Source organism: Populus alba, chromosome 10 (genome assembly GCF_005239225.2).
Source record: "Populus alba chromosome 10, ASM523922v2, whole genome shotgun sequence".
Classification (NCBI taxonomy): domain Eukaryota; kingdom Viridiplantae; phylum Streptophyta; class Magnoliopsida; order Malpighiales; family Salicaceae; genus Populus; species Populus alba.
In genome coordinates, this window is record NC_133293.1 from 9,800,571 (window position 1) to 9,859,228 (window position 58,658).

Here is a 58,658-nt window from a genome sequence, read left to right on the forward strand (position 1 = left end):
TAGATGACCGCAACCATGTACAATAACGAGAAACATTTCACTCCCTTTCTGCGTTAGCAAACTTGCATCCTTTTTTCTGATGTATGGTTGCATAGAACTAGGCAACTGCGCAGTGCAGTCGAGCTGCCAGCAAGAACGGTTCCTCGTGCATTGCAGTGCACTGATACGAGGTGAAGCTGGTCGCACCTTGAATTTCCTTTCCGCATATATATAGCGCCCACTCGCAAGAAACAAAACTGAAAAGACGAAAGAGAGTATAAAATGGTATGGTAGCCACCAACCAGCTAGCAACGACGAGCTGGAATGATTGATGATTTTTTCATAAAATCTCACTTTTCCTTCCTTTATAATCTCTAGATCTAGACAGCATGCATCTCTCTAACCAAAACAGTTGCAGAAGTGGGAAACTTTCTTCAGTCCTCGGATTAATTTAGTCTTAGGTAAACATTTCCTGACCTGGCCTGTTCTCAACAGAGCCCCAACTCACCGCAGTCAACTGCAGAATGCTTTGGCCAGGATATCAACCATAAGATACAAGGTATTTCAATGCAATTTTAAATGTGATGATGCAGTAACCTACTTACTACGAGATGTTAGAACAAGTAAAAATATCCTCCCCAAAATAGGCAAGAAATCAAAACCATGACCAGTTCATATTCCTCTTCCAAACAAGTAAATCAAAGTTTGAAAGCTTTGTTTACCTTGTTGACAATCTTAATAACTTGTTAGAATGCCTAATTACACTGAAAAATACATCAAAGCCGGGACATCTCACAATCAGACACAGAACTGCATAGAAAATTTACGGACCTCCAGATTAAAAAAGAGAGGAGACATCAAGTGCCCACTTTGTACCCATCGCATGAACATTACTCACAAAGAAAGTTGAAAGACGCTGCTAATTCTAGCTCTTCAACTACAACGATGGTACACTAACTCTAGAGAAAACCCAAAGATTTGATTCCCAGAAGCCTTAATATTAAATATAATAACACAACATCCTAAGGCTACAAAAATTTGGGGTTGGGAATAAACTATTACCCAAAGATTAATCTAAAACTGTTCCCAACTTTCCTTCAACTAGTTAATGTTTGTGCGTGCAAGCAACAATTTGTAAATGTCTGAAGCTGTAGGACGATCAGCTGGATTTTCCTTGGTGCATTGACAGAATAAATCAGCAAGGAATCTCAGAGTTTCGGACTCAGCCTCAGCTCCCTCCAGATCTGAGCCAGACTGAGTCACCAAATGCTCGTCAATGGATCCCAATGCTTCTAGCTCATCAGTTAGTGGTGGTCGTTTACCTGACTGTTTATATCAAGAGAAACCAATAAAAGAACAGCTCAAGACCAGAGGTAACAAAATCAAGCATTGACCAAAAAGCTAATAGTACCACAAGCAAAAAAGATTTTAATGATTCGTAATGCATGCAGTGCAACGGCAACACTAAAATCTTTTTACATCTAAGTGTTAACCACCCTCAATTATCAATTAGAAAATTTCAGTTTATAGTGAGATGTACCTGTAGAAGCTCGTGTATGTGTAGCTCAGGTAAGCCAGAATATGGGACCTGTAAAGTCAACAATTCCAGAAGCAGGCATCCATATGACCAAATATCCACTTTCTACAACCAAAAGAGAAAATCCCATTACAACTCATACTATCAACATGCACAAACTAAAGCATATGGAAAGCAGTACGTTTTTGCAAGCAATATGGGGCCATAGCCCAACACAAATTCATCACAAAGATTGCACATATTTGGCATAGTTCGTCTTAGTAGTGTAGCCAATGTTAATACAGTTTCGATACAGGGATCAAAATTTGTACCAAACCTGGTGGCATTTTGAGAAATCAGAAATTTGATCCTGCATCTGATATTATGCAACACAACTAGTTCCTCAAATGCTGGTATTTGCTGATAACAACTCATTTAGAATGTAGAGCCAGTCCAATTCATGGAGATACGCCCTCAATTTTATGAATCCCGGACAATACACATTATGAGGATAAGTATTGAGCAGCAGAAGTAATAATTAGCTTCACACTTCGTTGCAGTTGATAAAAAACATTTAAAAGACCACACAGGTTTTGGTAAACAGCTGTCACATCCCTTCAACCTTAAAGGGCAATTCAAATTTGTCCACATCATTGCTAACGATCCAAAAAAATCCTCCCTTCCACTCCATATTCAATTCAAGGTAATGAGAGCAAGATATGCATGTGTTTTTAATTTTTCATGCACATGTTTAATTTTATGTTTGCATAACAACCGATAAAATCACTCTCATTCCAAACATATAACTTCTATGGAACCCACATAACTGTAACACAATTGCAATGGAAATGTTAACAATCACATGAGAGAAAAAATATCTAGCCAAGCACTAAGAATTAATGATTTTCCAAACTAACAGACAGGAGAAGCAACATACCAGACCATATGTGCTGCGTTTATCCATTGCCTGCAAAACCTCTGGAGCCATCCAGCGTGGTGTTCCAACACAAACATCAGGAGGTGCAATCCCTCTATGAGCAATACAACACGTATGCAAGAGAGACCTGAGTGGCACAGCTCTGTCAAAATCACAGAGCTTCACTAAAGGCATGCCATCAGCTCTCTTATTATCCAAATCAATCAAAATATTTTCACTTTTTATGTCCCGATGAATTATATCTTTGGAGTGAATCTCTGCCAATGCACATGCAACATCTCGTGCTATACACAATGCCATCTCCACTGGTACATGCTTCTCACCAGTTTTTGATAACTCCTCTAAATAATTCTAGTGCATCATGAGAGCAATAATCAATAAGAAATATGTGGAACACAATCAAATAATTGTGTAAAAAAAACAGATAACTATGTAAGAAAAACAGTTAAACTCAACCATGTCTCAGACAAACACTAGTTAGGGCAAGCTATGTGGATCCTATTTCTCCTTGGCAAACTACCAAGGCCAAGCTTTTCTGCAAATTAATTATATTACATATGAAATTACGAATGTGGGATTGTTAAAAGTGGCTACTTAATGTTAGGGTATTAGATGAAGCATTGAGTGACATGAGGCACAAGGATGAGGGATTTGTAGGTTTTGATTGTCAATAAATAGTTGGTTTTCAGGAGCAGTCTTGTGAAATTGCAGGAATTATTTTTTTCAGAATAGGTAAGTTAAAATATAGTTCACGTGGTCGTTTAAAACTAACCCCATTACCCATACTAAAATTAATCTTCGTAGTGGCCAGAAGCAAAGCCAGGGCATGTAACTAGTTCTGCTACTATCATGTTTGCATCTGCCAACTTAAAAAACAAAAGAATAAAATTACCTTTAAAGATCCCCCATTAACATACTCCATAAGAATAACAGACTGTAATATGCGGCGTTCTGGATTTCCATCTTCTGATGGAATCCACTTTGAAGATAGCTGGTGCCCGTACATTTCAACTATGCAAGAGTGTTGTAGCACACCTAAAACTCTTACTTCTCCGAGACAACTATATTCAAAATTCCTAATTTCATCTGCTGAAGCCTCACGCACCTCTAAAGTACGCACCTGCAGCATCAGAAAAGTTCATTAGATAGAGTCAGCAATCATTGTATGGTGTACAGGGGAAATTCCTTGGTTATGAATATACAACCCTGCCAAAGCTGAACATACCTTTGCTGCAGCTTCAACCGATTCAAGTTTGCACCGAATAAGAGTACTGGAACCCACCTTTCCTATCTCATCAGATGTTGACAGAGAAGGAAATGAACAATCAGGACTGGTAATGCTCTTGGTTGAAGGGGGAACTTTAGTCCGACTGAGTGGAACATACCTGAAGCAACAAGAAAGTTCATGAAAATATGAAATCAAATGTATAAGCAGACGAGTAAATGTGGACCAAGAAGACAATCTTATTCTTGGAGCTTGTTTGGGGAACAAATGCTTTAGTGCGCTCCTGTAAATCAATTTGCATTGAACAACTAAAGTTTCATATAGTGCACGCTTTGCTCTTCCATTTCCACAATTTACCCTCTAAATATTTGTTTATTTTTAGATGAAGAAAAACGAACATGTAACATTATGAAGTAGTTGTACAAAAGATAGCTGGAAAATAAGACATTCCAATAAAGAAAAACAGGCAACACAGATCACTAAAAGGCGCTCCAATCTACAGTTCCCTTAAAAGATCCTGCCAAATGGTAAGCAGGACACAGAAACGCTATATCAAAATATAAAAAATCTCTAAATAGCACTAGAACTGCATATTAATTCTGCAAAACCATTCTGCTCAAACACCAAAATAATCATATATTCTTCAATGTTTAGGTTGTGTTTGGTATGGGGTGAAAAGGAGTGGGCGTGAATTATTCAGGGAGTAAGTTTTGAGGTGTAAATTTTAGGGGGGGTTTTGGGGGGTAAAAAATAATTTGTTTGGTAGCATTCACAAATCACTTGCATATATTAATAATTTAATAACAAACACTAATTGTGCATCTTACAATTTCTTTTGTATTCTTCAAAACAATTGCTTCAAGTCATCTTTCTTTTCTTTTGTTGTGAGTGTCAGATTTATCATATAGGAAACTTGAGATCAGTGCAAGCTCATCACTGCTGAATGAGATTGCAGTTTTTTGCAGATGGAAGAGATAGAGCTAGGTAAGGCATTAAGCAATAGGCAAGTTTGTGTCAAAAAAATCCAAGAAATATGTGTTGGATGTGTTTGAGAGATCATGGATAATCACTATGGCTGGATAGGAGAACAAGGAGAGATGGTGGAGAAAGAGACATCAAGTTAGAGGAAATGGAGACAAGATATGAGCACCAATTTCAAGGAAAAAAAAAATTAAGGGTGGGTCTTGCCCCTGTGACTGGGGAGTAATGTCCCACCCCACTTTTGGGGTGAAACGTCACCCTACTGTAATTTTAACCTGCAACAGTTTGTCTTACCCAACAAAAAAGAGGCAAAGGTTTACAGGGGTAAGTTTTCACCCCTATCACCTCCTAACTAACTTAACTTTACATAAAAGAATTCACACCAGGGGAAAAATCAATGTTGCATGATATTATGGACTTGAGCATACAAATTCTAGCATCTGCATGCATATCATATTGAACAAAACAACATTGACATCACCACTTTAAATAGCAGGACTGACCTGGAAAAGTATTCCAGATCTGTTTCTTCTCTAATATCATGTGGACGGCATGCATCCACCACCATCCGGACCAATGAACCACCCCTCCTGCTGAGAATGACATTCCACGCATGTGGCGTGAAGTCCAAGTAACCCCGGACAAGTTCACAAGGTAATGGAGGATCCATTCGGTCACATAGATACTAGAGCAATTTCTATTATATTAGATAAAAATAACTGAAAATGTACTGCATATAACATAATTATTCAATAAGTAATATTGAAAGAAAATGCATAACAAGAATTACCTTCATTAGCAATGCTCTGTGTCTACAAACACCAAACTGCAAGCTCCCTAAAGGAATCACAATGGAACCTCGTCTTGCTTTAATAGATCGCAAAGATCTCTCACAGAGATCGGAGAAAAAAATATCATCTACAGTTTCCAAAGTCTGTTTACCAGCAGAACTGATACTTTCATTATTTCCAGTTGAGCATGTGCAAACAAAAGGCTTCCTGTAGTTTGAACCAGACACTGCTTTTCTTGTCCTTTCAACAGCACCACTTCTATCACTGCCCCCAAAATGATCAGAAACAAAAAGTGCAAGCAATGATGCAATCTGCAAGTTATCAACAGCAACCTTATTCCTCTCCTTGGTAGAACCATTTAATCTCTTCAAACGGTACACCAAAGTTTGAGCAGAGAGAGCTATTGCATCCAACTGTTCATCCTTCTCCCTAAAAAAAACAATAAGCAACCACAGTAATTAACACTAAATAAGCATTATCTAACCACAGAGAAATAGCGCAGTCGTGTTTTGTATGAGCATGAGGTCTTGAATAAGAGTTGACCTGTCCAAAAGAATGACCTCGCGTGAGTCAAGAGACAAGATTTGCTCAAAATTCCTCAGTGGCATGAGAGGTCGGTCACGTCCTGCATCATAAAAGCCATCTGGTAGTCGGTCCTCGATGCTGCAAAAAGAAAGGTTGCTATATTTGCGAGACAATCTTGAGCTATCTTCTGTTGGTCTCCGACATTTACATGGTTTTGGATTATCAAGATCCCTATCATAATGCCTTTTTGACTTGTAGGTGATTTTGGATTTTTCTGCATATGGATTTTCATCCTGACTACCAGCTTCACCCTGTAAAGAGCCTAGAGATTCATCTTGCACACAACATACTTCTTCCTCACTTTTATTTATAGACCCAAGGTCGCATGAGCAGCTTTCCGCACCCTTTTTAGAGCTGCTTTTATCAGCTTCAACACTGATAAGAAGATTTTCGACTTCAGCTTCTCCAGAAAGTTCAACTTTTTCGCCATCATCATCATCTAGACCTGCGATGTCTGATATAACCTCTTCACAAATCTCGAAGTTACAAACATCAAGATTGTTCAATTTGAAACTTTCACTTTCCTTCAGATCCAAAGCTTCAGCATGGCCCTCACCTTTCCACTTCCTGCTGTTGTTTAATCGTTCTTGACGAGCTTTTTGTTGCAAATAATGTCGCCGTTTCCACCGCTTACTGGACCTCCGAGTTGCAAAGCATCTGCTGTTTGATGAAGGCCCAGTCACTATGCTTGATGCAGCAAGATTGGAACCTGCATCACATTCTTGATCATCAAAAGTTCATTTGACACTAAAGTAGAGCCAATGAATAAAAAAACCCAAGACATCCATTATAAAAAGCTTTTCAAGTATATAAAGAGAAAGTGATTCAAAAGTCCTCACCATTACAAGAAAAATTATTGCCATCATCCTGAAAGGAGGCTTCGTACACGTCCATTTCAACTGAAGAGCTAATGAAATCATCATTTGACAAGTCCTTTCCATTTCCTTCCAATTTGCAGCATATCCATGAAGGTATTTGACAACAGCTGAGTAGCCTATTGTTCTTGAAAACAATAAGCATTAAGAAGATCAATAAAGATGATACGTTTTGGCCATCCAAACTTTGAACCATGAAAGTATAAAAATTTAAGTAATTTAACCACAGGACCACCCTTCCATTACAAAGTTTGCTGACATATCAAAATGATTTCCCGCAAAAATTTAAAATGCTCGTGCCATATCCTACAAAATGTTGCATGACCATCATGTTCTCGATGTCAAGAATGTACTTGCAACCACAATTAAGTGTGGCAAAGTCACCATATATAATCTCCAATTCCCCACTAGCTTTGAGTGCAACAAGCAAGCAGATGCAATGAATAAAAGATCTAAACACACCAAACAGCCAATGCCATTGAATGCTTTAAGGGTGTAACAACAGTATTGAAAAACACTAAACTAAAAAAAACATAAGTTAGCATCACAAAAAAAAAGTACAAACAACTTAAACCTTAAGAAAAATAGAAGAGTGAATTATAGATGTTCTAACAGAGAAACAGAATCAACATGATTCTCAGAGAAAGTGCAGTAATGTGGTAAGAAAGTGATTATTTAGCATTTAGAACGGAGATATGGGCCATCAACAAGAACGACCAAAATGGTTAAAGTTGCTTGATGCAAAAGGTTAGAATAACATGGTGAGTAAAGTAGTAGCAGCAGCATATGCTTTGAGGCAATCAAGTAATATTCTAGAGAGCTGATTATTACATCCTAGAGTAATCAATGAACCGAGTGGAAGTACCATTACACATCTGGAACCTGAATGTAAATCATAACCTTCCCTAAAAGTTCATTACAGAAAAGTACCTGAAGATTTAAATACTGGAGGCTATGCATTGAAGTAAGTTCAAGAGACCCCAGTGATGTCAGCCTGTTATTTGACAGGTCCAAACTCTCCAATCTTTGCAATGAGGACAAACTTGAGGGTAGTTCAACTAACTTATTATTAGATACTGTTAATGATATCAAGGCATTTAAATAAGTTATTTCATTTGGCAGACTCTTTATCTTGTTGAATGAAAGATCCAAGTACTCCAAGTTACTTAAGCAGCCAATTTCGGGAGGAAGATATCTGCAGGAAAAAGTACAACATCAGATCTCTCTGTTTTCTTCTTCTTCTTTTTTTCAAAATTCTGATAAGCGGTATGTAGCTAACTAAATTTGTGAGTTGTTATTCAAGAACTACATCTCTAAAGTTTGGTACTGACAACTTCTTGGAAATGCTTAAGACTGAAACTGAATTTCATTTTAGACTCACTTGGAGGTATTACACACAGCACTCAAATATTATCAAGGCCCAACAATTCAGATGGGTGCCAAAATTAAAGGGTAACACTAAAGACTATGTCCTGTCTACCTTTCCGAGAATATGATGCATATCAATGGTGTTGTTTAATTTATCACTTTGAGGTGACTCTGCTCCCAATGTTTTCTCTCCTTCCTTGATATTTTTTACCAGTTAACCTTTGACTATTTCTTTAACAGCAAGCATTAGCCACTCTATCTTGTTTCATTGGATTTGGCAAAGCCCTTTAAAGATGTCTCAAAATGTTTAACCATTGTTTTGAATAAGATAATTCTATAACTTAACAACATGGAAACAATGGAAGCAAGACATAGATAATAAACTTGAGGTGTTGAAAAGGGGGGAGTCAGGCACCTGGAAAGATAATTTGACTGACAATGTTTTCCTTTTTTATCCATTCAAGCTAAACTACAAAGGTCTGGATGAAGAACTCGGTAAGCTAGTCGAATGCATACTTGCAAACATAATAGGTCAAGCAGACAATGCCCATGCTTCATTCTTGCGGTGTTTATTTCAGACCATGTGGTAGCCTACATCACAAGCTATTAGACCTATCCTTAGTTGTAAGTTTTCCCAATAAAAGAAGTGATAATTCAGCAACATATTGATTTCTTACAGCCAACACCTTTATTGTCCAACTTCCATTCAGAAAAATTCTACCTCGTATAAATTGAAAAGGAATTCTTCTATTACTGAAGCTAACAATACAATAAAGGAGAGCAAAACAAAAGAATCAGATTATTGGATCCAAAAATAATGTTTCTCACCAACAACCGCCCTTTACTGCGGTTCTTACAAGAACACAATAATCAACAACATTTAAAATCACCATCTCGAAAGTATTATTATTTCTTTTAATATGCCGGCGAAACAATAAACATTCAAATATAATTTCATAATTTGACTGGAATTCATAACATCATTCCTAAGCAAGTTTTTTTTTGCTAGCCTACTAATTACCTCTTACTAGATCGAAAGCAAGCAAAATAAATTAAAAATTCTTAATTTGACTAGAATTTGTAACTACATAGCTACTCCATGTAGTGTCCTTTCCTTTTACTTGATAGAACAAGATTCAGTTTAATTTCTTTCATTGAGATTTTCATATTTCTTCATTCCTAAATCCTCTAAACTATAGAAAAACATAACATGATTCAAAACCGACACCCACACACTTACCTTATAGAGAAATGACACACAGAGAGCTTTGTCAAGCACTTAATCCCAGAAATCTCACTCAAAATCGACAAAACCGAAGGTCTTGGCGGCACTTTCGAGAGCTCAAGCTCTTTCAACCCTTTGAATTTACTAAAATTCAAGCCATTCAACCCCGGCGATGATACTTTGACTTGCAAGCACTCCAATCCCACCAAATTCCCAAACTCCGCCGGAAACAAATTCACTTCGTTCCCAAAAAACTTGACCGTCCTCAATTTCCTTAACCCGCCCACCGACTTGGGCACCAAACTAAAGGCATTCTTATACAAATACAAACCCTCAACTGAATCATCAGATTTTTCTAGTAAATCAAATTCCAAGCTTTTGCCTGTAACATCAAGAACCAACTCATCATCCACGTTAGCACTTCTTTTTTCGACATGATTGTGACTTTTTTCTGTTGCGGTGGCATTGAATTCAGTGGAGGGTGATTTCGGGGATTTAAGGTTTTCGGGGTTATCGGTGGAATTCGAATTGGATCCGGTGGAATTGGAAGGCTGCATTGGGTGAATTTGAGAGGGAATAAGAGGAATTGAAATTTTGTTCGCAAAAGGGGTGTTCAGAGCATGTTGTGATTGTGAAAATAAAGAGAAGATCTTTTGGGATATTTGGGAGAGAGAGAATGCCAATTAAGGACAGATAATGGAGCATGAGAAATTAGAGGAGCGGGGGGGAGGGGGGGGTGCGGACCGCTCCCTTTTGCTGTGTAGTTTTTGTTTGCGCGAAAAAAGAAACCCTAGAATCTAGAGGGAGTTGCTGTGATTTTAATCAATTTACTTTTTCAATAAAAGAAGGGTATGGAGGAACTTTCGTTTCTCTTTCGCAAAGAAAATACATGACGTGTCTGAATTTATCCTATGCCAAACCGAACGATGCAGTCTCAATTCGACAGTGGTTGTTACAAGAATGTTTATTAATTCTGGTCACCTAATAATTATTTCTCGCAATAATCATTTTCTGTTAATCTAAAACGTTATCAAAATAATATTGATGAAACATAGAAATTGACCCAACAATAGCAAAAAGAAAAACAAATATTAGTTGGGAGTGCTTTTTTTATAGTTAAATATGTTTTTTTTATTTTTTTTATAAAAGTACATCAAATTGATATATTTATTAAAAAAATTCAAGTATTTTGATATTTTAATATTAAGAAAAATATAAAAAAAAAATTATTATTTTAATATAATTTTGATTAAAAAACATCTTTAAAAACTACGTACTTAAAATAAAAATAAAGGAAAGGTAAATGATTATTGCTTTATTTTCTTTCTTGCGCAAGCCATAGCCATTAACAAATCTAGACATTAGGCAAGTAACGTAGTTGCGGCGATCAAACAGATGCTCTAAGTAAAAAAAAACACAAGCAATATAAAGATCCAGGTTCGACTCTATCAATCCCCCCTCCTCCCTTTTTATATATATACTAGCTTTTACCCGCGCGTTGCCGCGGATCATTTTTTTTGTATAAAAAATATTAAAAAAATAAAAATTTAAAAATCTTAGTTTTTCTGCAAAGTTATACCCAAGAATCTTAGGTTTGGCTGCAATGTCTGATCTAAGAGTAATATTTATAATATTAATAATAAAATTAAACTTGCATGACCCAAGTTTAAGTGAGGCTGACTATAACATCGGACCCAAGAATATTGGATGTGGGTCTGGCTATAAGGTCGTGTCATAAAAGTGTGATAATTTAATAGATTAATTAAAAAAAACAAAGAAAAAAAATCAACAAAAAGGAAAAAACTAATGAAGAAAAAAAAATTGAATTAATTGGGCTAACCCTTTAAACCAGGTTATCTCGTAAAACCTAGAATTTGCGTCATGAAAGTTTGATAATTAAATAGAAAAAAAAATAACGGAGTTTACCCAGAATTAACCGGGTTAACCCATCAAACCAAGTTAACATGTCAAGCCTAAGATACATGTCATGAAAGTCTGATAATTAAATAGAAAGAAAATTAACTTTAACAAATTAAATTAAATGAAAAAAAAAAAACTCGTCAAATCAGGTTAACCCATCAAACCCGAGATTTATATCATGAAAATATAATAACTAAATAAAAAAAAAATTTTAACATTAACAAACTAAATCAAACAAAAACAATTCATTAAAAAAAATTAAAAAAAAAAAAACAGTCATATAATATAATACAATATAATAATAATTATAATGAAAAAACGTGGGGAAAGCTAAAGCTAAAGCTAAATTTTCAACTAACTCAATATTAAAAAAATAAATTTAACAAAGATAATTTAAAAAATAAACATGTGGGGGGAAACACTGCATCCAAACAAAAATCATGTAAGGGAAACACTGTAGTAATCCATAGTATTTTTTTTTTAAAAAAAAAAGTTACAAATCTAAGTTCTCAACCAGTTTAATATATATAAAAAACCAAGATCCGTGTAATGAAAGTATGATAACTAAATTAAATTTTTTTTTTCCACATTAACAAACTAAATCAAACAAAAAAAAAATCATTAAAAAAAAAAAAACACAAAAAAAAAAAAAAAAAAACCCATGGGAAAAATGAAAAAAAAAAAAAAGTAAAGTATTTCACTGTGTGCATAGTGATACATTATATGTAAAAAAACAGAAGAAACAAAAGCGAGGAAAAAAAAAAAAAACAAAGCTGCTACAATGAAAAACCCATGCGTTAAAAAAAAACATGTGAAAAAAAAAAACAAAAAGAAAAAAAAAAAAAGGAAAAACTACTACAAAAAAAAAAACCAAAAACAAAAAAAAATGCCACAAAAGAAAAAACAAAAATTGCAAAAAAAAAAAAAGCTTTAGCTACAGTGAAAAAGCTACGTGTTTTAGTATATTACTTAATTATATGTAAAAAACAAAAGAAACAAAAGCGAGGAAAAAAAATAAACAAACCTGCTATAGTGAAAAACCCACGCGTTAAAAAAAAAACATGAAAAAAAAAAAAAAAAAAAACTGCTATAGTGAAAAAACATTTAAAAAAAAAAAAGCAAAAGCAAAAAGAAAAAAGAAAAATAAAAAACTACCACAAAAAAAAAAACCAAAAACAAAAAAAAATGCCACAAAAGAAAAAAATTACAAAAGAAAAAAAGAAAGTTTTGGCTATAGTAAAAAAGCTACGCGTTTTAGTATATTACTTAATTATAATATAATATAATTATAATAATTATTAGAATAATAATATTATATATATAATAATTATTATTATTATTATATATAAGTATAATTAAAAGGCATGGGGAAGTTACACTACTCAAATACAAAAAAAAAAATGCCACAAAAAAAAAATTGCAAAAAAAAAAAAAGTTTTAGTTAAAGTAAAAAAGCTACGCGTTTTAGTATATTGCTTAATTATAATATAATATTACAATTATAATAATTATTATTATTATATATAAGTATAATTAAAAGGCGTGGGGAAGCTACAGTACTTTCCCCACGTCTTTTAGAGTTTTTTAATATATATATATATATAAAGCACCGCTCCGTCTATAAAGGACCATATTATCCTTAACATAACGATGCTAAACTAGAGATTTTGGCGGGACACGTAATCGTAGAGATTGAACAACCAAGGAGATCGAATCATAGTTTTGAAATTTGATTTGGCACGACAGGTCGATCTGAAATTTAAATTTAAAATCAAATTAAAGTTAAATAAAAATTAGTTAAAAATTTGACCCGGTAAAACCTAGTCAACTTAAGATCTAGTAGACCCAACCTAGACTCGGCCTTATTTATATATACACATACATGTGAAACGACATACACGTGAAACGACGTTAAAAAGCCAAAACGATTAACGATGGAGAATTGAAGACAAAAATGAGAATTGAGAAAACCTAATTAAAAGGAATCTTCAAGCTATTTCAGTCGCGAAGAAGAGCATACAGCTTCTTCTTGACGCAAGAGATTCGTGAACAAGCCCATCTAAGAGCCTAGCAGTAGCAACCTTTATTGCGACAGAGAGAGCTTCCAACAAGGAAAGTGTGATCCCATCTCGTGCCCTGTAAGAAGGAACATCACCAGTTTCAAAGCCTATTTGATGTCATCATCCTTGTCCTCCTCTGATTCAACCTCCTATTCCTCCAACTATGGCAGCCAAGAGCGCGGCTTATTCCCCTTCATGTTTAATGCTTCCTGCATAAGACTCCTGATTACCGTTTCAAATCTACGAATAAAGTTAGTTTTTCATGTGGAGCATGAGAAGCATTTATGTTTACTTGTGTATGATTCTGAGTCTAGGTAGATGCATAGCAACTGCTATCTTTCTTTGGCAGCCACAGGGAGGATTTCAATTTTCCTTCACTACTGCAATCATAGATCTATGTACGAAATTACCTTTCAGATGAAGAGGATCTGACAGAGTTTGCGAACTCATTACTTTTTATCCGGATGAATATGGCACTGAAAAAGTGAAAATGCTGCACTATTTCTCCCAAATGACCACAGCTCACCAGGGTCATCAAGGAAAGCTTATGCTGAGGATAGTAACGCCTGATTCTCTCAATAATTATTTAAGAGAATGCTAATGGGAGCATTGTTCAGAAGATAGCTCAACCATTGAACCGGTTGCATTGGATTTCTTTTTTTTTTTAGTCAACCCATTTGACCCGTGACTCGATTATTATGTCAGGTTGACCACCGAATCAAGTTTAAAAGCTATGAATGAAAGGGTTTTGCCTGCCAATCAACAAAGAACAAAACCAGAAAATACAAACAATTCAAAAGATTCGCCCACCGGCCTCAAATTTTAATAAAGAGGAAGCAAATGTTATTACACAAACGGTGTCGGAGTATTGATAGGCCATAACCCTTATAAAGAAACGAGAGAATAAGAAATCACTGGTTTGAGTTTTACAAATCTCAAAATCATTAGAGATTTATATAGTTGTTAATTTTAGAATATGTAGAATTAGTTAAAATATGCATAAGCTAATATGAACATCTATATTAACTAAAAAGAAAAAACAAACAAGGGCATAGCAAACGAGCAGGATATGTCTTTATTGTTACCAGTTATCTAAACATCAACAATCAAGTAAAATTACAAAATCCATGATTTTTATAACTTTATGATTTTTACATTCAAAATATATATTTATAGAAAGCTTTAAAAGAAAGCATTCATGTATCCAGAGTAAACCTCTTTAAAAATTAAAATCTCGAATATAAATTGACGAAAAAAATTGTATTTCTCTTTTAACCACTTTTAAATTCTTTCATGTGAATTTTGATGGAATAAAATGTACTATTAGAGAGATGGCCAATTTTCTGAAAAAACTCTTTATTCCACACAGAGTTTATAGTTATTGAAATAAATAATTATTTCGCAAAATTGACCAATAAAATTTCAACATTAATATTTTATCAGATCATTTAAAAACCCATTGTTTTATTTGTGTTAGCCACATCTTATATTTTTCCATTTGGCTCACATAACATTATCTTTCTCTTAAGATTTAATAAATATATTTACATCTGGCATATATCATGATTAAATAGGAATTAATAAGAGTCATGATAATTGTACATTATCTATTTGACATAGTTTCTTTCATGTGCTACAATATTAATCTTTACTTAACATGATTTATAAATGAGAAATTTATTATCGGCTTAACAATAATATATTTATCAAAAATAATTATTGTTATCATTATTCTAATCCAATAATGAATACGAAATATAAAACATGAAATATCATAAAACATCATTATAAATGAGCTCTTGATGTCAAATATATAATCATCATAAAGTTATAAAGACTTTTAAAACTTTTAATTTATGAATTTTAATTCGTATTATTTTTTTAAAAAAATATTTTGAATTATTTTTTATTTGTTTTAAACTAAAATCTTGTCTAGTATTGCAATTCAATTATACTTTTGAAAAATTTTAATTATTTTTTTGGCTTCAAATTATATTTTTTTTTGTGATTTTGAATCATTTTATATAAGGTATCAAAAATAAAATTTATTTTTTAATGAATTTCTAAATAAATAACTTTAAAAAATAATTTTTATCACACTCTCTCAAATATATTCTAACTCATTATCATGAGCTATTCATAAAAAAATAATTTTTTATTTATGACTCAAAATAAAAAAAATCTTTTTTATAAATCACATCAAACATATTCTAAATAAATCATGATTAGTTACATGACTCGCGCAATGCCGCGATTTATTTTTTTCATATAAAAATATAAAAAAAAAACCAAGATCTAAAAGTGTTAAGTCTTTTTGCGAATCTATATCCAAGAGTCTTACAACGCCTGACCTAAAAGTAATATTAATAATAACATTAAACTTACATGACTCAAGTTTAAGTGGGTCTGGTTGCAATACCAGACCTAATAGTCTTGGATGTGGGTCTAACTGTAATGCCATGTCGTAAAAGTGTGATAGGAAGAAAAAAAACTAATGAAGAAAAAAAAATTGAATTAAATGGGTTAACCCTTCAAACCAGGTTAACCTATCAAACCGTGGATTCGTGTCGTGAAATTTTGATAACTAAATAGAAAAACAAATTGACGGGTTACCTAGAATTAACTGGGCTAACCCGTCAAACCAGGTTAACCCGTCAAATCCGGGATCTATGTCATGAAAGTTTGATAAGTAAATAGAAAAAAAAACATTGAACATTAACAAACTAAAAATTGACGGGTTAACCCTAAATTAATTAAAAAAAAAACAAAAAGCATCAGTTTATATAAAAACATAAAAAAAAAAGCAAAAAAAGAAAAAACATTAAAGGCATCAGCCAATAATTAAATAAAAAAATTAATATTGATGAAAAAAATTAAATAAAAAAATATTAGTTAAAAAAAAAACTCATAAGAAGAAAAAAAACTAATGAAGAAAAAGAAAAAAAAATCTAAATTAACTGAGTTAATCTGCCAAACTTGAGATTTGTGTCATGAAAGTTGATAGCTAGACAGAAAAAATAAATTAATATCAACAAATTAAATAAAAAAAATTAATTAAAAAAAAAGGTATCCATCTTTTCACTGTGAACTGCACTGTGCGGTCCATCGTGAAAGGCATAAAAATAAAAAATAAAAACTAAAGGCACCGAACTTTTTGCTGTGGGCTGCATACAATATTAAAAGATAAAATTGGAAGGAAAAAAATAATAATGAAAAATAAAAAATCTAAATCAACTCAGTTAACTTGTCAAACCTGGGATTCGTGTCATGAAAGTGTAATAACTAAATAGAAAAAAAGATTTAATATTAATGAACTAAATTTTTAAAAAATATTAATTAAAAAGGAAAAGGCAAAGAGGAAAAAACCCATGGGAAGAAAGAAATTAATGAAGAAAAAGAAAAAAATTTGAATCAAATAAGTTAACCCATCAGACTTAGGATCTGTGTCATGAAAGTTTGATAACTAAATAGAAAGAAAGTTAATAACAACAAACTAAAATACAGAAAAACAATGAAAGAAGACAAAAAAAAACTAAATGCATCATCTTTTTCATTGTGGATTGCATTGTGCAGTTCATAGTAAAAAGCTTAAAAGGAAAAAAAAAAGACATACGTCACGGGTTAATTTTTTTTCTTTCATATAAAATATCCAAAAAGGCTAAGATTTAAAAGTGTTAGGTCTTTATGTAAAGATATACCCAGGAGCCTTGGGTCTAGCTACAATGATTAACCCAGGAGTAATATTTATAATATTAATAATAATATTAAACTTACATTACTTAAGCTTAAGTGAGTCTGGCTGCAACACCGGATCCAAGAGCCTTGGATGCGGGTTTGACTGCAAAGTCGTGTCATAAAAATGTGATAATTAAATAGATTAATTAAAAAGAAAAAAAAAACAACATGAAGAAAAAAACTAATGAAGAATAAGAAAAAAATCTGAATTAACTGGGTTAACCCTTCAAACCAGATTAACCCGTCAAATCTGAGATTCGTGTCATGAAAGTTTGATAACTAAATAGAAAAAAAAATTGATGGGCTAACCCGTCAAGTTGGTATACGTGTCATGAAAGTCTAATAACTAAATAGAAAAAAATTAAACATTAACAAACTAAAATAAACAAAAACAATTAATTAAAATTAAAAAAAGCAAAAAAAAAATTCCGGGTTCACCAATCAAACTAGGGATCCGTGTTATGAAAGTCTGATAACTAAATAAAAAAAATTAAAATTAACAAATTAAATTTTAAAAAAATCATTAAAAGAAAAAAACACAAAGAAAAAAGAAAAAAAACCTTAAAAGCATAAAACAAAATAATAAAAAATAATAACAAAGACTGCTTAGCATTTTACTGTGACCTACACAGTGAAACACTGAGCAGTTTTAGTATATTTTTAAGCCCAGTTTGTTTGTTGGAAAATAGTTTTCTTTTGAAAAGTGAATTCTGGAAAAATATTTTTCGATGCTTGGTAGTGTAATGGAAAATAAGTTGTAAAACACTTTCCAGTGTTTGATTATGTCATGGAAAATGAGCTAGAAAATAAATTATTAATATTTTATTTTTCTTAAATTTATTAAAATAACAAGAAACAAATCTTACAAATTAAAAAGTTGAATGAAAATAAAATTGAAAAAAATATAATTTTATAAATTATCTCAAATAAAATAAATAATAATCAAAATAATAGAAATCAAATCTATAAATAAAAAAATTGAAAGATGAAGAAATTAAAATAATAATAATTAATATTTTATAAATTATTTTAAATAAAATAAGTAACAATCAAAAGAATAAGGATTAAATTTGATAGATAAAAAAATTTAATTAAAAAATAAAAAAAAATTAAATAGCAATTATAAAATTAAAATTAAAATTAATATAAAAATTAAAATTTAAAAAATAAATATTCAAAATAAAATATATATATCAATCAAATTTAAACGTGTTGTTACTTTTTCCAATAGGCTTATCATTACTCAACACAAGACGAACGGCATCAGATAAAACAATCGCGGATCTCAACCGTCTGTGACTCTGTGTGAAATAAATTTTAAAATCCCCCCTGAATTCCAGATTCCCGCCTCTTTAAATTCACGCCTGTCGCACACATTTCGCATTTCAAATCAAAATCGCTCTCTCTCTTAAACAAATTATTATTAACAAACACTAAAAGTTGAAGTTTCTTCTACTGCAAGTCAGCGAAGAAGATGATGGCCGCACTCAAGTAAAAGTCTATTAAGCTAATCAGTATTTTATCCCTCCTCTGATCTTTAACTGATCAGAGACATAATTATAGTAGCAATTACTTACTAAATCCTCAATTTGCATGTGCTCGTGATGGTTGTTTTTAGAGCTGAAGAGCAAAACCATCTACAGATTATGGAGCGAGAAGAAATGGATGGCGAAGACGACTTGTTCGAAGCAATCGAAAAGTGTAGGATACAAATTATAAGCTCTCTTTCTCTCTCTGTATTACCGACTGCTTCCTCTATCGATTTTTACTCGCATCCCCCCTCCACCCCCCCTGCTTGTTAGTGTTGATGATCTACTTTTTGTGTTTTTGTTTGTGTGGATGCTTAAATCACCACTCGAATTTTACTTATTTATATATATCCTTTTTCTGCTCCTCAACTTCGATTCTCGATTTGTGTGCACTTTTCATTATTTCAATTTGAATTTGTACACGAAAATTCTTCGATGCTGGTGGTAAAAGACGCTTCCTCTTTGATCTATCTGTTGTGTTAGTATTTAGCTTTCAACTCAGTTCTATAAAAAATGTAAATAAAAATGGCGACAGAATAATGTACATGTCCTGTTCTTGATTTCTCATTGTTTATAGGTTTTTTCTGATTCATGAGAAGATTAACTAGGACATCATTGCTGAGTATTTACTGCTTCAATTGAACTTGAATTTTTCTCTGTGCCTTGAGATTTGGTGTACTATTGTCGATGAATTTTACTTGATTTATTGAGAAGATCAACTTAATTATATTTTGTTGCTCAGTGCTCAGTCTCCTTGTCTGTGAATTGTGATGCATCTATGCATTTCGTGCAGTGATCAATCAAGGCATCAATGCTGGAGATGTCAAGAAGCTTCAAGATGCAGGTATTTACACCTGCAATGGCTTGATGATGTTCACGAAGAAGGTATACAAATTCCAACACAGGTCATTTAAATGAAAATGTTCTAGCTCCATCTGATTACCATTACCTTCTTTTTATGCAGCACTTGACTGGAATCAAAGGATTGTCCGAGGCTAAAGTTGACAAGATTTGTGAAGCTGCTGAAAAGATAGTAGTTAGTGCTCAGTTTATAGGATAATAATCAAGATGGTGATTATGTTTTTAAGCTTGATTTTGATTCACTGTTGATAACACTTTTTTTTCTTTTCAGAATTATGGTTATATAACCGGAAGTGATGCTCTGCTCAAAGTAAGTTCAAATTCCTCATGCTTTCTAAATTTGAGGAGATATTCAAATCTTATAGTTCCAGCTTCTGGTTTGTATCGCCTTTTCAAGTTTAAATCTCATTCTTGTTTTATGCTTTTATGCTGTAGAGGAAATCTGTGATTCGCATCACAACTGGAAGTCAAGCCCTGGATGAACTCTTAGGGGGTAATCTATCATACCTAGATTCGCTTTGAATTGTCTGTGCTGCTAGTGTATATGCATTCACATAATGTGCTGCAATTTGTTTTTCTGTGATTGATATGATCGTCTTGATTGATTTGGAAGGTGGGATTGAAACTTCGGCTATCACAGAAGCTTTTGGGGAATTCCGGTAAGAACAAACCTTTTCCTATAAATTACTGTATTTTCTGTTGACATCTTCTCTGCGTTCTCACAGATCCTAAAATCTCTGTACTTCTACACTAACCATAGCAATATTATTTTTAGTTCCGGGAAGACACAGCTCGCTCATACTCTTTGCGTCTCTACACAGGTTCCTCTCTCGTTTTACTCTTTAATAAGGTTGCTGGTATAATATCTATGGCTGTGGTGTCTATTTAAAATGAGAATATTAGTTATTACTCATCAGTGCTGTTAAAATATGGCATGATAGGTGATGCTGTTTCAAGGAATGTTGAATTTGTCTTCAATTGAAAAAAATATGATTATCTGTTAATAATAAGGATATTCTTGGAATAAGTAAAAATTTTACAAAAATCTGAGCCTAAAAATAGACAACATTGATCCACTGATCTCCAAATTGTTACTGCCAAAATTTAGGCATAACACAATTTTTCTTGAGAATTATTTTCCAGTTAAAAGAATTTGAAGGCATGTGCCAACATTATTTCTTGTTTTTCTGATGAAGTCCTTCAGTGAGAGTGCCAGTCATGATGTGATGTCGTGGGTAGCACTGGCATTGATTTATGCAGAAGCCTCATTATCTGAATTTCAGATTTGGAAATGACATTACGTGACCTAAGCTTTGCTAAATATGCATTCGTTTTGCGTTTGCAGCTTCCTACACAAATGCATGGTGGAAATGGAAAGGTTGCTTACATCGATACTGAAGGAACTTTGTATTCTTTCTGTTTTCCCTTCCGTCTTAACCTGTTCCAATACATACAATTCCTTTTTTCATGAAAAAGTAATGGAGAATTATAATCATATGGTACCTTGTCAGTTCCTGTCTGTTTCCTTAACTCTGTTCTTGTAGCCGACCTGATAGAATTGTCCCTATAGCTGAAAGATTTGGAATGGACCCAGGAGCTGTCCTTGACAATGTAAGTACGAATTTCTATTCTATTATTAATTGACTTATGGAAGCTGATCTCTGTCACTGTTTTTTCTGTGAATGTGGAAGATCATTTATGCCCGTGCATATACTTATGAGCATCAATACAACTTGCTTCTTGGTCTGGCTGCAAAAATGTCTGAAGAGCCATACAGACTTCTGGTGAGTCCCCCCCCCCTCTTCTTTTAAGGTTGAGTTGCCTGTGACGCCTGCACTATGAGGCTTGGTGTGATGAAGTCTGATTGTGCGCCTATGAGTTCAGATTGTTGATTCTGTTATCGCTCTCTTTCGGGTGGATTTTACTGGAAGGGGAGAGCTTGCAGAGCGTCAGGTGAATTCCAAAGTCTTTAGTGCCTATAATATCATATCCGTATCGTTTATTTTCAATGACATTAACATCTACCCTTCGCAGCAAAAATTGGCACAGATGCTGTCTCGGTTGATAAAGATAGCTGAGGAATTTAACGTTGCAGTCTACATGACCAACCAAGGTGATCTTGACTTATTATCACTCATGGAAGTTATAAATAATTTGCCACACAGCTTCGATTCCATCATTATAAAGTCTTCTTTTGTGTAGCTAGTCGGTTTTTTCCCCACATATCTATACACCTATGACCTGTAGCTCTCTGAAAATCATGGTGGTGCATTAGCCACCAAGTTCACTTGTTACTCGTTCAGCACGGTGTAATTTTATTTCTGGTTATTGCATTTTAGAGCTGAAATATAACATCGATTTGTTGGTTGCAGTCATAGCTGACCCAGGAGGAGGAATGTTCATATCAGATCCGAAAAAACCAGCAGGAGGGCATGTGCTTGCCCATGCAGCCACTATCAGGTTGATGTTCAGGAAAGGCAAAGGTGAACAGAGGGTATGCAAGGTGTTTGATGCCCCAAATTTGCCTGAGGCTGAAGCAATATCCTTAATCTCGATACAATTGGTTTTGCTTTACCTTTTGATTCTGGTTTAATTAATCATGTTTTCATGAAAAAATGATTATATGATACAGGGATGGCTTCTTTTTTGATAAAATGATAAAAAGGCTGCTGAAGTAAAATCCGAAGAACAATAATGCATCCGCATCTTCTCCGATCCTAATTTCCAGCCAAGTGTTTAATAGTTATTGAGAAGTTATTCTTGACCGAAGCACGTATTTCAGATAACATCAGGAGGCATTGCAGATGCAAAGGACTAGAAAAATGACACTGCTAGAGGTGCTTCTGCGGAACTATAGGAGCTGGAAGTAGTAAAATATCTCGTTTTTCCTGCTATCTACTCGTAGATTTGTTATACGCGTGCTTCTGCTGGAGAAATGCCATTGACAGTATTCAACTTATCTGTATGCTGTTTCAAATGTTTTTCTCATGGCTGTTCTTGTCCTTTTGTTTTCGAACCACATGGCCGCTCTTGTCCATGCTTCGAATTTCCTAACCTCTGACAAACGTGAGCTGGATGTAGAGTAGCAGCATCCGTTGAAAACAAATGGGACCAGTACCGCTTCCTTTATACGATTTAATCCTGCAAGGTTCCTTTTTATGGTCAGGTGCTCGTAGAGAAATCAAGCCATTTGGTTCAATGGCACATCCAAGCCAAGCCAAACCAAACAACATAGGGGCCTTGCATTGCATCATCCCTTGCTTCAATTCAAGCTTTCTTATGAAACTAGCGTAAAGAGTAGATTGTAAAATGAACTAATTTCTTGCAAGAAGTACAAGTCATGTGTACTATTTCAAACGAGCTCTTCAAAGAAGTTGCAAGGACAAAGTCAGTTTTTTGCCTTCTTTTTCTTCAAATCTTGGCCGCTAGAGTCAAATTATTGCGATGGGGACTCGAAAGTAACAGATTATCCGATTCATCTCCTTTGCATATCTGACTCCGAAACCTTTTATCTTAATCTGGTCTCTAATACAGTGGGAGGATGGCTTGAAGCGCTGTAAATTCAGCGGTTCAGCCCCCTCCAACTACAGGTTTCTCTTCCTCCAAGTCGTAGAAATCCCAACCGGGAATGCAAGCTCAAGAAAACAATTTACATTACAGCCTCCAAAAAACTATAGCTGCCCCCCTCATTAGATCTCGGTGCCTGCTTTCAGATTAGCTCGGTTCTCACTGTAGTCGTGTTGATTCTTACATAATTGTTCGTGGACATCACAATGGTCGTTGCCTGACCTGGGGAAATACTAGCAAAAGGTCCATCCCTTTCTCGTACATGTTTGAATCAGGTGGTTAGATAAAGGCAGTGCAAGTGCAAGGTATGTCCCTTCATCGACGGATGGCATGTCTCTTCCCACTGCTTCCTCTTAGAGTAGAATCCATCTGCTTCAATTGAATGCACAGATGAAAGCAAGATGCTTGGTTTCAGCCATTCCAAAGCTCCCAACTCACCAGGAAAATGACAACAGAGAGTAGCGAGGTGCCGAGCTGTGAAACAAGGTTCCCCAAAAGCTAGTGTGTTCTACTCGTATAACGGTTAGGATTTCGTAGGCTGCTATGTTTTTTTAGGTTACTATAAATATATATTTTGTAATTCTATTTCAACATAGTAAAAACTAAAAGTTCATCACTCCTATTAATATAAATATATTGCTGAATCATGTTAAATCCTATGTTTTTTTTTATTACAATATTCATCAATAATTAGCCAATACTAGAGCCAGTAAAATGGCAGCCGCTGAAGCATAATATACTCGGTGTTTGCATCCCTGCGAGTATAGTGCAAATAGCCCATGTATGGTTAGCTCGTATTGAAGGAGGATAGAGGTATTAAGAAAAGGGATTTCACGAGTATCTATAACCCCATTCCCTTTTGGGAGCCAAATCTACAGCAAGAAGCGATACACACACACACACACACACACACACACACTTCCATATGATGCCCTTCCGACGTGGACTCAAGTAGAAGTTAGAAACATCACAGATTTCAGCATTTAAAATGAATGCAGTGTGAGGAATTGCGGAAGAATTAGACCGATGCTGAATTGGAATGGATGACTCTGCGAGGAAGTTCGTAGTTTCTGTTTGTCTACTTTAGGAGGGGAAGTCGGACAAATTAAAGAAGGGATGTGCTTTATCCCGTAGCTATTTTAGGGGAAGTCGCCCTTTTTTTTTTTTCTCTTCGACCCGTTAGATTTTTTTCTCTTCCCATTTTTTTTATCACACAAGGAATTGTTGAAATCATGGGAAAGAAAAATAACGATGATCAAGTATAATATTATTATAGAAAATCTTATAATTTAAATAAATGCCTTCTTTAATATAAAAAAATATATTAGCAGGGTTAAAGAACACGTCGCTTGATTTAATTAACACTTTGCTTATAAAACAGGATGATACAACCCATAAAAAATGACATCCACTAGCTGAAGCAAATTGAAGAAAAAAGAAATCCCCATCCAGATATTTCCATAAAAAGGGACACGATTGAATACCAATTAGGAAGCAAACACATTGAAAATCTTCTATGCAATGTAAATTTATTTTATGATAAATCCAGCAAAGGTCTGGAATTCATCTGAGAGTAACCAACATACAGCCGCATCAATTGCTGTCTTGAATTTGAGAGTACTTACTAATAGCAGTGAGTTTTTGGACACATTAGTGCAGCTGTGTCATGAAAAATAGAGATAAGAGTGGAGGATAAAGAAAACGATATAATCCAAAAGGCCACCTAACAACAAAAGCCCTGCCATAAAAGAACTTGAAGGCTTAATAGTTTGAAGACCAGTTGTAAGAACTATCAACTCTTGGCATGCCAGCTGATTCCTTCTTCGTCTCCGCATCCACCTTAAAAGTTGATCCGCAGACCTGACCTGAACTGTCCACTCTTGGCACTGGCTTCAACTCATTCATGGGGTGCTCAAAGCTCCTCAAACCTCGAGAAGTTGTAAAGAAGCATCCTGATAAACACAGCAGAAACTTTTAGATTAAACAACCAGTCCTTGCGCCCATAAATCATGAAAGGATCCCATCAATGCCAAGGGAGCTTGAATGGCCATCCAAAAGTACAAGGGATTAGGGAATGATGAAAGGGTAAGAAAACAACAAGGAAAGAACAATAAATCATTGCAAACTTTTCTACATAAACTATATAACCGAAAGGGGTGAGAAGATATTTTGGCCCTAACTTTCAGCAAATGATGCAACGCAGAAAATGAACAGGACATCTACAAAAAAACACGAGGAAAGTAGAGGGAACTTTTATGAGAGCATCATGAGACATAGTATTTAAAATTTTAATGCACCAACATTTCCCACATTGCTGGGTTCTCCAGTGTAAATAAATACTCATCTCTAAATACACTCTTAATTGCATTTCAGTGCCTATCTATCTGTTGCCCTGGAGTTTTTTAATACGTTTTCTCCCCTCCAAGGACAGTTTAACCATGCAAAAAGAAGCAGAGAGGGATTGCTATAGATCTTAAGTATGATGATTGAACCAGAATTAAAACTTTACCTTTAGGGAATGGTGCAAAAGATTTCCCACAGCCTTTCTGAACAATCTGAACATCATCTGAAAGAACGAGATTGCCTTCAGAATCAGTTCCCCAAAAAAAGGGTACACTTCCATCAGCATCCTGCAGAAAGGTAGAGTTTGAATGATTTAAGCTGCTGGTAATAGAGACGAAGCAATCAGAAATAAAGACCACAAGGACAACTGACAATGGAGGAGAACAGTCCAAGCAGAAAGGATCACTTACAACAGCGACAAATGTGGCTTTTGAAGTGCTGTCATATAAAATAAACGCAAATTTCCCGAGGATGTCTTTCACAACCTGGTCAGCAGGATAAGGGCCTCGATCTCTGAGAGTTCTGTAAGCTTCAATGACAATGATCGCCTCATTTGCAGTTTTATTTAAACCATATTGCTGCTTGAGAACAGCAACATTCTCGATGTGGCCTTGGAACAGGCAGAAAATGTCATCCACAACCGCAAATAACCTAGCCAGAGAACAGAGATATTACCACTGTTATGTACAGGCAAGGCATTACAGAAGAGAGTAAAAGGTTGAAAACTATTAATCCAAGTAGTAGATCTAAATTACATGATTAAATTAGTACATAAAAAGATTCTCACAGTAACTAAAATAAATATATAACATTGATTAAGTGGAAGGTTGGACGCTAAATAATTTATCTGAAATACCAATGGGACTATTCAATTCCATAAATCACCCTGAAGCTTCCAAGGGAACGGACAATTTCTATCTAAAGTAGAAGTATAACTGATAAAAAAAAGAGTGAGCTAGATCTGTCTTTTTTCTTTACCAAAATCATAAAATGAGACAATAAATTGTTCGCATGTAACTGGAGACAAAACAAAATCTTTAGATTTGGATTATATGCTGCGTTAACACCCTTTTATTATTATTATTATTATTATTATTATTATTATTTATGGCAGGAATTAATGACCAGATAAAACTCATGCCACCCTAACACCAATTAACAACTCCAGGAAACCTTTAGTTTCATCATAAAGTTTGTGACAGTAAAAGATATAACAAAAAGAAACAGCCCTTCTTGATAACAAAAAGTACCAACAAATTAAACAAATAAATATTCAAAAAATAAATAAATGAAAAACAAGATCTACTAAAAAATCAATAAAAGTTGAGAATTTATCCAAGCAAGTTGCTACAAATCATAGCATACGCATGCAAATATCAGTACTAAATATCATTAAGCCAAAATCCCATAAGCCAAAACTGAAACAAGAACGATCCTCAAGCGATCGATCAAGATCAAGATCAAGATCAGATCAGTCCCAAAAACCAAAAAAAAAATATCACATTTTTCAAGGCAAAATAAAAAGAAATACCTTGGAAGAAGAGGGTTTTGCTTATCAAGAGAGTAAGCAATGAGACCAGAACTGCCAAGATTGACAGTGACAGAGCCAGGGTGCAGGGAGCCGAAGTGGTTAGCCAAGAAGCCATCTTTCAATACAGAAGCAGCGGGGGCAGAGTGTGGACTCTGTAAGGCATCGGGACATTTTGCAACTGTTTTGTCAAAAACTGCCAACATTTTCTTTGATTGGATAATATGCTTGTAGGATTTGGTAGAGGCAAGGAGAGTTAGCGAGGGAGAAATCACAGAGGGTTTGAGGTAGTTATTTATATAGTTGAAGGCGTCCGCAAAACTTTTTTATTGACCACATTGCCCTTTGTGTTTTCTATAAATTGCCACGTACATTACTTGACTTGTCTATTCAATTATATCTCTCTGTATCTTATATTAATTGAGGAAGCATTTCAGATTTCGGTGCATTTTATTTTTTAAATATTTTTATTTAAAAATATATTAAAATAATATTTTTTTTTATTTTTAATATAAATACATTAAAAAATACTTAAAAAAATATTAATTTAATATATTTAATTTAGTGCATCTTTAAGAAGAACAGAATTAGATATATATTTTTTATCCATTAAAAAAAGAAGCGCGGGTGACTTGACTACATGTTCTTTCATAGTCAGCACATCCAAGTCATGAGAAGAGGTAGTTCTTGCAGGCGCACAGATCCATAGTTATCCAGGTGCATCTTTCTTTTTAGCGAAGAAAATCAAATCAAGGAACATGTCAATTCCTTTCTAATTAGAGGCCAACACGATCCAAGACATGACAAATATCGTTTTCCTCTTCTTTTTCTGGGGATAGTCTTGATTTATTCTTAAGAGAGAGAGAAAGAAGAAGAAAGATTTGGAGTTGAGTGTACTCGGGAAGAAAGAGCCACAGTCTAACTCTACGCTGTGAACCTAGAATAATTTTTTTATTAAATCCCAGAAATCGTAGGGGTATCCTAGTAAATTCATTTCTCACTGTTAATTTAGTACAACTAGTATTCGATCTTATCCGTAAGAAGTTGACCACGTGGCGAAGGGTCGGTGGGCTAAGATTTAATAACATTTTGAGAAACGGAGACAAGAATATTTTTTAAAAAAAAAAAAAAAAACTGAAATCAGAGAAATTATTCAAATTATTTTTTCCAAAAATTGATTTAAGATATTTGTTAAGTAAAAAATAAAAAGAGATCAGTTTCATTGTTGAGGGTCTCGTATTTTATTTTCACACAATAAAATAATTATTTTATTCTTTACAGTAAAACTTATATAACTTGCATTTAGGAGCAAGTTTGTCTTTTGAACAAGTTCAATTTATCATTTCAAGCTTATATGAGGTGGAATAGTATTTTTAATTTTTACTTAGTGTGATATCTAAAATACTTTCTAAGAAATTTTTTTTTTTTAATTTTTGGTCAAGGTTATTTTTTGGTTTTTTTTAAGCATTATAATTACTAAAGTGTCTTTATAAGCAAAAAAAAATATATATAACTTATTTCAAGGGATTGTTTGGTATTTTCATATTGGTTTTTTTAGTAGAAATCTTATTCAGGCTAGAGTAGTATGTTTTTTTTAAATTAAAAATAATTTTTTTGTACAGTGCACTCATTACAAGTAAGAGGAAAACATACAACTATTCATGGTGGTGTTAGGAGCATCTCATTGAGATCTTAACTGTAGATGAGAGCACGTCAATGAAGAATAAACGGTGTGGCTCTAATGTACGTTCTCTTCTCCTAGCGTATGTTGACAACATACATTTAGTGTGATTGAGTGGTTTTAATTTAATTTTTTCTTCCCCTCCCTTTTTCTCTCCCTTCTATTGGTAAAGTAAAATGTGTCTTTTAATTTATTTTTTATATTTTATTTAGTTCCTATTCTTTTAATTTTTGTTTAATTTTTTATTTCTTCAATTTAGTCCTCATCATTTCATTTTATTTGATTTTTGTATAAAATTGGATCTCATTCTTTTAATTGTTATTTATGTGTCTTTTAATTTTTTTCATACCCCTCTTTATCCTTATTTTTTTTATTGCTATTTTATTTTTTTAATTTTTTTTAATCTTTTTTCTTTAATTTAGCCCTTCATCGTTTGGTTTCATTTTTTTTTTTTACCAAATTTGATTTTTATTTTTTAATTGTTATTTATTTTATTTTATTATTTTTCTAATTGAATCTTATTTTCAATTTCATCTTATAGTATTTGATCTTGATTATTTTTATGTTAGATTTTGTCTTCATTCTTTTAATTATTATTTATTTTGTTTAGATTTTTTTTATTTCTTTTTTCTTCCAATTCCATCCCTAAATATATTTTGATTGAGGATTTTACTTTGTTATTTTTTAGGGTTTGTTTTATATGACATTAGCTCTGTGCTCATAACAAGAGTTGTGGATTTCAAATATTTAACATGAGCTGAATTCATTTTTTTTAGGTTTTTTTAATTATTTTTTTTCTAATCTCATCCTTCGATGTTTAATTTCTTGAAAATTGATCTTTGTGATTTATTTATTTTTGCTTTCATGTCTATACCCCTATCACAATTATATGCCTATGATTATGGAATTGATAGGTTAACCCAAGTTGACGAGTTAACCGAGATTGACTTAGATCTTTTTTTTATTGCTTATTTTGATTATTTTTTCAATTAAGCTTTTCGACATTGAATTGTTTTATAGTTGAACTTTATTATTTTATTCAATTTGTTTTCGACAAGATTGCTCTAGTATCATAATTAGGTCATAAATTTGGCATACTAACCCGATTAGGCACAAATATTCAACGTGCTTTTAACGAGGTTGCCTTAGTATTGAGAATTGTTTTTGTTTTTTGTATTGTCAACTTTTTCTATCAATTTATTTTATTTTCATTGTATTTTTTCATTTTATGCTATCAAAGTCATGTAATCTTATTAAATCTAATCAAGTCAATGACTCAAACCTTCAGTTTTTTTTAAAAAAACACCTACACTTTTAACATTTTTTTTTACGATGAAAACAATTTGAGTTGGCCCACGGTGTAGGGCGGACAACATATCCAGCGAACCCCTAATTAAATGCACAAGACTTCTCAAAATGAAGAATATCTAATAAAATCATAATTTTATAGGAGATTAATTGTGAATTTGGCATTGTGAGAGTTTATGTTTTTCAAATTACTTTTTATTTGAAAAGACATCAAATTAATTTTTCTAGATACTTTTCAATAGTTTTGATGTACTAATTTTAAAAATTAAAAAATCTAAAAAAATTATTTTAATATATTTTCAATTGAAAAATACTTTTAAAAAGCATATTGCACCACAATACTGAACACAAACTAAATATATTCTTAAAATAATTAGGCAATGTTTTAATGTTAGTGGCGCATTCTAAATGCGGTTGAAACCTTTATGAATTATACATGTTATGTTAATGTGCTTTTGAAACAGTTTTGTATTGTGGTAGCTTCTTTTTTTACCCAAACTATAAAGAAAAAAAAAAACTCAACCACATAAAAAAAATTGATTAGTTAAATAGCTTATGTTTTTTTGCATTTGATCTCACTCGTAATTTCATTTTAAATCTTGGTTTGTGAAAGTTAAAAATAACATACTTTTCATTAACGAAGACATACTTCTTATTTATTTTGCATGTTAAAATCCATTTCATTAGCAATTTTAACAAAAATAATTTTTTTAAAAATCAATCATAAAAACTAAAATAATATCAAACACACACCATCTTTAGATGGATCTCCATAAATAACTCCAATCATGTTCAAACACAATACCACCCCATCTAATCGATGGCAAAGCAAAAATCCCAAACAATCAAATTTAAAATGTGCTTTATGATCCATTAATAGTCTTTAACTTATCAAAAGGCCTTATGACTATAGTAATTAATAGAAATCTAAAAGGCATGGCTTTTTCTTTACGCACACACCAGTGATCACCCTCTCATATTTTACCGTGGATTTATTATTTAATTTTTTCTATTATTTTTAATTTGATCCTTCAAACTTTTTTTTGTGCAATTACATCATTTTAGACCAAAATCAAGGGCAATTGAATCAAATCTATTGACTAAAATCAAATTTTAAAGACAAGGGATCAAAGTAAAAAAGGCACCACAAATGGATGATGGTTTTAAAGTCCACACACAGTTTAATTTAGTCCTCATTCTTTAAAAATTATACATATTCAACCCTTTAATATTTTTTCAGTTTAATTTTGGTAAAAAAATACATTTTTATTATTTTTTTGTTTTGGTTCGAGTGATGAGAGAAATAGGTTGCTGAATTCTGGTAGTAAATAAAAATATTGTTTGCTTTAATTTCTACAACCAAAATAGTCAATCTTTGTGTCAAATGATTCCATTTCACCAGGGGAATTCATATTAGGTACCTTTTCACCTTGAAAATTCCTAAAAAAACACATTTTAAGCTCAAAAAAGATTTTGGTGTTGGGTTGTTTTTGGGATAGTTTTTGGGTTTTTAAGGTCATGCATAGATTTATCAAGGTTTTTAGGATATTTTTTTAGGTGTTATAGGTAAAAAAAAAAAAAGGCTGAAATGAGCTTTTGGGTCAAAGAATCTTCAACTCCGATTTTTTAGGTACCACAATAGCTGAGATTTAGAAAAAATCACACGACGTATCATTTGATTTATTCATTTATTTTAAAAAAATAAGGACAAACAACATATAATTCACTCTAACTGTAGTTAAAAAAAATACATGGTTCCAAGTGTGCGGCCCTAATGAAATGGGCCAAGAGGGTTGGCATTGCTTGTCAAGCCAAACAACACCTTTTCCTACTTCTTTTTTTTTTTTTTTAAATTATTTCTTCTATTTTTTTTAATTAATGCTTCTTCTATATGGTTTTTTTTCAAAATTGTTTTTTATTTATTTATATTTAAATTAATACACGTTATCTCTTTTATTTTGTTTATATAGCCTCTTTTTAAATGACAATTATTTTTTAGTTATTTTGTATGTATTTAATTTTTAAAAAGATTATTCTAATTCATCTATATATATTTTTTTGTTTTATATAAATAAAAAATATTTTATTGGATAATATTTTTAATATACATAACCTTACATAATATTTTATTTTATTTTACTCAATCAATTTCATGTATATTTATTTTTATTATTATTTGATTAAATGAAAAATTGATTTCGATAAACACTGTCATTCAACACAATCAGGTGAAAAACTCGTATTGTAATTGTCAAAGATCTTGATCTATATGTATCTATCAATTTTTCATTTTTATCTTCATTTATTATTAATTATTTTTTTAACAGATGATTCTCAATTCATTCCATTATATACACACACATAAACTTTTTAATTTATACTTATAACTTTTTTATATACAAATATATATTAAAAATACCTGCAAGTATAATTTTTTTATAAGAAAAATACATGCAACTCACGACACAACATTAATCAAAAAGCTAGTTAATCATATGGCACGCACATAGTAATTGCTGTGAGTATACTATTCTCATGGCAAACTTAATCTTAAGAGCACACGCTTTTGGTCACTCTAGAAGCTTAATACGCAAATTTTATAAATAGGCAGGCATTCAACATTTTAAATATGCTGCATTTGCCTTAATCTCTCATCCTTCCTTCCAATAAGATCTTGCTTGTTTCAGGAGTATGCTTAACCGAAATTATGTCACGCATTTTACCGCAGGGTTACCTTTCAATAAAAGCAATCATGAGAATTGTGCATTCTCAAAGAAAGAGACTGAATTCAATCTATAGATCCATGGTTTTACACTTTCAGGTGCCCAAAGAAAGCCGCCTCCGAGATAATGACCATTGCAGATACCCAATACGTCAAAATGTTATGATTCGGAATATAATAGATAAAAATCAAAGATGAGAAGTTGAAATAAATATGGGTTCTAAACTTTGTATTATAAATGAAATGCGAAAACTAAACAACCATGAAACAACAGACCATACATTTGTGCAAAAGTTGTCTAAAGTCATCCATTGTCTTATCAAATTCAGCATGTTATTAATCAACAGTCAATGACTTAATCAGAGCTCAAACCCTGTTATATGCCACTGACTTGCTGAAGAGACGACGGATATACACGACTTGGAGTGTGCTGGCAGCGGCCAGCAAAAGGTACTCTCCAACTGTGTAGGCTATGACACGCCTTCTTGTGCTCTCATTAGCTGCACAAGTAAAAAATCATAGTTAGCAAGCAATCAGCAAATTGCAACTGTTTGAAGAACATGCTCATAAGGCAGCCTTGTCATGTTGAAATAATGGCATTGGTGTATCCAAAAACTGAATACACGATATACACTAAACAGGTTTTTTTCAGCACAAAATGACTGCCTGAATCTGCAGGATGGTATTTGTTCGTATTTAGATCTTTTATGCACAAAAGTCGAGACTTTCTATAGGGATCTATCATACATGACATGTTAATCTGCAGGATGGTATTCAAATTAGTGACACTGGACACCATGATGGTAAAATATCATGAAAAGATCATGCCTCTTTCTCAAGCAAAAGAAAAGAAACGAAAGGAAAGAAAAAAGCATGAAAAAAAAAATTGCTTAAGAATTACCCTAAAATTGTGCAATTCCTCAATTAAGGATTAAAAGAAGGGAAAAGAAAGGAAAGAAACAAAATGCCAGTGCAAGAAACTTACTATGACGATGTCGAATATCACGGGCTTTCAAGTACCTCTGCTCTGCTGTAACAGACTCCAATGCCTCCCTCAGCTCAGCAATTTTAACATTAATTGGGTTCAAATGCTCTGCAAGGAACAGATGCTATACAGGTAAAAGGACAGCAGAACAAAATCTATTCACAGAGGAAATCAGCCTAACTAACATGGACTAATCAACTAGAATAAGCAATTGAAATTTCACAAGAAGGCTGTAATACTATTGCAGTTAACTCACAACCTGATACTATATATAGAGATGGATCTGAAATATAAGAATAAACTAATAAGAGAGAAATCAACAAACCATCTTTGGCAAGGTCATGCTCGCTGGGAATATGGCCCACATGAATATAAAACGAGACGGTCTCAGGTGTTGCGTAGGGATTGTGAAAACAAAATTTGTACATTCCACTTCTCGGAGCCTTGAACTCAAACTTATCCCCAGATGTCCCCTTTACAGTGTGCACCGTATTATCTCCAGGAGATGTTGCCTGCATGACAGCAGAAATCAAGATAAAGAAATTGGAATGAACAACAGCAATATTAAAATAATTCCAAAACCATAAATAACAAGGTGCATGATTGTTCACAAATTAGTCCACAATGAACGTAAACAAAAGGTGCATAACATTTTAAAACAGAGAAGATTCTTGCACCATCTTCTGACGCGAAATCAAACAGAGCACTTCAGCTTATTATAAAGAAGTTCACATGGTGGAGCATAATGAAGGACTCCCTTTTTGCTAATGATCAAATAATCACAGTGACTAAGGTTTTCCGAAAGATACTTCACATTAATACATGGAATTGCTTTGTCTGGCAAACTAGTACAGAACAGGAGTTTTTTGCACTACTATTAAATTCTAAAAGAGGCCTTTCGCTCTGTGATCACGCTCTAGGGCCGGTTGAAAGCAAAGCATAAAAACTCTTTTTTTAGTAATCGTTTACGGTGGGGGGAAGCTGGAGGGGACCCCGGTGGTTAGAGGGAGCGCTTTGCGAACAAGTTCCTAGGATCTTGCTAAAATCTCAAGGGTTTTTCTTTTTTTTACATTCATAATATCGTTATATTGAAATTCGTGTCCAGCAACAACGAGTGACAATCATCAATCCAAAAGGAACCTGCTTTTACATCCCTTGACAGATTCGTCAGATCATACAAGGTTGGTTCTTTCTAATTAATTAAATCATTAACCCTCCTTGGTGCCCTTCTCACTTCTATTATCCAAATCTAAAATGATAATTAAATAACAGAAAACCAATACCACCAAATTATATCGATAACGAATTCAATTTCCAAAATATCTCAGCTGATACGAAACATAGCAAGATTGAAAACCCCTAAGTAAAGTCAAAATAAATGAATTAAAAAAAACTGAAATGAAAGACTAAACAGCTTACAGTGAAATCGATGCCGGGGTGATCGGAGCCCCAGAAGATGTCGTGATCGACAACAACGAAGTTTCCGGAAACGGTGTCGCCTTCATAGAGGACATACTCGTAAACGCATTCAACGTCGTTTACGGTGACGGAGAGAGAATAGATGCGGCTAATAAAGCTCATTAAGAGAGCTGCCACTACGTAGATCTGCTTTCTCCTCCTCTCCATCTCTAATCAATCCCTCTATCTCTCTGGATTTTGTGAATTTTTTCTTTTTCTAAAAAATAATAAAAACTATTTTAGCTTCTTCGTTTATTGCAGATGAGAAAGTTGGGTTCTTCTGTCCGTGAAATTGCTTTTTGCGTTATTATTATTTGTTATTTACTGATACTTATCATGACGTCTATCCGATGTCGTTTCATTCATCCATTAAAGTAAAATGAACGAAGGAAAGTCGTTTCTTAACGTCTTTTTGCCGTTTCGCATTGCTGTTAACTCTGGGTTTTTTTTTTTTTTTTTTTAATTTTTTTTGAAGTTTTAAATTAATATTTTATTATTATTTTAATATAATAATATTTAAATTAAAAATATATTATTTTAAAATAAAAATATTTTAAAAAATAAACTCTACGACACTTCCCTTAATTCAAGTACAAGCTCATTATTTATTTATTTATAATGATAATAAAGAGACCATGACCATCTAAAAATAACATTAACAAAGTTATTTTGCCAATGCTCGCAGGCTATATATTATTTTTAAAAAAAACTAGATATATAGGTATTTTTCAACATGTTTTTTTATATAATTTTTTTAAATATAAATTAAAAAAAACTTATACAATCATCAAATTAAATAAATCAATAATTTTCTGTGTAAATAAATAAAATTAAAAAAATCTAGAAATAGAAGTAAATCAAGATATTTGATCTCATTGATACGAGATATTTATCTAGTTATATTTACTAAATTTATTTATTAAAATTATTTTTTATCCAATCAAACAATAATATAAATAAACACACAAATAAAACTTATTGAATATAATAAAAAGGAAAAAAATAATCTAAAGTTACACGTATTAAAAATATTATCTAAATTAAATATTTTTTTAAAATTAAATAAAATTCATCTATATAAAATAAAAATAATTATAGATGAATGAGAATAATATCTTCAAAAATTAAATATATACAAATAATTTTTAAAAAAACAAACTCTATTAAAAAAAGGTTAAATAAAAACAAAAAAAATCATAAAGGAGAGTGATATTAATTGAAACATAAATTAAAAAAATTAATTTAAAAAAGCATATTAAAAAAAGGTATTAATTAAAATAGAAACCAAAATTAGAATTAAAAATAATAAAAAGACAAGTGATTGCGCGCAAGCACGTTTAAAAGAAATAAGAAAAACAAATGACTTAAGTTATAGGCACGATCAGGTTTAATAAATTGATTTTATTTTAATTAGATTATGAAAAAATAAGAAACAATAGTAAACAAACAAGATTTTGATATATAAAAAGTTATGATAACTTGAAAAAAAACCTTGGAAGTATGAAATTGTATAAAGAAGATGAACAAAAAAAAAAAACTTGAGTTAATATGATAAACATATAACCTGGATAATAAAGGGCAAACCAATTTTTTTTTTTTAAGGAAACAACAAAGCCAATTTTTTTTTAAAAAATAATATTTAATAATAAAACAAAAAAGAAAATAAAAAAAAAAGATGTTGACTCACGTTGACTTTAAAAACACATGACCTGGGTCATTAAACTAAAAACACCATAAATGGAAAAACTGAGAAGCCTAATCTCCAACAAATCAAACAGTAAAAGATGAAATCGGAAAAAAAAATCTATTACATAAAAAGATCTAAAATAAAAATTGTAATTAAAAGTATGAAGGTGAAAATCAAAATAAAAAATAAATTAGAGGACAATCAAATTTTTTTGATTGGAGAGTTAAATTGAAAAGAAAAATAACTTTAACAAAAGAAAAAAAATCAAGGACTATATTGAAAAAAATAATACATCATAAATTTTAATTGAAAGATGAAATTAAAAACCAAAAAAACTTTAATAAAAGGGTCAAGATAAAAAATTAAAAATCAAAATAATAAGGATTAGATTGGAAAAAATAAATAAGATAAATTATAATTAAATGACTAAATTGAAACAAACAAGACTTTTATAAAAATAGTTAAAAATCAAAAAATCAAAATCAAAAGAATAAAGATTGAAATTGAAATACTAAAGAGGACCAACGTATATATTTTGAGGAGGAGAGAGAGAAAGCACCACATAAATAGAAAGAAAACATGAAACAATAAAAAAAATAAGTTTAGCCATTAAAAGTTGTTACACGCTCTAATAACTTTTTGAATATATAAATCAATTATTCATTATAAAAGACCAAAATATCTTTGGATGAATGTCTTTATTTTATTTTATTTTAAGGGTAAAAATATTATTTTATTATATTTTTAAAAATGAAAAGACAGATACTCTTGGTTAATAGTTGTAATTTTTTTTTTATTAGGAGGTAAATTAATTATTTTACTATTCTAAAATAATAAAATAGATGTATATATCCTTTAATAATTTTTTTAATAACTAATGAGTCATTGAAGAGATCAAATTACTGTTAAAATCAAGCGTTTGGTTTTTTCTTCAAAGGACAAAAACATAATTTCAATATAGCAATGGATAGTTTTTTTATAACAAATGATAGTGATTTCCCTAAGCATTTTAGAGTTTTGGTAACATACACCCCACTTGATCATTCTTGGGTTTGATAAATAAAGATAGATCAAAAGAGGGGAGCAGTGGTGAGGACAGCATAATGGCATCACCATGAAGTAGCCGTAGTTAGTACGCGATGAGTTCAATGGGGTCTGAAACATCATTTACAGGTTTGATGTTGCGTATTTCGAATTGAAAGATTTTGATTGCAGATGTGTCATGTATCCGATTAATCAAGAGTTTGATTGTAGAGGATGGGCTATATACGTGCTTAATGTTGTCTAAACAAACATATCCTGTTGAGATAGGCATATCATATGATATCCCGAGGAACATTAGTCCTGACTTCAATGCAAAAATTTAATTTTGATCAAGAAAGTTGATAATTTCTAGGCTTTGAAGCAGCTTCTCCGAGAAATGGTTCAGTTAGCAACAAAATTTGGAATAATTGTGTGAGGATTTCCAATTTGGATCCAAGGGTACCCCTGAATATGTACGAGAATGCTGTGAAGCTAGTCTTAGGCGACTTGACATGGACTATTTTGATCTTTTATTACCACCATCGCGTGGATGCTTCAGTACCAATAGAGGATACTGTCACTATCAACAGAAAATGTCTTAGCAGCATAGCAGTATAAATTTAGCTTGGTAAATTGGTCACTCGTACACTTGTATTAATTCCAGGCACTTTCACATCCGCGGTTTGTGGAGGAGGTTCTGCAGAAGAACAAAATCCTATATACACGACTTGCCAACTTGGCTACAAAGCACAGCTGCACCCCTCCTTAGCTAGCACTGGCGTGGCTTCATCAGGGAGACGACATAGTCCCCATCTCCGGTATACGAGCCCTCTACTTCATTCTAAAATTGCCCTCTTCTCGTGTTTATGCAGGTGGATTCTTTTGTTTGGTTTATTAAGTGAAAATGATACCTTATCCATTAGTACAGTTTGACACCTGTCACTGTCAGGATCTTTCATTTGCAACACAATAGATAAAAATCTTTAACCTTTGATCATACTTAGGTATTAACAAAAGCATAGACGAGGAAATTGGAGTGCAATTGGATTTGAATTGAACCGCCAGCCACACGATGCTAGTAGAGGCTCGTTTGCCGAGCATATGTAGACGCGTTGCGTTATACTGGAGTACAATTATAGAGAAGTTTTAAAAACATTCGATCTACCAAGGAATTTAAACTTGAACAATCTTGTATCACAAGACCTAACAACCAGAGCCTGATCTCATGAATCAACGTCAGCTAGAGATGTTTATGCTAGTCACGACTCGCAAGTGCAACAATCATGTACCTGTTTTCAGTTTGAATCCGCGCTGTTACGAAGCACTTGTCAAATAATTGGAATCCAGATTTTATTCATTATTCCTTTTCCTCGACTATACTTGGAAACCTGGAATATGGATAGCATAGCATCCTCTCTTATTCATTACATGCATCTCAATTTTCATATATATATGGGGGGGGGGGGTCCTCTACAGTGTTCCAAGCATATAAACAGGAAAGAATGAGAAGAATACATTACTACTACTTCATGTATTTAGTACTATTTACATAGCCACACCACCAAGTATGAACATTAATGGGGAGATATATAATGCTGCACCCACTACAGGTCAAGCAGTACCCTGTGTTCATTCAGATTTGTGTTTTGAAATTTACTTTGATCATCTCCGTCATCATTTGGTTTCTGCAGCAAAGCAAACAAACTGTCAATCTAAAGAAGTAGCATGTAAAAAACTTGAATTAAGTCTTGAATTAAGAGGGAAATAAATCAAAATGAAGTCTTGAATTGTTTGTCACTTCCTTCAAAGCCAACAAAGAGTAGTTGCTCAAAACAGTGTAATTACAAAAACTAGACAAACAAGCAAATGAGTATGTCTGCTGTCATTTGTCTACATAAACCTCCTTAAGTTGTTTTCAATTATATTTAGGTGATTAAGAAAATTTTGCAAGCATAAGCTTCCTAAGAATTTGTTGGTTTGATAGTTTGTTTCTTCTTCTTTTATCATTTTGAGTGGGTAGAGGATTTCGCTGAAGATAAATGCAGAATAAAGTAGTCAAACAGCAACCAAGCAAACTATCTAGCTAGTCTATCATTCAAGTAGGCAGGTGAAATCACCTTGCCAAGCGAAAAAAAGAATTACTTCACCACAGAGACACGGGAAGTTCCTCCCTTGTTCCTTCTTTCATGTGAAGTATCAGCAACCCCATCTATCATTCTTATATCTGAATTCTACCCAAAACAGCACTTTTTCTGTCTGATGATGCTTAAAAAGTACCCTATCCTAACCTGCCTAGTTGGATTCTCACAGCCTCCCTTGCAAGAAATCCTGTCAAAACTAGAGGAAGCCACCCCCTATAGAATTTTACAGAAAAAACTAAAAACTCCTAATTTCAGAGGCCATGAATGGGTGCTCCTCTCCCATCTTTTGATAAGTCTTTCAAAAAATTGGGTTATTTTTAAAGAGATTAACAGAATAATTAAGGTTGTAACTAGTAACTAGTGAGTGCTTCTGGTTGATTAGTCATGAAAGCAAATCAAGAATTAGTGTAGCTTGACATAGATTCCAACACTGAATAGAGGGAAAAAAAAGAGATTGGTTCAAGAATGATAATTGATAAGATGAAAACATTGTTTCCGCTTGCTGTTTCCACAAACATAACATTTTCCATAAAACTCAGGCTCAATAGCTCTCGAAAGATGAAACATATGAAGAGTGGAAAGGATATGTAACAAAAGATGGACTATAAGTTCAACATGTTGATATCTTTGAAATTCAAAGCAAATCTAGAACTTGCCTCTATTGGCAGATCAACTGGAAACAGATTTATGGCACTGGGATCAAAGCTCAGTCCACTGAAAAGATCACATGACAAAAACATAGTTATTAGTTGTATATCCAACTAGATCTAGCATGATTCCAAGCTAGGCAAGAGATAGAGGAACAGTACCGTTGGGATAAAGCAACACGCCAGATGTATGGTGTAAAGAACTCCTCTGGGTGACTCTCTTGTTCGTATGAGAAATGCAATTGAGTAAACATCTGCAAAATATAATAAAGAAAAACACATTAAAATGTAAAAAAAAAATAAAAAAAACATTTCAGACAATACATTCAGAGTTAGGCAAGGCTTCTGATTTCCAAAGTTATTTTAACCTTCATGCCTTCAACCCGCCATGATCGACAATTCATAATTATGAGTTGGAGGACTTTCTCCGCTGACCATTCACCATCATGTGTTTGGGAATCGATGCGACTATTGAAAAAATCTAAAACCTACAAAGTCCAAAACAGTCATATGCTATGAAACACAATCAGGTAAAGGAAATGAGCATTATACAGATATTGAGAAAAGCTGATAGACTGATACAAAAACAACTGCCTAGAATTCTGCTTCGATTTATTCAGGAACATTGATGTTTACATATAAAAAACTACAGATAATAAATACCATGTAAATATTTTCAATCAGTTCACTGAAGCGCGGATGATTCTTGAATGGCTCAAAAACCTCTTGCCTGTGCATTATTGCATATACAACCTGCCAAAAAAAGAGAAATGAGCAGAAACAGAGGGAAGGTACATAATTGTTCTTGTAAAGGAAGAAGATTGCACATAACACTAACTATGCACAAGAAATTATACCTCGGGATTGCGTGGCAAGGCATAAGTCAAAATTGCATTTAATATTTCAAGGACAATTCTCAAGAAGTCCGTGTAAATATGCAATTCTGCCGACTGCAATAAAAACAATCCAGTTTAGCTAACATGGAAAATAATTAAAAAAGTGGTAGCCTTCCATGGCATAATATTCACATTATGAGAGTCATATCAAAGACTATAATGACTACCAGATCTTCAGCAAGGCTGTCTTGCCCCAAAGAGCCACTCTTCCCCATTTTATCATCTATCCGTTCCGCAAGTTTGTTATACCTAAACATGCAATATCAAACAAACAAAAGATAATGCAAGAATAACAGAAAAGAAAAGTATGCTTGAGTTATCAAAGTATTAATGTAATGTGGTAAATGAAGAAGAAAAGAAACCAAATAAGAGTGACTTACTTGCGTGAGAGCATATAGAATAGGCTAACAAGTCTCTGTGATGCATATGCACTCAAATGATGAAAATGAGGAGCCATGTTTGCTAAAGTTGCTAGACAAGTTGTATGAAGATAGAGATCCTGTTACAAGTTCAAAATGTTACGAGAAGGCAGAGTGGAAGAAGTTTTTAACACACATTTAACAGTTACAAGCAAACCAAGCAGATATGAATATACTAGAATCAATAGAAGAACATGGACTATTGTAGCAGAACCTAATAGATCTTCTGTTGTGATAAAATATATGAGAACTTCGGTTTGTTTCAATATTAAAAATCTACTGGATTTAACAACTTCCAAAACATGAGCCATGGCAGGCCGATATAACAACTTCAAGAGGGACACTGCAACCATTTGAACATGAATTAATTAGCTAAGTACTTTAAAACATACCCGCAGCTTAGATAGATTATACTTCACTGTTCTTATAAGAATTATGACCATTAGAGAACCAAGGGATGTTCGATGAAGAAGGTGTTCTTGATACCATGGAATGCTTGGCAGTACCTGTGGGAACAGTACAAGGAAATAATAACATAAGAAAAATAATACACATCTTGGAAATAAGATTGAAAGTTGGCAAATGAAAGTGATTCTTACTATCTTGTGAATGCTTGCATTAAAAGATGAATCCTGGCTAAGTATAAGAAGTATAATCAGCAAAATGTATATGTGATTGGACGTCCTCTTTGAAGCATTGTACAGTGTTTCCAGAATTGGCATTAACTGCAGATCTCATTGCGAAAAACAGGTTGTTAAGTTGCAGTACAGCGATGTGACAGTAAAAGTAAATATCACATGCCAACTCAAATATCAAGAAAACCTAAGAATCTCATTGATTTCAAGAGCCAACATGCTAAATAACATGTCAAGCAAAACCTATTTAACTAAAATACACTCATTGCATAGCATATGCTTGTATATTCGAGGAAACGCATCAACATCCTATAACATTTATGAGGAATTTGAAAATAAAGCAAAATTATCTTGAAGATTGTTTTGAACTATCACGGAAGAATATAATCATTGTTCCTTAGCTCCCTTTATTTCTGCTCTACAATCATGTGATTGTAGATTACACTTGGTAAAAGCTGCTAGAAGTACGCTAGTAGCAGTCATCTCAGGCCCAAGGCTAAAAGGTGCCACCTTCAAAATGGATTTAGTAGCATGGTTTATAATCATAGTCGTGGTCTTCTTTTTGTCACAGTTGCAGTTACAAGGTCATCAGGACCGCATAATGGTAGCCACCACTGAACATGAATTGTTTACAAATTTTAGAAACTTGTCTTTGACATGCATATTTTTAATAATTTTGCTAGAACGAACAATGCTAGTCCCAACAAAATTTCTGACTGAAAACACAGTAGATGGTAAAAAAAATTCAACAATTTCATCTAACGCATGCATAAATAATAGGTTATAGCAAGACTTTGTAAAATAAAAATGTAAACAATTGACAAGTTTTCAGTGTAGTGGCCACAGCAACTGCGTTGATCATTACAAATACGATCATAAAAACTATAACCTTGGGTAATGGCAACAAAGCTTTCCAATTCCATTATGTAATGAATGTAATTTGCTTTGTCAGTGCCTATACTTTCATTTGGTAATGCCTTAGGGTTCAAAATTTTGAAAAGGTTTTTTTTTTTCTTTATAACAAGCAGGAAAAAGATCGAGCTGATATTTCATACCAATGTATCCAGATCTGTTCGCACTAAAACATACTCCAAAAAGTCAGAGTTTCCATGCACCAATGTGTAAAGCAATAGGACTGCAGTTTCATCAGCCAAGCACCTGCAGAGGGAGAACCTGTTAGGAAATACTTCAAGAGATAGAGACAGGTTATGCCTGTTCTTATATAAAGGCTACAGTAAAGTCCTTCAAGAAGTTACAATTTTTTTATCAAAATATCTAGCTACAACAACCTTTGGGAACAAAAAATTCTGAATGCCTTTCTCGGATATGTCTCTAGATAGACTGGGGGATGAAACTTTCAAACATTGTTACATGGACAGTGAAAATTGGAGCAACCAAGCAAGCAGCGTTAGAGCAACAATGATATTACAAACCAAGTGCCAATGAGCTTTTTGTTTTTGTTTTTGTCTGGGTACCCACACATGCATTTGCATGTATACATCCAATCTAATGAAAACACTAGTATAACTCAAACTAAAGAAATTATTGTTGTCATGGAGGTAAAAGAGTAAGATATTTACATGCCAAGAGTATCAAACAGAGATGCAAATGGCAATCTCACATGTGACCCACTGTGCGCATTCCCCTCGATATCTACACGATCAACTGAAAGCATGGTACTATTCAGCAATATGGCAACAAGCTACAGCATGCCAAAGCAATTTGAAAAGGAAAATGGCAAAAAGAAGATCTCACATTCTATATCCCTTGCATTTCCTAAGGCTTTGCAGTAAGGATTGTCAGAGAAGTATGTTTTTCCTTTGGAAAGAGAATCTGAAGTGGCACTGTCATCACTTCTGTCTGTCAGGGACTCATCACCCACAACACACTTATGATAATAATTAAGTATAAGCAACACATGAAGACTGCTGTCTGCCAATGGATTTCTTGTGCCATCACCAGTTGAACTGACCAAATAATTGAATGGCAATAAAACAAGAGTGGCTGCAAATCAAATATATAATGTCAACAGAAGCATTGATGGCAAAAGAAAAACCTAAGAATTGTCACTGAGTTTCAAATAGTATTCTTGAAACCCTTGGCTTGAGAAAATGATATACAGAAGCTAACAAAAGCATGCAAATCAAATTGAGAAAAGAAGTTGGAGAAGTATATGCTCCACTTTAAACAAAGGAAAAAATTACAATGCAATGACAACAATAGCCTCGGTATTAGTCTGATAAATAAGGCCCAATTTAAAAGCATGCAGCAAGCAATGCAAACGAGACAATTGAAAAGGATAGTAAATAGATATTAGAAAGTTCCACATAACAGACCTGTGTGGTTCAAGCCTTTTGTAGGTGAGAAAACTAACTAGTTCACAACTATTCAAAAAAAAAAAAAAACAACTCTAAAAGAACATCATACCAGCTGCAGAACTAACTCTTTGCAAAACTCCAGGCTGACTCCCGCCAGAAAATACTGGGTATGATGTGCTGTTATATGGGATACGAGGTCGTATTATATAATTAAGTAGCAATCTCCGAACAACCAAACCAACCAAAGAACTTTCCTGCAAATTATGGAAGGCATCCATGATAAGTTTGAAAGATCTGAAGAATTCAGAATTTAGAGCAAGAAATTAAGCTAAATCTCATCCACTAACCTGAGCCATTGCTGCATCAATAAAAGGGTTCATATCAGTCGGTCCTGGTGCTGGCCCATAGAGAAGTTGGGTTGACATTGCAACAAGCATGAAATTGAGTAACTCATGATGTAGAAGGTATGTCTTCGGACTTGTAACAAAAATAATACATTTTAGAATAGCAAATTCCACGAAATCTCAATATTGTAAACATGGTGAGAAATCCATGGTGTACCTTACTTCTACAGAACCAATAAAGTTAAGCACATTATGCATGACAAGACTCTCGATGTTTTGATCTGCACATATGGAAACCCAAAATTCAGGCCTGCAATGATTTACTAGTTCTGGAAAGCATAGCTGTCAAACAAAAAATTCAATAAAACTGAAAGCAGAGAGTCTAAAGTACATGGATTGGCATCCTTGGGAATTGAATAAATAAATTCTAACAGTCAGACACCAAGTTTTATCCCAAAATTACACCTTGAAAGTCGAGAAGTTTAAATCCAACTTACTTTCAACCTCCATCACTTTCCATCATTTAATGTTTGAGGATGTGTAGCCAGCCACAAAGGCAGAGTTCAGCAGTTGTTCACCCAGATGTTTAACTTAACTAAACTTTCAGAAACTTCTATACGAATAGAATTTATTTGCATAGTAAGCTTAATGCAAATCTAGTTTTCACTCGTAACTAGGAAACAATTGCGTGCAGTAGGAAAGCTTAATTTCAAATATTACAATTAAAGTGCAGCTTATCGGCATTCCCATTGCTATTAGATTATTTTCCTTTGAAGCAAAGATGGCTAAACAACACCCCATTTAAATCATGAAAGAAAACAGGCTAAATACTTATGTTGCCAGATGCTTTGAAACAAAGCTACACCCCGCCACCGGCTCCAATTTGCACTAGTTACCAAATCATAATGATATCAAAATGGCCGGCCGGCGGCTAATAAAATATTTTATGTAACAAAATAAAGCACCTGTTTCGAAACCATTCGGTGCAGGTTCGCTCTCATTCAATGACAAATGAAATTCCTCGATGCTATTGCTTTGAGCATTTTCGATTAAATACTTTAAAAAAACTGATGAAATGTACACCGCATTAACAGCCTTCTCATAAACTTCCGACGGGGCACCGGAATTCGAAACACACTCTTGCAAACACCACGATAAGTGAATCAAAATCTTCGTTAGATGCCTTGTATTGCAATTATTTTGTGCTGCACACAGAAGAAGAACAGAACAAAATATTAAAAACAAAAGTACATAATCTCTATAATTATCAAAGCATTGCAGATCCAATAAACAGAAAAGCAACGACACTAGGAACATAATTAAGAGATTAATATGCAAATAAAGTAGTAATAATTAAAGAAAAAATAGATCCTATAATGCAGAATTAGGCACGGATGAAGAAAAGAGGTTTGGTGATGAACTGACCGAAGAGCTTGCAGGCTTCTTGAACACGGTGAGTAGGCCAATGGAGATTGAGAGGGAGTTCGAGAAGTTTCTGCCAGAAGTCAGAACCTATAGGAAACGTCTTCTCACCGACAAATGAACCGATTAAATAATCGGCCGCGTCCTGAGGGCGAGCGCCGGAGAGACGCGGCGTAGAAGGCACTGCTCCCATTGGAATTATAGAGTCGGTCGTGTTTAAGAGTGCTGAGTCAACTTTGGTTACAAAGCGAGTCCGTCGATCTCAATTGGTTAGCATCGTAGAGATGGAGAGTGAGGGAGTTATGGTGATTTCGGATCTGTCTGGCTTTTTAGAGATAATGTAAATGGAAATGGATACTGAGAATTATATTGAGGTGTGCTCGTGAAGGGAGGGAGGAGCTTAGGAAGGAAGTTTTTGAAGAAATTTTATTAAAGGGGTGAATGGACTTTGGTAGCGATTTTTGTTTTCGGGTTTATCTTGGAACGATTATGATGGCTCATTAGTTTTAGTGATTTGACTGACTTGTCCTCCCAGTTTTTATTTAGTTTTCAAATGCGTATTTAGTTTTAGATGTTTTCTTTAATTTAAGTTTATAATATATGTATTTTCATTTTTCTTTTAAAAAAATATAATAACCTCACAGATTTGGTAATTAAAGAAAACAGAGGTGTTTTCTTTAATTTAATTTGACCGACTTGGCAAGATTATGCAGGGTTAACCTCATTGCTGCTAAAAATTAAACTAGAAAAAAAAGTACACTGGTTTTTTTAAAAAAAATATTAAAATAATAATTTTTATTTTTAAAAAATTATTTTTAACATTAACTCATTAAAAGAATTAAAAGAATTTAAAAACATGATTTTATAACTGAAATAAACATTATTTTTTCTTTGAAATATATTAAAATAATTTTTTTATTTTTTAAAATTTATTTTTAATTTCAGCTTATAAAAAAAAATTCAAAAATATATTAAAAAAATAATCTTGCACAAAAAAAAAATCATTTTTTTTGTCAAATTCCTCTCCGACTCAATTAATTTGAAATTTTAAATCGTTTTCCTTTCGTTACCCCCGTAAAAGCTATTGTTTCCTTCCTGGGAAAGAGAAGCTTTTTGTGCCGTAGAGAGGCTCTTTCCTCTATCTGAATAAAAAAGAGGAGAATTTAAGGTCAACTTTTCCGTAAGGAGGGAGGCTGTATCATGTATGAGTCTTTACCTTGTAATGGGCGCAAAAAAAGTTAATGGAGTGTATCCCTACCATGAGAGGGTGGGGCATTTAAGTCTTTGTATAAAATTGGAAGGTGAAGTATCCCTATTAATCGCAGTTTTGTTGTCATTTGCACGCTGTTTTTTGCTTCATCCGCAGCAGCCCCTGGAATCTGCTAAAAATACTATCCTACAAACAATTCTTTTTTAATTAATTCACTATTTTACCCATAACCAGGAGAATTAGCTTTTCGGTTATAGGAAGAACTCTTGGTTAGTTAAGTACTCGCTGCCTTTCAGTTTTTGTGAAGCGAATTTCATGCCAGTTGAAAATGTTTTTACACGTGTATTTCCTTTCCTTTTCTGTGTTCGTCACATTAATTGATCCCGCCAATCGCTTTTCTGTCTGGCTTTTTAGTTTTTTCCTTTTCTTTTCAGTTAATATGTGATGTTTATTAAGGTGGTTCAATCTAAAAATGTTTCTCAAGTTATTTTTTTTATTTAAAAATATATTAAATTAATATCTTTAATATTTTTTTTATAGTCTTGATGTATTAATATAACAATAATATATATATATAAAAAATATATAGTCTTAATACATTTTTAATTAAAAATTACATCATTTACATGGTGTATTTTGAATAATATTAAAAGTTACTTTTCAAAATGATTTCTATTTATAAGTGTATTAAAATAATATATATTTTAAATTTTTTTATATTAATACATTAAAATAATTAAAAAATATAAAAAAAATCAAAATTTTGCAAGACTCCTATTGATCCACGAGGCCAAACACCCCTACATTCCTAGGGCCTCGTTTGTTTTTGTGGTTGAAAAGTGTATGTAAAAAATTAATTTTTTTATTTTAAGTTAATTTTTTTTACATGTAGTTTTATATGATTTTTGATAAACTGATATTAAAATTAAAAATAAATATTTTAATATATTTTAAAATTAAAAATATTTAAAAAAACATCGTAGTTACAAGTAATGTATGTCCACATAAATTTCATCACCATTGACCTGGAGTTTAGTGAATTTAGGATTGACTCGACTTTCAGGAATTATATTCTACATGTAGGAAAACGACTTTTAATAATATACGGTGAAGTTAAGTTGAATAAGAAAAGGTCAATCATTCTGCTCGCCTTCTTGAATCTTTATAAGATATATGCGTAGACATCACATGTATATGATTTACATGGGAGAAAATGCATACACGACGGGTAATTTATGTTATTATTATTATTTTGGATTTTATTCTCGATTTGAGGTGCTTCTAAGTTATAATGATGCTTCCTTTTTTTTAAAAAAAAAAAAAAAACCACAAATTTCTTTGGACTCGAATACTGTTTGGGAACAGGTCACTTCGATATTTTTAAAAATTTTATTATTTTTTTAAAATTAATATTTTATTATTTTTTAAATTATTTTGATGTGATAATATCAAAATTAAATTTAAAAAATTAAAAAATATATTATTTTTATATATTTTTAAGTAAAAAATACTTCAAAAAATAATTACAATCACATTTTCAAACACAACATTAACAATAGAATAGCTTCAAATCAAATATTTTTAACGCAAGAAAAGATTATTTTGATATGCATTATTCATGTGTGACAATTAAAAGATTCATCAGGTTCACACATGTTAAGCAAAACACTATGCATGATTGCCTCATGGATCCCCTCTGACTTGCTGTTTACAACGGTTTCTTTTTCTTTTTTATTTGGTCTATGTACTAAATTGTAAGTTAATTTAGACTAATTTGACAGGAGATGATGAAATTAAAAGATATGAACTAAAATGAAAAATAAATAAAGGATATTGATGGCTTTTTCAAACCTTGAGAAGAAATACTACTTCACTCTTAAAAAAAACAAAACAAAAAAAAAAAAACAGGACAATTATATCTTTTCACTTTTTTAATAAATAGTTAAATAATCATTATACCATTAAATTCAAATTTTTTAAAAGCTATTTACAATGACTTTTTCATCTTTTTTATTTTTAAAGAACACAGTAAAATAATTTGCATTCCTTTAAAAGTGAGATTTTCTGTAGCTTACATTTAGGAGCATTTTTTTAATTGCAAATTTTTTTGTTTTTATGGTAAGGCTGGTTTATGGGTGGTTTTGTAATCATATTCAGGTATTATTAAAAAAAACAAGTTGCACATGGTTGACCCTGCATCATTTGAGTGGCACGTGTGATTAAATCCAGTGATCATATGTCACCTTTCGCAACAGTGTTTGGATCGTATCGATATTATATTCATGTTGAGGTGACACATGTGGCCAATAAATATCTGGATTAACGCTGAACTTTTTTTTTCATCCTCCTTGTTTCCGTATATTCCTTTTTAAAATTTTCAAGCAGCCTTCATTTTGTTATTCCTTTATATTTAGGTTTTTTTAAAAAATTATTGTTTGTTTTATTTGGAAGTAGTCTATAAAATCAGAATTCCTTTTAAATGTCAACCCCTTCATTTTATTTATTTTTCAAATTCAAACATTATTTTTTTAATTGTTATTTGTTTTGTTTGAAATAATTTTTAAAATTATTTTTTTTACGGTTTAATCTCACTCATTTTTTTTTTCATATCAAATTTGATCCATGTTCCTTTGATTGTTATTTTTTTCACTTTTGGTGATTTTTCAAATCGTGTTTTTTTTTTTTTTTGTCTTTCAACATTAAATTGGTTTAGAATTGAGTTCAAGTTTAGGATTTTATAAATTGCAAGTTGTAGAGATTAACCTAAGATTTTATTTATTTTCTTTCTATATAAATTTTAATTAATTATAAAAATAACTTGGGTTATCTCGGTTCTTTTTATTTTTTATTTTTTGTTGGATTTACCTTGATAGGTTTTCTAAATTGATTTTTTTATTTTTTTTATTTAACATTTAAGCTGTTTTATAATCGAGCTTTATGGTTTTATTCAACTCGCTTTATTTGATGATTTTTTTACCTTTTATTAGCATTAATAGTCATATGATTAAATAAAAAATTTACTACAAGAAGCAAAGTTATTCAATACAACCAAGTATATATTTTGATTTATGACTGATTATTTTTTTTTATTTCAAAAAACACCTTAAAAAAACCTATTTATTAATTTTTTTACAAAAAAAATATTATTCCCGCCAAATCATGAGTCAAATAACTATTTCTGTATATACTCGTAGTTTGTTGCATAATCATTCTAATAAAATTAAAAATAAATCACCCCACAGCTTGGACAATAAAAATCTTCTATCCAAATTATTCAATTTTGTCAACTAGTCTTTGTTGATGCTCTTTTTCCATAATTTCAAAAAATATATACTTCAAGAACTTTGACAACACTATCATCACCTTTTTCAAGTTACTCCATTAAACTTACTTGTAATTTTGCCTGTTCTATTTTTTTCTTGTGTTATTTTAAATTGAAGGTTAGATACAAATAAGTTTTGGATCATCTTAAATCGGGGTTTTATATAATCTAACTAAGATGGAGGGACTCATCATCTTCTAGATAAAATTATATCCTCTTTCAGGCTAATTAGAAGAGCACGTGCAGGGGTAGTTTTATCTCGTGTTTAAAACATCCAGGGTAAAATCAATACAATAAAAAAAGTCCAGGATTCAGTAAAAATAAAGGCATACATTTGGAACAAATTTGAGTTGTTATAATTTTGTCAAGCATTTTAATTTTTATAATTTGAAAGCATGTTAATGAATGTGGTTTAAAGTAATTTTTGCTCGAAAATATATTAAAATTAATTTTTTTATTTTTTTAAAAATTATTTTTAATATAGTATATTAAAATAATATAAAAATAAAAAATAATTAATTTTAAATAAATTTAAATTTAAATTTTTTAATAATATAATTTCGACGGCGTTATGTATACTGTTCAAACTCTTCAAGCTCAGGCGAGAAAGAGAGAAGACAATTCATGGAAATATAAAAAAGAGCATTTGGTATTTGTATAATTTATGTTTTTTTCTCATTTACTGGGAAAAAACTGTTTAATTACAAAATAATTTATGTGTTTTTACTAAATCTCACATATAATTGCATTTTATATTTTAGCTTTGTAAACAATAAAATAATTTATTTTTTATTTATATAGACTTTTATTTATTTATTTTATATATAAAAATCTATCCTGCAGTATTTTTAACAAAATAAATATTTTTTAAAAAATTAAAATTAAAATCATTTTTTAAAATCTATTTTTCTTATAAACCACAATTACAAAAATTAAAATAGTGCCAAATATATAGGTGTATGAATTACTAGTGTTGGATAGTTTTGGACGATGGATCAATACGGAACTTGGGTTGTGCTGTCGGCGGGTAAAGATATTAGGATAACCTTCAGAGGCTGAGCTAATCATGGGTCCTTTTTGGCACTCTGGTTTCTAGAAGCCTCCGTCTAGCATGACGTTTGTTCCAAATTTGAATATCCTCATGTAACGGATATTTTTTAAAGTATGCCCGCGATAAATTTTATTTCGTGATTTCCTTTTTGTAGGAATGATCGCGACTTGTCGTGGATCCACTATAAAAACCTATTTTAATCCATTAAATTTTTTATAAAAAAATTAAACAAATGAATCGTGCTTCAAATTAATAAATCCTAAAACCTATATTATCAAGATCTTTTTTTTAATCCTCCCATAAAAAAATGTTTTAATCACATATTTTAAATTTATGAGGCTATACTATATAAGGTGTGTTTATAATTATAATAGTGAAGATAATTCAAAATATTTTTTATTTAGAAATACATTAAAAATAAATTTTTTTATTTAAAAAAATTATTTTGATATGACAAGTCAAAACAATTTGAAAACATAAAAAATTAGAATTTTAAATAAAATAAATTTAAAAATTTTTTTAAAAAATATAATTTACACTATATTCCCAACAGACTCTCAAAGACAACTAAATTAACGATGAGAATTTTAAGATTATAATATACGCAATTCATGATTACAAAACATTTTTTATTATATTCCCGATGAAAACAATAACGTTTAGCTATAAACTCATTGCAGCCGCAGTGTTATGTTCGACTGTCTTCTTTCATTAAATTTAATTAGAGTTTAAAATACAAATGAATATTTTTTTCAATTTAGTATATGAATTTCTTATAATTAAATAAAATATTTAATCTAAAATCTAATCAGTATAAATATTATGCAAACTATACACAATATATAAATTGATCAATTATTAATCATAACATAAATATCTTGTATGTTTTTTGAAACGCATGTCATTAAAAAATCACGTATAATAATATTGATAAATTATAAATGAAAAAACAAGATTTTAAATGAATTATAAGTAAAATTGCAAAGATTCAATGGAAAACAAAATGATAAATACCAAAAGAATAAACAATTCATCTAGGTCCTGAAACTGAAAACAAAAGGCTCAAGAAATCAAAATCAGGATGTTATCACAAATATGCAAAATATATGAATGAAATAATATCTTCTCCAAACAATAGGGATCAAAATACATTTTTATATAAAATTTATGCCCACTCCAAGCCTCAACAGCCCAGTTTATTTTTTTAAAAAATATTTTACTTTATTTTAATGTGTTGTTAAAAATAATTTTAAAAAATAAAAAAAATATATTTTTAATGTATTTCTAGATAAAAAATGCTTTAAAAAACAACAATTACTACATTCTCAAACACTCATAACTTTAAAATAAACATAAAATCAAACATTAAACTTGACCCAAGTTCCATAATCATATCAAAATTACAAATCTAATTAAAGTTTTGGTTGAAACTTTTATGTCTAGAATTCTGAAACAAAATGTTCAAAATCCGATGGTGAAAAAGCACACACCTGTTATAATAGACTATTATTCATAACACAAATTCTTATTTATTGGCAGTCTAAGCAATGGTCGTGGCCGGAATTCGATGTCTCCACCAATCTCTTCCCTTTATAACTCTCTCCTTTCCTGCTTCTTTCTCAAAGATCATGGTGCTAAAACGACATATTTTAAACAAAAAAGACTTTTTATTTATTTATTAAATGGTGCCAAAAAATCACTTAAATTTTTGAACTTAAACTGCACCGTTTTTTAATTAACCAAAGTCACCAATTCTTCATCTCAACAACGAAAAGTGAAAAACCATAGTTTTTTTCTTATGTAATTTTTATCAATCATCAGCATCTCCTTCTTCCTAATTGTCTGCTACCCTTGTTTCTTTTCTTTTTCTTTTTAATGCTGTCTGCAATCCTTAAAAACTATTGAAAAAGAAACAACACGGTATTATTTATTTCTTCTCACATTGACAGTGACTGAATAATCTGAGAAAATTAATTTCATATTTTTAGTAGACAAAGCACTTCTCCAAAAATAAGGTTTCAAGTTATAAAACGCTCAGTAATTGACACCGAAGTTATTCGCCATCGTATCATGTGATCTCTTAGAACTTGCTGTCTGTTGCATTGCATAATTCATTCCCAGAAAATTCCAAGCGTTCAACTTACCTACATTGTAAATATATATCGTTCGACGTCAATGGTATTAAATTGCTTCGAAAGTCAACTGCTGATGACCATATTCAACCAATTTCCTATGTAATCTACTGCCCTCCTATAATCAATTTGCTTGCCATCAACTTTTTTTTTTTTTATTTTTTTGGTCCCTAGGAGTATCATAATGTATCGCTTTTACGCCTCCTCCCATATTGTTTGTGTTTTGGGCTTTCCTGTTTATTTTTTTATTTTAAAAATACTTTAAAAAAAATTAATTTTTTTTATTTGCTTTAAATTGATTTTTTTATGTGTTTTTAGATCATTTTAATGTGTTGATGTAAAAAATAATTTTTTAAAAAATAAAAAAATATTATTTTATTATATTTCCAAGTAAAAAACATTTTAAAAAACAATCACAATCATAAACATACAGGAAATAAAATTTTTCCCTTCCTCCTGACTTACGTTAAGCATAAGGTAGCACTTGTATAGGGTAAAAAGAGGGATGGATTGTTATAATAATAATTATTACAGAAGAATAAAATTAGAGTGTAAAGGTTATTTTTAAGAATTTTTGATATATTCGTAAATTGAATGGTTTGATATTGGTGGAAAGTGAGAGGGGAAAAATAAATTACTAGTAATGATTAATGAAAACAATTAAAAAATATTTTGATTTGTGTTGTGGGGGGGGGGGGCAACATTCTTCGACTCCTTACCAAACACCTAAAATGGGTGAAAAATTAAGAGAATAATTTTTCACTCATTCTCCCACTTCGTTAAATATATCAAAATTGATGAATTAAAAGGAAAGAAGAAAGAAAGAATAGGAGAGGAGGAAATCTAAATTTTGGATGATCTGTTATGATCTATATATAATTTTAGTTCAATAATATGTGAAATATATTAAAATAATATTTTTTAAATATTTTTAATATCAACACATCAAAACGATATGAAAACATTAAAAAAATATTAATTTAAAATAAAAAAATAAAAAAAATTAAATTTATTTAAAAAAAATAAAAAAACAAAAAATAACAACTACCATAAAAAATTATATACAAGTTTGTCAACAAAATGATGTTGAAAACCCAACTCGCTAGAATCATGCCAAACTTTTAAGGTCGTTGAAAAGATATACCATGGACTGGGCTCGGTCAAGCTTATAAATAACCGGAGGCTGGGTTCAACCTGCCTGTGAAAGTGATGCGTGTAAATAATCTCGGCAAAAACTACAGGAGGGGGTTTGATATGGAGGCACTCGGGGTATTTTTGAGAAAGTTATTTGAGATGTTAAAGATTTGTGCTTGATACTGCCAAAAAAAATCTTATTGTACACTGGTTTAACGTTCGCAATTTCGTTTGGACCGACATGTTTTTATTATTTGTTAATAATCACACATTTGTTTCAGATATCACGACTAGGTTTTCAAACATCTTTAGTAAATATTTGTTTACTTGATAATTGGAATTTTATCAAATCAAATGTTTGTTTTTTTAATTTGTGAAAAAGTTAGTTTCTTTCTATAAACATGTTAAATTTCTAGTTAGATCTATTTTCAATATACTAATTTCATACAAGGAAATTAATGTCAAATTAGAGTTGAATTCAAGTGATCTTCGAGAATAAAAAATAGATAATTTTTTTTTTAAAAAAGAAATGGTGTGATTGATTATAGTATGTTTGCGGTTATTTTTTCAAATTATTTTTTATTTGAAAATATTAAAATAATTTTTTTATTTTTTAAAATTATTTTTGATATTAATGTATCAAAATAATTTTAAAACATCAAAAATATTAATTTAAAATAAAAAATAAAAATATTTTTAAAAGTAAAAACAAACTGGAGTTTAATAATCTGGTAATATATCTTAATTTTATAATAGAAGTTGTGCAGAAAGATAAATACTCCTAAATTAGTCAAGTTTTTCTTAATAGTTTTACGATTTCATCTCACTCTTGATCGCATCAACATGCAGACACGGTTAAGACAAGACTGGGCCACCTCTAATGCGAAATTTCAAACAAGGCAGGAAATTAAGAATGCTGAGTCCAAACTGGTCAAGAGTGGGTTTCGGCTTTAACTGACCAACCCCACAGAAGACTTTTTTCTTTATTTGTTTGTCAATAAAAGCTGACAAAAGTGTTAGTATTAAATACCAATTAGAAATGAAAAAAAATAAAAGAAGAAAAAAGAAGCGGAGTTATTAATTATATGTAAGAATGGATCAATAACCTAACAATTAACTTGTAAGTATTAAATTACGAAAAGATCCATACCTCTTCATTGACCAGATCGTTTTTCCCTGGGAGAAGTTGACATTCATGCCAACGAGATCTGGGAGTTTGTGGGTTTCATTTCATAATTAAAAAAAAGGTTAATTACAAAAATGCTCTTAATCTAAAAAATCATTTTCAGTTTTAGCCCTCATATATCTATGGATTGAATCAATAGTTGCAACGTTACTCTTTCATTCGAATTCCATCCAGATCAGCTGATAAATTATTTCCTAAAGTTAATTTAAAACATTTTTATCTATTTAAATAACGGGTTCTGTTAACAAATTTGGATGGAAGAGTGATATTGAATATATTATGTACCCATACGTGTAAATTAAATTGACTCAATTATTTGATAAGGGGTAAAATTGAAAAATATAACTAAGGGCTTTTTCTATATTTATTACTATTACGAAGTTTATCTATCATATTGTCAAAACAAAAACATGATGATTTTGTTAGGTTTGTAAATCCATATAACTTATAAATAATGCTAGACATTAAGATTAAAAAAAAAAAACAGAATATTTACGAGTCATTGAATTAGTGAGAATTTATCATTAAATCCCAAACTAAAATTATGATTAATATATATAGCTCATAATCCTTTTGAAGTATTTTCATATATTTTTTTATATAAAAATTATAAATCATATCTTCTAGTTTCAACTGGGCCGTAAAGATCAGAAACCTCACACAACATAGATGTTTTTTAGGGCACAAGAAGCTAAGAGCAAAAAAACAAAGCGATTCGAATTCTGGGATCGGTGAACCCCATACAAATAGCCCGCAATCGAATCCATGAATCCTTGAGAGCTAAATCAAACTATGTCAGCCCAAAGTCATGTGAAATGCAGCTTGTGTGTTGAATCGAAACGACTATAATTGCAGTGTTGAAACAATCCTCCATGTTGTAACTGTCGTATTTTAATATAAAATTATCTTTAATACCTCATATAATATTTCAAGTTTTTAAATTAATAAAATATATTGAATTTATATCTCATCACCCTATTCCAACTACTAATTAAATTAATAAAACTATATGCGATACAATACAGGCAGAATTAAACTAGAGTTTTGACAGGCCTGTTCCCGTTCTTTTCAGGCCCTTGGTACATGCCAACTATACTGGCTAGCTCATGTCCATGCACAGCATGTGCAATCCTATATCTTCAGAAGACAGAAAAAAAAAAGGGCTTGGTGTGATCCAACTCAATTCTGGTGGTGTACGTTAGGGGACCTGATCATGATCTACCTTTCCACCCCTTATGCTCATAAAAAGAGGAAATGAAGGTGTTACCATAGTTTCTTTAAGAGCTGCACATGGCATATATCATAATTAATATGCTCCCACAGTGTTTCTATTGATCCAAAAATATGTATATGCCATGGCTTGTTACATCCACATTCCAAATTATGGTTAATTACCCTAAAAATGAGTTAATTTTTGTTATTGATGTTCTTTATCCCTGTCTTGGCAATCTTGACAAGGATACAAATTAATTAGATCGCACATGGTAAGTGACACACACACACACACACACACGCACTCAACTTGTTCTTCCGTCTGGAAAAATGCAAGTCTAGAAACCCTAAATCAATAGAATTTGGTTGGTGCGGATACGTTAAATACCAAGTTTCGTGGCATTGTCTTCCTGCTAGTGGCCATCTTTAAATTAAATCATAAGCAAGAAAGAAGAAGAAGAAAATGTCTTTCTATGAGCAGCAATGCGAGCTTCTTGTAACATAATTGGAATGCACTAGATCTTTTTGGTGAAAATAATATGTTTTAATCAAACACGCAGGACAAGGGCTAATGAAAGTGAATGCACTCCAATGTGTTTTTTTCAAGATGCCATAGAGATTTCAAGATTTATGATACTTGTAGTAACACCATCACCAATCTCACCACGCTACAGGAAATTAAATTAAATTAAATATTATA

The 58,658-nt window shown here is 31.8% G+C and overlaps 5 protein-coding genes across 5 annotated transcripts; 1 reads left to right on the forward strand and 4 right to left on the reverse strand.

The window, feature by feature from the left end:
* Positions 1-623: 623 nt before the first annotated feature.
* LOC118061505 (uncharacterized) lies at positions 624-10,336 on the reverse strand. Its single transcript, XM_035074953.2, has 11 exons — positions 9,498-10,336; positions 7,820-8,084; positions 6,854-7,016; positions 5,973-6,723; positions 5,429-5,858; positions 5,142-5,323; positions 3,658-3,817; positions 3,325-3,552; positions 2,433-2,783; positions 1,520-1,621; positions 624-1,305 (listed from the first exon to the last, which is right to left on the reverse strand). The coding sequence occupies exons 1-11, from the start codon at positions 10,037-10,039 to the stop codon at positions 1,081-1,083; spliced, it is 3,399 nt and encodes a 1,132-aa protein (XP_034930844.1). The 5' UTR covers positions 10,040-10,336; the 3' UTR covers positions 624-1,080.
* Positions 10,337-18,548: 8,212 nt separating this feature from the next.
* LOC118061503 (meiotic recombination protein DMC1 homolog) lies at positions 18,549-22,944 on the forward strand. The gene is made up of 15 exons (XM_035074952.2): positions 18,549-18,688; positions 18,816-18,898; positions 19,520-19,611; positions 19,691-19,762; positions 19,859-19,897; positions 20,023-20,080; positions 20,201-20,246; positions 20,363-20,408; positions 20,933-20,994; positions 21,132-21,198; positions 21,279-21,371; positions 21,472-21,540; positions 21,622-21,700; positions 21,960-22,126; positions 22,361-22,944. The coding sequence occupies exons 1-15, from the start codon at positions 18,672-18,674 to the stop codon at positions 22,403-22,405; spliced, it is 1,035 nt and encodes a 344-aa protein (XP_034930843.1). The 5' UTR covers positions 18,549-18,671; the 3' UTR covers positions 22,406-22,944.
* Positions 22,945-24,666: 1,722 nt separating this feature from the next.
* On the reverse strand, positions 24,667-27,305 carry LOC118061502 (stem-specific protein TSJT1). The gene is made up of 4 exons (XM_035074951.2): positions 27,029-27,305; positions 25,908-26,148; positions 25,664-25,784; positions 24,667-25,106 (listed from the first exon to the last, which is right to left on the reverse strand). The coding sequence occupies exons 1-4, from the start codon at positions 27,229-27,231 to the stop codon at positions 24,916-24,918; spliced, it is 756 nt and encodes a 251-aa protein (XP_034930842.1). The 5' UTR covers positions 27,232-27,305; the 3' UTR covers positions 24,667-24,915.
* A 5,633-nt stretch (positions 27,306-32,938) lies between these two features.
* Positions 32,939-35,484, reverse strand: LOC118061501 (transmembrane emp24 domain-containing protein p24beta3). The gene is made up of 4 exons (XM_035074950.2): positions 35,141-35,484; positions 34,047-34,233; positions 33,722-33,829; positions 32,939-33,236 (listed from the first exon to the last, which is right to left on the reverse strand). Exons 1-4 carry the CDS (start codon positions 35,345-35,347, stop codon positions 33,103-33,105), a joined length of 636 nt encoding a protein of 211 aa, XP_034930841.1. The 5' UTR covers positions 35,348-35,484; the 3' UTR covers positions 32,939-33,102.
* A 3,728-nt stretch (positions 35,485-39,212) lies between these two features.
* Positions 39,213-47,170, reverse strand: LOC118061500 (uncharacterized). The gene is made up of 18 exons (XM_035074949.2): positions 46,715-47,170; positions 46,255-46,494; positions 45,507-45,570; positions 45,293-45,422; positions 45,055-45,199; positions 44,383-44,631; positions 44,208-44,292; positions 43,683-43,785; positions 42,592-42,717; positions 42,385-42,498; positions 41,954-42,072; positions 41,741-41,822; positions 41,535-41,627; positions 41,341-41,430; positions 41,046-41,165; positions 40,840-40,931; positions 40,687-40,744; positions 39,213-39,574 (listed from the first exon to the last, which is right to left on the reverse strand). The coding sequence occupies exons 1-18, from the start codon at positions 46,902-46,904 to the stop codon at positions 39,494-39,496; spliced, it is 2,181 nt and encodes a 726-aa protein (XP_034930840.1). The 5' UTR covers positions 46,905-47,170; the 3' UTR covers positions 39,213-39,493.
* Positions 47,171-58,658: the final 11,488 nt, after the last annotated feature.

Bases quoted from the DNA above. Each gene is read 5' to 3' on its own strand.
- LOC118061505 (XM_035074953.2), bottom strand. From the start codon at position 10,039: ATGCAGCCTTCCAATTCCACCGGATCCAATTCGAATTCCACCGATAAC. The intron at 8,085-9,497 runs GTAAGTGTGTGG...TTTTTCCTGCAG, and splicing joins GTGTGTCATTTCTCTATAAG to ATATCTTCCTCCCGAAATTG. The intron at 5,324-5,428 runs GTAATTCTTGTT...AAATTGCTCTAG, and splicing joins ACAGAGCATTGCTAATGAAG to TATCTATGTGACCGAATGGA.
- LOC118061503 (XM_035074952.2), top strand. The intron at 19,898-20,022 runs GTAAGTTCAAAT...TTTATGCTGTAG, and splicing joins GAAGTGATGCTCTGCTCAAA to AGGAAATCTGTGATTCGCAT. The intron at 21,199-21,278 runs GTAAGTACGAAT...TGAATGTGGAAG, and splicing joins CAGGAGCTGTCCTTGACAAT to ATCATTTATGCCCGTGCATA.
- LOC118061502 (XM_035074951.2), bottom strand. From the start codon at position 27,231: ATGTTGGCAGTTTTTGACAAAACAGTTGCAAAATGTCCCGATGCCTTA. The intron at 26,149-27,028 runs GTATTTCTTTTT...TTCTCTGGCTAG, and splicing joins CAAAACCCTCTTCTTCCAAG to GTTATTTGCGGTTGTGGATG. The intron at 25,785-25,907 runs GTAAGTGATCCT...ACCTTTCTGCAG, and splicing joins AAGCCACATTTGTCGCTGTT to GATGCTGATGGAAGTGTACC.
- LOC118061501 (XM_035074950.2), bottom strand. From the start codon at position 35,347: ATGGAGAGGAGGAGAAAGCAGATCTACGTAGTGGCAGCTCTCTTAATG. The intron at 33,830-34,046 runs GTTTGTTGATTT...TGTTCCTTGCAG, and splicing joins GCATGACCTTGCCAAAGATG to AGCATTTGAACCCAATTAAT. The intron at 33,237-33,721 runs GTAAGTTTCTTG...TTACTTGTGCAG, and splicing joins TGATATTCGACATCGTCATA to CTAATGAGAGCACAAGAAGG.
- LOC118061500 (XM_035074949.2), bottom strand. From the start codon at position 46,904: ATGGGAGCAGTGCCTTCTACGCCGCGTCTCTCCGGCGCTCGCCCTCAG. The intron at 45,423-45,506 runs GTACACCATGGA...TTTTGTTACAAG, and splicing joins ATTGGTTCTGTAGAAGTAAG to TCCGAAGACATACCTTCTAC. The intron at 44,293-44,382 runs GTGAGATCTTCT...CCATGCTTTCAG, and splicing joins AAATGCAAGGGATATAGAAT to TTGATCGTGTAGATATCGAG.